The sequence below is a fragment of the Helianthus annuus genome, chromosome 13 (genome assembly GCF_002127325.2).
Source record: "Helianthus annuus cultivar XRQ/B chromosome 13, HanXRQr2.0-SUNRISE, whole genome shotgun sequence".
In the NCBI taxonomy this organism is placed as follows: domain Eukaryota; kingdom Viridiplantae; phylum Streptophyta; class Magnoliopsida; order Asterales; family Asteraceae; genus Helianthus; species Helianthus annuus.
Window position 1 is genome coordinate 78,337,924 of NC_035445.2, and position 72,089 is coordinate 78,410,012.

Sequence of the window (72,089 nt, forward strand, 5' to 3'; positions counted from 1 at the left end):
CAAGAATCGTTACCCTCTCCCGCGCATCGACGACCTATTCGATCAGCTGCAAGGATCGAGCTACTATTCTAAGATTGACCTGCGATCAGGCTATCATCAGCTGAGAGTTCGTAATGAAGACATCTCTAAGACTGCGTTCAGGACTCGTTACGGTCATTACGAGTTTCTCGTTATGCCTTTTGGAATGACTAACGCACCGGCAGTGTTCATGGATCTTATGAACCGCGTATGTAAGCCTTACCTCGATAAATTCGTGATTGTGTTTATCGACGACATCCTGATTTACTCAAAAAGTCAAGAGGAGCATGAACAACACCTACGCCTTATTCTGGAACTCCTTCGCAACGAGCAGCTGTACGCCAAATTCTCTAAATGTGACTTCTGGATTCGAGAAGTCCATTTCCTCGGCCATGTAGTTAATAAGAACGGAATTCATGTTGACCCAGCTAAGATCGAATCAATAAAGAACTCGCCTACGCCTAAGACTCCCACTGAAGTTCGCCAATTCTTGGGATTGGCAGGTTACTACCGCAGATTCATTCAGGGATTCTCAAAGATTGCACAACCCCTCACTATACTCACTCAGAAAGGCGTCGCCTACAAGTGGAATGAAGCACAGGAATCTGCTTTTCAGAGGCTTAAGGATAACCTCTGTAGCGCTCCTATTCTCTCGTTACCTGAAGGCACTGACGACTTCGTGGTTTACTGCGATGCATCTATTCATGGGCTCGGTTGCGTGTTGATGCAACGCGAGAAAGTTATTGCCTACGCCTCTCGACAACTCAAGACGCACGAAAAGAACTACACGACGCATGACTTGGAACTGGGAGCAGTGGTTTTTGCTCTTAAGATATGGAGACATTACCTGTACGGTACCAAGTGCACTATTTACACAGATCACAGGAGTCTCGAGCATATCTTTAGGCAAAAGGAATTGAACATGCGACAACGTCGATGGGTCGAACTCTTGAATGACTACGAATGCGCCATCAAATACCATCCGGGCAAGGCCAATGTCGTGGCAGACGCCCTCAGTCGAAAGGACACTATACCAAAGCGCGTGCGAGCATTGCAACTTACCATCCAGTCTAACCTCCCTACCCAGATCCGAAATGCTCAAGTTGAAGCATTGAAGCCGGAAAACATCAGGGCTGAGTCTCTGCGAGGGTCGAGGCAGCAACTAGAACAGAAAGAAGATGGTGCTTACTATGTAACAGGGCGCATTTGGGTTCCACTCTATGGAGATTTACGTAAACTCGTGATGGATGAAGCCCACAAGTCCCGCTACTCAGTACATCCTGGTTCGGACAAGATGTACCACGATTTGAAGACTACATACTGGTGGCCTGGTATGAAGGCCCACATAGCAGCATACGTCAGCAAATGTTTGACTTGCGCAAGAGTCAAGACAGAATACCAGAAGCCAGCAGGTCTACTTCAACAACCAGAAATCCCGAAATGGAAATGGGAGCAAATTTCCATGGATTTTGTTACAGGGCTACCTAGGTCTCAACGCGGAAATGATACTATTTGGGTAATCGTAGATCGATTGACCAAGTCCGCGCACTTTCTGGCTATTAAGGAAACAGACAAGTTTTCTACCTTGGCGGAGATTTACTTAAAGGAAGTAGTTTCGAGGCACGGGGTGCCAACCTCAATTATTTCCGACCGAGACGCTCGATTTACTTCGGAATTGTGGCAAGCTATGCACAAATCCTTTGGCTCACGCTTGGACATGAGCACCGCTTATCACCCGCAAACGGATGGACAGTCTGAACGCACCATCCAGACTCTAGAAGACATGCTTAGGGTGTGTGTGATCGATTTTGGCAAGAACTGGGAGAAGCATCTACCGCTAGTAGAGTTCTCCTACAACAACAGCTACCACACTAGTATTCAGGCAGCACCTTTTGAGGCATTGTACGGTCGTAAATGCCGGTCACCTCTCTGTTGGGCGGAAATCGGTGATAGTCAAATCACGGGCCCAGAGTTGGTGGTGGACACAACGGAAAAGATTGCCCAGATCAGACAACGAATGGCGGCAGCTCGTGACCGTCAGAAAAGTTACGCTGATAAGCGTAGGAAACCCTTGGAATTCCAGGTCGGTGACCGGGTTCTACTTAAAGTCTCACCCTGGAAGGGTGTGGTTCGCTTTGGTAAACGGGGCAAGCTTAATCCGCGTTATATCGGACCATTCGAAATTACCGAGAAGATCGGTAAGGTTGCTTATAGGTTGAACCTGCCTGAAGAACTGAGTGCGGTACACAACGTTTTTCACGTGTCCAACCTGAAGAAGTGTTTGTCGGATGAAACACTTGTGATTCCTTTTAAGGAATTGACTATTGACGAACAGCTACACTTTACTGAGGAACCGATTGAGATCACTGACCGAGAGATCAAAATCCTCAAACGTAGCCAGATACCTCTTGTACGAGTCCGTTGGAACTCGCGACGTGGCCCAGAGTATACCTGGGAGCGGGAAGACCAGATGAAGCACAAGTATCCCCAGTTGTTCCCTAACGAAAACCCCAGCACTGAAGCTACGAACGAATTTCGGGACGAAATTCCAAACTAACGGGGGGATGATGTGACACCCAGTTGAAACGCTTTCACTCACACTAGCTTGACAGTGGCTGCCTTAACTTTCGGGACGAAAGTTCCTAAAACGTGGGGATAATGTGACACTTCGGACTTTCCCGGGAAACTTTCTTGAGGTAACGTTTCGTGTACGTATTTTATTAAATGAAAACGATGAATTATCTGTTATATCGTGTTATGTGTACGTATATATATATATATATATATATATATATATATATATATATATAGGCGTGTATGTATATAAGTGAGATGAGCCGGAACCTTGAATACACTCGATACCCGACTCGAGACCGCTTAGTCTCGAGTGAGCAGTATCTGTTGGGCCGGTTGGGCCTTGTGGCCGAGAAACCCACATCGCAACCACACCCTAACCCACTCGAAATCCTATATAAACCAACCCACCCCTCCCTTAACCATTTTTACAATATTCCTCTCACAACACTCTCATACTCTCCTCTCATCTCTCTCACTAAAAACCCTAAGAATTCTAGCAACCAAGATCACTTCCTCACCATCTCATCTCTCTCGGGTCAAACCATAGCATCAAGGCTCGCGGATTCAAGCTCAAGATCATCTTTCGGAGCTTAGTTTATCGAATTCTTGGACCACTACTTCTAACCGGTTAGCATGAATATTTCTACAAGTTGTTTTGCTTTGCTTGTTACTAAATGATGCTTGTAGCCTCTTGTTATGTTATCCGATTGATGCATTTAGGACCTAAAGATCATAATCATGTATGTGTTGTTTGTTATGATTATCCGGTTAGATATTGGAGTTTGATTAAATCGTTGCTAGTTGTAAGGAGTTAATTAAAGGATTTATGCATGATTTAAGGTTGAATGTTCATGAATTGTGTGTTATCCGGCTTGTTATATTTCGTTGGTTAAATAGTCTTGTTTTTCGGTTATTGATAAGGGTTGGTTAGATGGTTTTGTGCATGGTTTTGGGTTATAAATGATGAATGTGGTTTGAATATTGTTTGATTATATGATGAACAGTTTGAAGATGGCTTGTATATTCAAAATATGTGTGTTTGATCCATTTTAGACAAGGGTTAGACAAGAAAACATGTTTTAGTGGCATAGTACAATCTGATTTCATGAAATTGCAATTCTATTGGCCAGTACTGTTTGCAGGTTCTAGAAGGATTTCTGTGCACGTAATCACGGTTGCGAGTCGGAACCTTTGGTTGCGACTCGAGACCACAGCAGGACTTGTCGAGACCTCCCGGTTGCGAGTCGTAATCAACGCGTATCGAATCCGGTTGCGAGTCGTAACCACTGCTACTGAGTCGGAACTGCTGGTTGCGAGTCGTAACCTCTGGTTGCGACTCGTAATCAAAACGTGACGGACCGAGACCTCGGTTGCGAGTCGCAACCTCGGTTACGAGTCACTTTTGTCTCGACTGGACTGTTTTAGGGTTATTGGGCTTTTGACTGTTGGGCTTACTGTTGACTGGACTGCATGTTTGTCACTGCTGATTATATGATTAGGGCTGACCCAATGACCCAACTGTTTGTTTGTTCGCATGTTATACGTGTTTGCTATATGTATTGCCATACGTGTTCACTATGTGTTTACTAGTACCCGACTTGACCCATATTTGGTAACCATGTTAGGACGTGGTGACCAACATACTTGACCGGGTATTTACTCTACCGAGCAACCCAAGGTTAGTTCACAACTTAAAAGCATGCGTCTCGGTGGTTTGGGACACGAGACTAGAACAACCCTATCCCCTTGTAAGGGGATACCATTCACTTTCCTTCCCTAGTTACTGGGAACAAACTTACTTTTCCTTCCCTTGTATTGGGAAACCTTTTAGTTAATTACTGTTTATACGGAATGCAACCAACGGCACTAAACGCAACTCTATCACTCAAGTCCCTACTACATAATACCGATTAGTCGCCGGGGCCAGGCGAACGGGTTATTAGTTGATAGCGCTATTTAGGTTTTACCAACCTCACACCGTGCCATGGTATGGGATCGGTCGTGAACTAATGTACTCAGGCATCCGTCAATGATGATAGAACATTGACATCGGGGCATCCTGCGGAAACGCAAACGGTTACCTAGTGTTCGGTATTGGAAAAACAGTTTAGTCGCTTACTTTTGGGGTAGCTCCCCATGGCATGTATAAACGGACAAATTAAATGGTGAAACAAGTTTTTGGTAATTAAAACTGGACAACTAGTGAACTCACTCAGCATTATTGTTGACCCCCTTACTGCATGCTTTGCAGGTGGCCAGTGACTGGAGCAGCTGCTTGGGATGTGTAGTGGTCGTCTGCCCGCGTGTTGGGCATTTATCATGCTTACCTTATGAACATGGTTTAAAACTGTTTATTTATGCTTCCGCTACTTATTACTGTTGAACTTGAAACCTTAAACTCTGAACTTGATATTTGCTAATCTTATGGTTAGTAAGTATTACTTTTTGTTACCAACTTAATTAGTCAGTATAATTGGTGGCTGGATCCTGGTCAGTCACGCCCTCGAAGCGGGTGTTATCCGCGGGTGGAATTTGGGGGTGTGACATACTTTGTGCATCGTTTATGTCACTAAAGTTTGTATGTGATAAATGGTTGTGACAGTATAACATGTGATGCACATGTATGTATGATACAGATATCAGAAAGCAGTTTATATCATCAGTTGTAATTAAGCACAGTCATTATGCATAAATCAATATTAATTAATTGTACGGATACCTGGATTTATGAGGGTTGTCAGATAAGCGATGCGATAGTTTTAAACATTAGTTACACAAATAACATAACTAACAAATAAAAACATAGAAGTATGTAAATTTGCGTTTAGCGCCTACGATTAGATTGCGATGCGATAGAGTTGCGATTGCGTTTGCGAGATAACACCACAAATAATTATAAACATGCACAAGTAAATCACATAATAACACACACACATATAGAACAATCAGATAACTGCGATTCGAGTTGTGATGCGATAGCGTTGTAGTTGCGTTAAGTAGATTAGCGTTTAATTGCGTTTATCGCATTGTTACTTCACATATTACAAATCATAAATTAATATAGCGTTAACCAATGTATCGATTATCGGGTTCGAGAGTTCAAGCAATAATTAAGTCAGAACTGACAGATCTGAATAGCAATCTTTTCTTCTTTTGACTTTGACTTTGACTTGTACTTTGACTTTAAAAGTCGGGTTGTTACAGTCTAGGTGGTGATACTTTCACAACCGAACAAATTACAATTTGGTATGACCTAATCACTATTTAATTATTTAATTACATGCATATAGACTTAATTATTTGTTAGTTAAGTCCATAAAGTCTAGCAATGTCCTGCTAATTTCATTGGTTTGCATTTGATAATTGTGATATCGTCTTATCTCGTATTGATAAAGCTCTAATTTATGAGCATTGGTGATTATCCGGTAAACCTTTTAAGTCAAATTGTTCCAATATGTTTAATATGTTTGGAACATTAGTTTGATAACATTATTTCGTGTTTGGCGAGAAAAGTAGAAAAAAATACATATTACCGGTATTAAGTATCAAAGTTTTTATGCATATAAATATCTATATTATATACATATTTATGTCCAAATATTTGAATATCACACTTAAAACCTTCACACCTTTTTTTTACAAGTCTTATTTGTATGCCGGGTCGGATTCTAAAGTTCGATTCACATTCTATTATTACAAATTAATTACATGTACACAAATTTAGAAAAATCAAACACGTGAATGTACCTTTCAACACCCAGTTAGCAACCGAGATACAAACAAAACTGACACGCAAACGCCTCGAATTACACCCTGACCATGTCAGACCCGTTGACCGTTGTTAACCATAGTTGACTCGTGTTTGACCGACGCAAACATGTGGAATCACTAATATAATTCCCGAACACCATTAGATCACCACCATAGCCATTATCTTCAGCATTGGTACTCGTCGAAACGACCACCGAACACGCCCTAATGCAGGGCCGTTCCAACCTTTTTAGAGACCCTAAACGAACTACAAAATGAAGACCCTAACTTCGCCCATAAACTATCCTCCAATCCTGATGGACTCGTCGCCATGGATGATTACTGTTACATTTTTCATCTAGTGATAGCCTATAGCCTAGAAATTGAAAACAGGTTGTGATGGGAAGTGGGAACGATAATTGTGGCTGTATTTTAGGGGCTTTAGGCCGCTGAATAATGATGATTAGGTCGATGGTTGTTGCTATGTTGTAATAGCTGAAAATTAATGTGAAACTGGCTTTGAAACTGGACCTTTTTTTGCTAAACAATATTTAGTTTAGGTTTCTTCAATGAAAAAATAGTTTAGTTTTGAAATAAACGTATTTATTTGGGCCTAATACATATACTATATATAAAACTTTCTAAAAACTTGGAGGTCCTTATTTTATGGTGACCCTAGGCCCGTGCCTAGATTGGCAAGCCTATGGAGCCAGTCCTGCCTTAATGATCAGGTTAAGATTTACATTAACAGAGTTTAAACTCAAAACAAAACACTCAGTCCGTGAGTCACTTACCGAAGCCCGAACTCGACCGTTGTCGTGATGTCATTGTAGAGCCGCCATAGATAACCTTCGCCGCCTCATAGAACCATCAACACTGTAGTCCCTTTTACCTGCTACCCCCGGGGAACATCCACCACAGCCATCACCTACACCATTCGTCAGCAGACGACCAAACCGTCGCGCGCCACCATGGGTTCAGGCGGAACCCTAGATGCACCGCTGCCTTTTATTGTCATGACAACCACCCGATGCCACCTTGAGCCTCCACTAATCGTTGCTGAGTTGGATGGACGAAAGGGAAAGAAGAATGGTGGGCCACCGGAGTGCACCATCGTGCGCTGCAGTTGTTTGTGATGTTGATGAGGATGTTATTATCTATGATCCTGAAACAGATATGTCTGTTCCCATTCATGAAAAGATGTTTGACTTTGAGTAAATTCAACAAGTTCACATGATCTGAGAGCTTCTTTCAGTAATCTCAAAGATGAATCAAGAAAAGATAATCAAATTAGATATTGAAGCTCAAAAGAAAGGTATATAATGGCAAAATTGGTAACTTTTAGTTTATTCATAACCCATAACATGCAAAATTGGTATTTTTTTTTGTATTTATTTATTTTATAAATAGTTAATGTGTATTTGAACAGTTGCTTGAATTAACATATTTAAAACAGAATGGGATGCAAGTGAAAGGTTGTGTATCTAGGATTAACCAGAAAGAAACTTTTCATCCTCACAAAAAGTGGCCATAATTTGGTTTTTAAAGGTGGTACGTTTTCATTGGCTCCTTATTTGTTGATATATGTGTTGATCAGTTCTGTTTTAGGCATAATAGAAGACATGAAAACATACCTTTGATTGCAGGGGACAAGCCAGCGGAGAATCCAGATGGAGACGTAGCAATAAGGTTTGACATGATTGTCAGCTTGATCTGGTTCCTCCTTAGGGTGTAATCTAATGATGGTGATGAGAGAAGCGAAAAGGGTAATCGGTTATGGAGAGAAGGGGGCGATTTCATGTGTGATGTTATTGTGATTAGTGTCTAACCCTTTAACCCTCTAATTATCTCTTTATATATGCACACAGGAGGAAACCCTAATTAGTTAATAATGGTAATATGTCCCATCAACAATTACCAACTAACTATTTAATAGGTTGTTATATATTTTGATCTATATAATGTAAATGATTATAATGGCTACTAGATTAAATACAACATAATATATATTTAATCTTACATTCTCCCACTTAGCTGAGTAATCATTTACTATGAGTATTAGATTAGCCTGATCAGGAGTTAACACTAATTTTAGCCTTAAACCAAGAACTGTAGCAGAGAAATACAGCCATTGAATCATTATGTGACTCAGGACCCCCATTAGTCATACTATAGCCTCAATTTAAAACCTAATCGTTATGGTCAAAATACGCATAAGCCCTTTGTTTGATTTGTAATTTTATTTGTCTATATACCATTATACCGATTTAACATATTCTTAGAGACATACAAAATCAAACTGATGAGGAAAATTAACTAATAGTTAGTCATCCATAGTATGATATACAGTTGCGTACGACCTTCAATTAAAACCCGTCTGTGAACTCTCTTAATAAGACTTATGGGTAATAGCCCTTTAGTTATTGGATCCTTAAGCATATCATGAATGTATTCGATACAAAGATTTAGTTTCCTCAATTCGTTCACAAACGAATAATTAATTACGTATCGAAATCTAATGCAGCACCTCTCGAATTGTTACTGTTCAAGAAGACATGGTAGTTGACTTTATCACAATAAGTCTTCAATACATTAATTATATGGAGTTAATAAACTTATGAGTCCACTTAAAATTTCCAACAACATTTAGTGATTATATTATGTCGTTATAACTTAGGTTGTTGTTATCAATTTATCATGACTCCTCCATGAGACAGGTCTTGTCTGCTGACATAAGGATATACCCAAAATTACATCCTGTCATCTTTGAATATCACAAAATTAGAGTAATCAAACGGTTTGAGTTCTCACTTCTTCTTTAAATCATAGCCTCTCATTTCTTTTAAAGATATTGTAATACTCTATTAGATGCTTCACATTAATCTAGACATATCTAGATTGTTGCAATGTGAGTAATATCTAAACGAGTATAGACATAAACTTACATAAAGCTTCCAATTAATGAAGCCTAAGGAAATAATCTCATTTATCCTATATCCTCTAAAGGAGAGCAATATTGTTTGTTACATATGTAAGGACCCATTTAAGGTTAAACTTATGGAACAGAACTAATGTCCCATTGGGTCTATCTCGGTATGTTATGAAATCTATCACTTAAGAGATATCTCTGAGATCTATTATATCAAAGTTTATGTCACACCCCCCAAAACACCACATGCGGAAACCCCGCTAGGCGTGTGACAAACCATGATCAAGCCACCAATCACATTGAACTAATATCAAGATATTAAATATAGTTTCCATTTATTAGGATAAAACATACATAAACATAACCCAAGTTTAACATATTCTGTGGAAGCATAAGATATGCCATCATTCAATGTTTCAAAACCAAATATATGAAAACCAAATGTATTGTCATGTGTTCTAAAAAGGCTCGACCCATGACTACTCTTGCAATCCCAGACAGCAAGTTCCTTTTTCATTAGAATCTAACGACCTGCGATCATTCAACAAATGTATCAGACAACGCTGGTGAGTTCATAGTTTCATGAAAACGTTAATTGCCAAGTGTTTAGTTTAGTTTAATAACAATGTTGATAATAACTCGAGTACCGTACAAGATAGCGCCAGTTTGTTTGCCCGTCCCCAATGCCCCCTATCTAAGCATTGGTGGTGATTAAGGTGATTAGTTCACACCTGTCCTCTCAGGTACGGTGTGAGGTTGCTAAGCCTAATAGCGCTATCAACTAATACCCCGTTACCTCTCAGGTAACTATTCGGTAGAAGATGGGACTTAAGGTGATAGGAAATGAGTGTCTTATCTAACATCCCAGTTTTTACCCAGAAAAGACTTATTCCTCTCAGGAATACCCGTTTGTTTGTCCCACCCACCGGGACGCATGCTCGAGAGAAATGAACTCACCTTAGTTTTACTCGGTATGTTAAGTTACCCGTTCCAAGTTGGTCAACCAAACCCTACCGTGGTTACCAATAAAATTAGTTTCATAATCAATTAAATCACATATTTTCACAGATTGCATTCACCGCAAAGATCACTTTATAACACATAGCAAGTACTCAATTCTCATACAAGTCCACATCCCATGTGCATGTCACCTAACAACACTTAACAGGTGAGTTTGCTACTCACACGAGCCAAATCAGGTTTCTTATTCTAAATTAATATTATTAACATGCTTCAAATAGAACCCTATAAACATGAACATTCATCATCATACACATCATAACTATTTGAAACCTTATGTTAATGCATGTTATGTGGACACGTTTACTGTTTAAACTGTTCTGTCTATTTGCTCTTTTGTAGCATCTTCAAGAAGAACCAGTTCTTCATGGGATGCCTTCATGGTGAAGAACCCTAATGGTGAAGAACCCTAATGGTGAAGAACCATAACGGCGAAGAACTATTCTTCGTCGAGAATGAGTGTGACGAAGAACCCTAGTGGTTCGTCAAAATCTAGTCAACGAAGAACCAAGTTCTTCGTCGAGTTATGTTCTTCGTGGGGAGTCTTTTGTTGCTGCCCTCAATAGATGGTTATGATTCCCTTAATTTCAGCCGTATTAGTTGCTAACAACTTTGGCAGTTTTCCAGTCAGATCAAACAACACTTTTTAACCATGATCATGCACCCTAATTATTAACAATCATCAACCATTCAAATCCATTCAAAACATAACAGTTCCCACCCGTTATCATACAAATCATAACTAACAACTTATCATGTGAATCATTATGCTAATCGAACAAATCATCAGTTCAAGTCCAACATAGTTTAATACCATATTCAATCACATGTTCTAGATTTACGATCTTATAAATGAAACCCTAGTTTTACATAAAGTCACGACATCAAGATTTTAGCAACTAACGATGATAAACACTAACCATGATACCGACATGATTAGTTTGTTTGAGATGAAGGGCTTCGAGACCCATAATTGCCGTCGCACAAGAAAAAGAGGAAGAGAAAGAGAGTTTTAGGGTTTGATGCTTGTTTTAAGTTTTGCAAGTTATGATAAGTTGCACCCCAACCCTTGAGGTTATGTGAACAAGGGCCCATTTTGGGCTACGAAATGATTTGGGCTGAGAGCCCTCTCAGCGAAATACTCTCTTGGCGAAGAACCTTCTTCACCACGATGTGATTGTGACGAAGAACCTTAGTTCTTCGTCAAAAGACAGTCAATGAAGAATAGGTTCTTCGTCGACTTGAGTGTGGTGTGCGGCCCAAAGTTAAGAAGCATGAACACGTTAAGTCTAAACATTAAACAACTCCTAGGTTTTCATTTAGAACCAAACATAACAATACTTTAATCATTCATATATCGTGCACAATGTTACAACGTAAAACGAATTGTGAAAACATGGTTGTGAAACAAGTGATGCGTAGAGGAAGAACCTTAAGATCTCGGGTTGTCACATCATCCCCAACTTGAAAGAAATTTCATCCCGAAATTTGATAAGTAACCCAAAGCAGCAAGGTGTTAGATCAGGATGACTGTGGATTTTCCTTGGGTGCCACATCATCCCCAACTTGAAAGGGAATTTCGTCCCGAAATTCACCAGTTACGTCAGAATTAGATTGGGCAGCTGGGAATAGTTGAGGATACTTGAGCTTCATCTGATCCTCGCGTTCCCATGTGAACTCTGGTCCACGTCTTGAGTTCCAACGGACTCTCACAATCGGGATTCGACTTTGCTTATGGACCTTGACTTCCTGGTCCATAATTTCGATGGGCTCTTCGACAAACTGCAATTTGTCATTGATTTTCAATTCTTGGAATGGCACCGCAAGTGTTTCATCAGACAAACACTTCTTTAGTTGCGAAACATGGAAGACATCATGAACGTTGCCCAACTCAGCAGGTAATTCGAGCTTGTAGGCCACATTGCCAATTCGTTCCAAAGTTTTGAATGGCCCCACATAACACGGATTAAGCTTGCCGCGTTTCCCAAAGCGTACCACACCCTTCCAGGGTGAGACTTTCAACATAACACGATCGCCTACAGCGAACTCTAAAGGTTTCCTACGCTTGTCAGCGTAGCTTTTCTGGCAGTCGCGCGCTACCGCCATACGATTTCTGATCTGGACAATCTTCTCTGAAGTTTCAAGTACAAGTTCCAGACCTGTGATCTGGTTGTCACCCACCTCAGCCCAACAGAGAGGAGAACGGAATTTCCGTCCGTACAATGCTTCAAACGGGGCTGCCTGGATGCTGGAATGATAACTGTTGTTGTAAGAGAACTCTATCAAAGGTAAGTGTTTCTCCCAACCCTTACCAAAATCGATCGCACAGGCTCGCAACATGTCTTCAAGTGTCTGGATGGTTCGTTCACTTTGACCATCCGTCTGTGGGTGATAAGCAGTACTCATGTCGAGACGTGAGCCGAATGATTTATGCATCGATTGCCACAAATCGGATATGAAACGCGGGTCACGATCAGAGATAATAGAGGTTGGCATCCCGTGCCTAGAAACCACCTCCTTTAAATAAACAGCAGCAAGTTGTGAGAACTTATTAGTCTCCTTGATTGCTAGGAAGTGCGTTGACTTTGTGAGACGGTCAACGATCACCCAGATGGTATCATTTCCCTTTTGAGTTCTTGGCAAACCAGTGATGAAATCCATAGCAATTTGCTCCCATTTCCACATGGGTATTTTTGGTTGCTGAAGCAGGCCAGAGGGTTTCTGGTATTCCACCTTAACTTTCACATAAGACAAACATTTACTCACATACGTCGCGATGTGGGCTTTCATTTTCGGCCACCAATATAAGACTTTGAGGTCCTGATACATCTTATCCGAACCCGGGGGAACAGTATCGAGACTTGTGCGCTTCGTCCATCACAAGCTATCTAAGATTACCATACAAAGGAACTCATATCCGTTCCATAAAATAACAAATGCCATTAGATCTCTCTATGAGTCGTTTCTCCATGCCCCGCAAATATTCAGCTTCAAGGTTTTCTTCCTTCAACGCTTCAGTTTGAGCAGAACGGATCTGATCAGGTAAATTAGGATGGATAGTGAGCTGTAGAGCGCGGACACGCTTGGGTTTCGTCTCCTTTCGACTAAGAGCATCAGCTACAACGTTAGCTTTACCTGGATGGTACTTGATTGCACAATCGTAGTCGTTTAAGAGTTCTACCCAGCGATGCTGTCGCATATTCAATTCCTTCTAATCAAAGATATGCTGAAGGCTCTTGTGGTCGGTATAAATAGCGCATTTAGTACCGTACAAGTAATGCCTCCAGATTTTTAACGCGAAAACCACGGCCCCCAACTCTAAGTCATGACTCGTGTAGTTCTGCTCATGAACCTTCAACTGTCAAGAAGCGTACGCTATCACCTTCTCACGTTGCATTAGCACACAACCGAGACCCAGAATAGAAGCATCACAGTACACCACAAAATCCTCGGTACCTTCAGGTAATGACAAGATTGGTACACTGCAGAGTTTTTGTTTCAAGAGTTGGAAAACATCCTCCTGCTTCTGTCACACCCCGATTTCCACGTGTCTTACCGGTGGGCCCGGTGGGGGATTACCGTGACGTAGTTGGCAACAATATAGTCAAACCACACAATTATATGAATGCACAGCGGAAGCATAAAGATAAATATATTTCAACATTAAGTGTAATATCAATGTATCACCATTGAAATAATAATCCACAGGGGATCAATAAAAATAACAAAAGTATTGTTCAACAGACTTCAGGCATCTTAAGCTTGCGAGACTTCTAGTGATGCTAAGGAGAAATCCCAACCAATTACGCATAGTACCTGCATTTAGTCTTTTTTTGGGAAAATACGTCAGTTTACACTGGTAAATACATTCAACTGACACTTTTGTAAAATGTTTAATAAAATTGGTTTAAATGCTCAAGGCACAAACTCTTTATAACTTGGGATAATTTATAATCAAATCTTGTAAAGAATTACATGTTACTATGCGTTCGGTCGCCCGAGTCGTGTCGGGTTAAAGTTTAATAGACACACCACATAGTATAAAACCATGGCGGGTAACCAACGGCTACACTTTTATAATCATGGACATAATGCCGGGTGTACGCCTACACCCGGATGTCGAGGTCGTGGCCATTCGTAAATGCTGCCAAGGATATCCGGGACATGGTCATTAAGCCCCCAAAGGCGTAAAGCCAGCAAAACAAGTTTTTAAACGGGTCACATTGATAATACCCAACTACTAATGAGTTGGGGTCAATTGCCCGACCAAGCGGTATTTTAGATACCGTAACCCAAGCCCGTATAACGGAAAATAAGTTAAAAGTATTTACCTTTGCAAGTATAATTCCTTAATTGAAATAAATTGCAGATAGCTTTTACTGGTCCCCTATTCTGGAACAAAGTTTTAAATTAACCTATTAGAATCCTAACGGGTCTTTAATTTAGCCGTAGCTTAGACCGGTCAGTTTCAATGGATAGTTACGGTTTAATCGCGTGAAAGGACAAAACCGTGAATGGAGTGTGATTTTGACCCAACAAGTTTGAAGACTTGTTTTATATGGGTATAATAATCATACTCTGGATTTTGGGGTCCAAACAATATGGTTTGACCCGTTTCGGCTAATTTATGTAAGCTAGTTACATAAGCCGAACCGTGCGCGCAAAAGGCGCAACGGGTAACCGTAAGAGTCCTACACTGTTTTCCTAAGTTAACGTGCTTTAAAGAGGTTGTGGTATCAATAGGATACCTTCCATAATGCCCGTAACGAGTTTAAGTTCATATTATGCCCCGTAGGGGTATTTCGGTCTTTTTAATGATTATAAAAGAGGTTTTAGAGTTCTACAGGAAATCTGAGTTTCCCAAACAGTTTATAAAGTCTAAAATACTTTATTTATTAATTAAAATCAGTAGCAACTGGATTCGGGTCAAAAGACCTTGTAGAACTCAAGTTATAGCCGAAAAGGGTATATTCGGTATTTACCGAACCGTTGCCATAACCGCAGGTTATAAGCAGGTTAAAAATAATTAAAAATCTTTAAAAATCCCAAATTATTATTTTACATCAGTGAGTAAAAGGTTTGGTGTCGAAATCCGGGTTTAGATAGGCGTTATGCTAATTACGCTATTTAATTACTAAAGTTTCGCAATTTGCGCTATTTAGCATAACTCCTATTCTGGACCTTGGATTGACATGGAATTTTAGGGACATGCTTAGAAATCAGTAACCAAGGTTATGATCCTTTCACATGTCCGAAATTCTTGTTTTAATTTAAAAAGTGCGTTACGGTCAACTTTTAAGCATTTAACGGAAATTTGTAAAAGACTCGGACAAACAACGAACCGGTCACAGAGGGTTATACCATCATGTAACCTGGTCCTAAGAGAGTCCTAAGCTATACCTAAATCAAACTTTATCGGGTCAGAACTGAAGTCAATGCAAAAGTCAAACTTTTGCGACTTTCGGCTCCGAACCGGGTCAAAACAATAAATGGTCGGATCAAACAAGCTTAGACTAGTTTATATACTTATTATCATGTTTTATGAGTGTTCAAATAGGTTACATATCATCTACATTACAGATTATGCAAGAAATCGCAAAATGACATTTCTGTTGACTTTTTCTAAGCACGTTTGACTCGACATTCGGACTAGTTAGAGTGGGAATCAGAGGGTGCCCTTTTAGGGGTTTAAAGCCCACATGATTACCAACATATAACTATCTTTGATTCGACAAATCACTGGACCATTCGTGATTTATCGCAAAGTCAATCGTTAGTTACGACGGATTGACTTTTAGGCTAAAACTATGGAAAAACGAAACCACAAAGGGTTAGGCAACTTACAGAAGCTTGGTGCACGACTAAGAATGATAGAGGAAAGCTTGAGAGCTCCAGGAATGACCAGAAGGCAGGTTTTGAGGTGTGTTTCACTTATGCACAATGCATTGGCTTTTATAGTGAGATATTGAGCTTAGGATCATCACAACTCTCCCTACATTGAGTCATGGATGATCAGCAGGTGGCCCTTGGTGCTAGGGGGCAAGTAGAGGGCGCCCATGCTTCAATTAATGCTCACAAGTTCGTTCACAAGCGAAATCATTGAATCTGTCCAAAGTTTCTGCATCTGGGACTCGTGCGCGGCCCGCATTAGATTCAGGCTACTTGCACGCGGGCCGCCTGGATCTTCATGTCAGGAAACGTATCTACAGGTGGCTCGCGGCCCACATTGACTTGCTTGTTTCACTCAGGCGGGCCGCCTGAGGCCTGATTTCCAAGATTTTCAAATCTTTTGTAATCGTTAACCTGGCCTTTCGGTTTCGAAGGGGTAACTTTGCGATTTGGCCCTTGATTATTTACCGTTAAGGGCCTCATGCCTTTTACCCGCATTGTTAAGTCCCCGGTTAGTTTAATTACTATCCGAAAAGCCTTAACTTTTATTGTTGACACTTTTAACCCTTCTCCTACGAATTTGATCATAACTTTCTCGTTTTAAAACGGAACTTCGCGAAATTTATATTGTATATTCTAGTGAGCGTATTTTACTGTTACAAAGCCTCGGGTTCGTCAAAGGGTCACTCAGAGGTATCAATTAAACATGTTGACACAATTAATCCCTGTAGCTTGAAATCTCTCACTTTCTCCCGCGTTTCGCTCCGTACGATCCATGATTTATTCGTTTGAAGGTACGAGCATTAATTAGGGTTACTATACAGTATATTTACCCTTCGTTGACATTTATAACCCTCGAATTTACATACTTTCAAGGTTTGTCAACTTTAGTCCTTTATTTAAAAATTAATGCCACGTGTAAACTCATGACACCTGTTAACACATTATTGGACACAAAATTTCGAGGTGTTACATCCTCACCCCCTTAAAATAAATCTCGACCTGAGATTTACTCAAACAAATAAGGGTATTTTTCTTTCATCGTGGCTTCAACCTCCCACGTGAATTCGGGACCTCTACAGGCATCCCACTTAACCTTTACTATAGGTACATGCTTCCTTCGAAGCTTCTTTACCTGTCGATCTTCAATCGACAAAGGCTTCTCCACAAATTTCAAGCTCTCATCTATATGCACATCTGTGTGTGGGATCACCAATGATTCATCAGCGAAGCACTTCTTTAGATTGCAGATGTGGAACACATTGTGAATTCCATTGAGCTCCTCCGGTAAGTTTAGCTTATAGGCAACGGACCCGACACGTTCGATAACCTCGAAAGGTCCTATGTATCTCGGGCTTAGTTTGCCTTTCTTACCGAAACGCATCACCCCCTTCCAGGGTGATACTTTAAGTAACACTTTTTCACCTACTTCGAAGTGAAAATCTTTACGCTTTGGATCCGCGTAACTCTTCTGCGTATCTCGGGCAGCTTTGAGACGGTCTCGAATCTGGACAATCTTGTCCGTCGTCTCGAAGACTATCTCCGGTCCTGATAATTGGACATCTCCAACTTCCGCCCAACAAACAGGCGATCTACACTTTCTACCGTATAATGCCTCGAAAGGCGCAGCCTTAATGCTGGTATGGTAGCTATTGTTATAGGAGAATTCTATTAATGGTAGGTTCTTATCCCAACTACCACCCAAATCGATAGCACATGCACGTAGCATGTCTTCCAACGTCTGAATAGTACGCTCACTCTGACCGTCTGTCTGAGGATGGTAAGCCGTACTAAAATTCAAACGTGTGCCCAAAGATTGCTGGAAACTCTTCCAGAAATGCGACGTGTATCTAGTATCCCGGTTAGAGATAATAGACACAGGTATGCCATGCAAGGCTACAATCTTATCAACGTATAACTAGGCTAACATATCGGAGCTATAAGTCTCCTTGATGGGTAAGAAATGCGCTGACTTAGTCAGCCTATCAACAATAACCCATATTGTGTCATTTCCTTTCCTCGTCTTGGGTAACTTGGTAATAAAATCCATAGTTACACATTCCCACTTCCATTCGGGAAGTTCAGGCTGTTGTAGCAAGCCAGATGGCTTTTGATGCTCAGCCTTGACTTGCGCACAAGTTAAGCATTTTGCTACATAAGCGGCTACAGACTTTTTCAAGCCTATCCACCAATAATTTGCCTTTAGATCCTGATACATCTTATCAGCTCCCAGGTGAACAGAATATTTAGAACTATGGGCTTCCTGGAGGATAACATCTCGTAGTCCTCCATAAATCGGAACCCATATTCGTCCATTCAATCGTAAAATTCTGTCCTTGCTAAGAGTTAACTGCTCCTCAGTTACTCCCAGCTTCTCTTGAGGATAGTTAGCTTCCAAAACAGCTTCTCGCTGTGCAGCTAACAACCTTTCAATCAAATTATTCTTGACTTCAATGCTCTTGGCATTGATTCGGATGGGTTTCACCCTTTCCTTTCTACTTAAGGCATCAGCGACTACATTCGCCTTGCCGGGATGATATCTGATTTCACAATCATGATCATTTAAAGTCTCCATCCAACGGCGTTGCCTCATGTTTAATTCCTTCTGATTGAACAGATGTTGAAGGCTCTTATGATCAGAATAGATCACAAACTTGATACCATACAGATAATGCCTCCACAGTTTTAGTGCGAACACAACGGCACCCAGCTCCAAGTCATGGGTGGTGTAATTCTTCTCGTGCACCTTTAACTGTCTCGAAGCATAGGCAATAACCTTTCCTTTTTGCTTGAGCACACACCCCATGCCAGTGTGTGACGCGTCGCAGTAAACTACGAACTCTTCGGTACCTTCAGGTAATGTCAACACTGGAGCATTGCTCAGCTTTTGCTTCAGAATATCAAAGGATTCTTGCTGCTTAGGGCCCCACACAAACTTTATCTTCTTCTTGGTTAGGGAAGTTAAGGGCGCAGCAATCCTTGAAAAATTTTCAATGAAACGCCTGTAGTATCCTGCTAACCCCAGGAAACTACGAATCTCCGTAGGCGTCTTAGGCTCTTGCCAATTCATTACGGCTTCTACTTTAGCGGGATCCACCTGGATACCACGCTCGCTGACAACGTGTCCTAAGAATTGGACCTCTCGAAGCTAAAATTCGCACTTAGAGAATTTGGCATAGAGTTTCTCATGATGTAGAAGTTTGAGAATACAGCGAAGGTGTTTCTCATGGTGAGCTCGTTCTTCGAGTAGATTAGAATATCGTCGATGAAAACGATGACGAATTTATCTAAGTACGGCTTGCAGACGCGATTCATGAGATCCATGAACGCAGCCGGTGCATTTGTGAGCTAAAAAGGCATCACTAGGAACTCGTAGTGACCGTAACGAGTCCTAAATGCGGTTTTATGTACGTCTTCATCTCTGACTCTCAGTTGATGGTAGCCTGACCTTAAGTCAATCTTCGAGAAATAACTTGCCCCTTGTAACTGATCGAACAAATCGTCGATCCTCGCAAGGGATATCTATTCTTTATCGTGACCTTGTTAAGTTCGCGATAATCGATGCACAGACGCATCGATCCGTCCTTCTTCTTAACAAACAGGACAGGTGCTCCCCAGGGAGACGAACTAGGTTTGATGAAACCTTTAGCTAGTAGTTCATCCAGCTGGGTCCTCAACTCCTTCATTTCGGTTGGTGCTAGCCTGTAAGGTGCTCTAGCAATAGGTGCTGCTCCAGGGATGATATCAATCCTGAATTCCACTTGCCTATCTGGTGGCAAACCAGGTAGATCTTCAGGGAAAACTTCTGGATATTTCGAAATGATGGGAATGTCTTCTATCTTCGGTTTAGGCTCTTCAATAATCACCTGTGCCATGTAGATGACACAACCCTTCTTTAGACATTTTGAAGCCTTGAGCATAGTCACTTGCTCAGGCAATCCGTACTGGGTATCTCCCCGAATGGTAAGCGATTCACCAGACGGAGTCTTTATCACCACTTGCTTTCTGTTGCAGACGATTTGGGCCTGGTTGTGAGATAACCAGTCCATACCCAATACTAGGTCAAAACCGGCCAATTTAAAGGGAAGTAGAGATAGAGGAAAAGAGTGGTTCTTAATGGATATCACACATCCATCTAACACAGTGGAGACGGTTTCTATGGTGCCATCTGCTAGCTCTACCTCGTAATTCACATTTAAGGTTTTCACAGGTATATTCAGCAATTTGCAAAATTTATGATCTACGAAAGACTTATCAGCGCCCGAATCAAAAAGTACTCTTGCAAAGATATCATTTACGAGAAAAGTACCTGTGATCACGTTATCATCCAGCACTGCTTCTTTCGCTTCCATCCTGAAGACTCTAGCATTGTTCTTCTTGGCCTCTTCAGGCTTCTTGGCATATTTAGGGCAGTTGCTTTTAATGTGCCCCTTCTCGCTGCAGTTATAGCAAGTTGCATCTTTTATCTTCTTGCAGTCCACGGTCTTGTGGTCCTTGGATTTGCACAACCCGCAAGCATACGACTTCGACTGAGTCTGCGAGTTCGATCCGAGCCTACACTTTCCAAAGTGATGTCTCTTGCAAGTCTTGCACTTGGGCTTCTCACCAGACTGTTGCCCATCCTTCCTTGACTCCGACCCTCTCTTGTTATCACCGTTTCCACGGTGCATCTTGCCCGACCTCCGTGAAGTATCATCTTCACGCTTTCTCTTTTCAGCTTCTTTGTTCCTTAGCGATCTTTCTCGGACCGCATCCAAAATAAAGGACAAAGATATATCGGCTACAGATCGAAAGGTCGCTGGCCTAGAGGCCTTCACGCTTGCCTTTATTTCGGGGGCTAACCCACCGATGAAACGAGCGATTCTCTTTGGCTCCAGGGTTACCAGATATGGAACCAACCGGGACATCGTGTTGAAGCTCGTTAGGTAAGCTTAACAGTCAAGGTTTGTCATCACCAAGGACAGGAAGTCAGTCTCTATCTTTTCAACCTCATGTTGAGGGCAGTAATTCTCCTTGATGAGAGAAATGAATTCCTCCCATGTCATGCTGTATAGAACAGCCTTTCCCGAGGCCTGAACCAACGCCCTCTACCAAGCCAGGGCCTCGCCCTTGAATGATTGTGACACATACTTAACCACATCTCTTTCTGCACAGCCGCTGATGTCCACCACGGTGTCCATCTCGTCAAGCCACGTCATACAATCGACTGCTCCTTTCTCCCCGGTGAAGTCTCGGGGTTTGCATGATACAAAGTACTTGTAGGTACAGCCCCTGGCGCGAGACGCATCAGTATACACTCTCTCTTGACGGACACTGTTTTCATTGGACGAGTGATTATCATCGTCCTTTTTAGGCTTGGACAGCGGTTTGCTGTGAGATTTTGTGTGGGTTTTCGGCTTTGAGTGTGGTTTGGATATGGTTCTGCTCCGAGATTCAGTATATTCCTCATATTGTCGATCCAGAGCTGCCTTAACAGCATTGTCGACAAGAGCTTTCAGTTTTGCACCCGTCAAATGAACCTGGGCGTTATCATATTCGTCTTCTTTCGAGTGGCTATTTTCCCCACTAGGATCAGCCATGGTAACTTGAATCTGTTACAGAAGATAACGAAAAATTTTTATTTAGGAGTTTATTATGGAATTGTCTTTTATGGCAATTCATTAACCATGGTAACAGAGACCATATCTGGCTAATTTGTTACTCACTTTTATTTAGGATTTGAACATACTTATCCTAATTACAAACAATATTGCTAGTGCCATAAAAGCCTAGTCACGAGGACGTTTTTATAATATTAGCCGAGATTACAGAGAATCAAGGTATGAAGGTTTGAACCGTAGTCCTTTTACCCTTTCTGACAGGGAGTCATAGACCACCACTGTCTTTTGTCTTATCTGACAATAATTATGGCCCGTAGGCACTACATCTCTAATGGATGTTTAATAATTTGGCCCGTAGGCACTACATCGCTAATGGATGTTTAACAAGTTTGGCCCGTAGGCACTACATCACTAATGGATGTTTAACAAGTTTGGCCCGTAGGCACTACATCACTAATGGATGTTTAATAATTGACCATCTTCATTGACGATTTAACCCATGATTTATAAATCATTAATTTGGGCTTTGGAATCCTTGGAAGGATTCTTATATAAGAATGACGTGTGCGATTTTAACGAATCACATCTGCCATGAACGTTAACATGATTACAGAGGTTAACTCGGAATTTGAATCTTTTAATCAGGTCTTACCATCTTGGCCGGATCTTATAAAGACACCTGGCTAGGTTTCACTCTTAAGATTCTTTATGTAGGCAGATTTAAATTTAAAAGGAATGATTTTGATTTATTTCATATATAGTAATAACAAAAATGAAATTTATAACATAACATTCCATAAACTTCAAATACGATTACACGCTGCCCTAACGGGACTTTTAATTAAATAAGTACCTACGCAGAGGTTTATAGAAAGATAAGTCCACGTAGGGACCAATACAAGATAGATGTCCGCGCAGGGACTAAAAGATAAGTCCATGTAAGGACTAAAATACGATAAATGTCCACGCAGGGACTAAATTGCAAATACAACATTACATAAGGAGACTAATGGTCTCGTTTCTTCCTTCCTTTCAGTAGGTTTGCAAGGCCCTTGAGAAATCCACGATTACTCTTTTGTTCTTGTTCGAAGTCTCGTTCCACACGGTTTAAACGGTGGAGTATTTCTTCTTGCTCCGGTGGAGAAAAACGTGGCTGCTGCGACGGTTGCTGAACCGGAGGTCTAGGAGGTATTGGATACCCATGAGCTGAGTAATCCGGTCTCCAAGAGGTTCCATGGAGTGCATTATAATTAGCCGCTACCACATATGGATCGGCATCATAGTTATAGTTGTAGTGCGTGTGAGTCGACTGCTCAAACGGATTGTATGCCGTGGAAGCGCCATACGCTGGTATCGGATTGTCATATCCGAATGGTGGCGGTGGTGGTGCAACTGGTGCAGAATTCACCTCTGCAGGGTGACCAGAAGGTTCCCCTAATTGTGGTTCTTCTTCAGGTACTGACGGAAAGTGACTAGCACTCGAGTGGCGAGGGGTGCTGAAATGAAATTCCCCTCCTCGGGGGGACATCCGTGCACCTGATCTTCTACGCCTTGGCGGATCTGGAATTACTGGTTGAACCGGTGGCGGTGGTGGTGGCGTAACTGCCACAAACCACGAATCCTCAGAAGGATCCTGTTGTTGCTGTTGATCATGAGGCAAGTAATGATGTGAAGGTGTAAAGTACCAATTATATTGGTCAAACCTCGCCTGGTAGCTATCGGGACCTTGATAGGGCGTTCCATGGAAGGATGACCCATCCGAGATCTCGATTGGATGATTGGGAGTACCCCTTGCAGGCTTGACGGGATCTGTATCCTCGTCCATATCCACTGCATTATCTTCAGAAAAGTGATCCTCTGGCCCTAGAGGGTTATACCCTATTGGCTCTTGGACATAATCCGCCGGGTTAAACTGTCCTATGAAGAAAGGTGAAGGATCACCATAAGATCGGTGCGAAGCAGATCGCTGTAGAGGTATAAAGGATGGTTGAGGGTTATTGGGATTATTTTCCGAATCTGGTCCAAACGAATGACGGTACGAGGGTGTTGAGCTATGCGAGGTAGAATGTCTCGCAGGTTCAAAAAGGTTTCTTCTTCGTCTCTGTGGTTCTTCACTCCTTGTACTGGAAGGAGCTCGCGTGTTCGAAGGTCCAGCTTCGTGATCATTGTGAGTAATGATCGTTCCTCTGCCTCTTCCTCCTCTTCCTCGTCTGATTGCAGGTGGCACATTCCTGCTTTCAAAACTTTAAATAATAATAAACAATAAAAAGAAAAACTGGAATAACAATTCGAATTTGTCCTATGTTCTTGTCTAGACTCAAGTATGTGCAATTGTGTAACTGAGATTAAACACAAAGGCTAGTGTTTAATTCACTCAGTGTTGGCTCTGATACCAACCTGTCACACCCCGGTTTCCACGTGTCTCACCGGTGGGCCCGGTGGGGGATTACCGTGACGTAATTGGCAACAATATAGTCAAACCACACAATTATATGAATGCACAGCGGAAGCATAAAGATAAATATATTTCAACATTAAGTGTAATATCAATGTATCACCATTGTTGAAATAATAATCCACAGGGGATCAATAAAAATAACAAAAGTATTGTTCAACAGACTTCAGGCATCTTAAGCTTGCGAGACTTCTAGTGATGCTAAGGAGAAATCCCAGCCAATTACGCATAGTACCTGCATTTAGTCTTTTTTGGGAAAATACGTCAGTTTACACTGGTAAATACATTCAACTGACACTTTTGTAAAATGTTTAATAAAATTAGTTTAAATGCTCAAGGCACAAACTCTTTATAACTTGGGATAATTTATAATCAAATCTTGTAAAGAATTACATGTTACTATGCGTTCGGTCGCCCGAGTCGTGTCGGGTTAAAGTTTAATAGACACACCACATAGTATAAAACCGTGGCGGGTAACCAACGGCTACACTTTTATAATCATGGACATAATGCCGGGTGTACGCCTACACCCGGATGTCGAGGTCGTGGCCATTCGTAAATGCTGCCAAGGATATCCGGGACATGGTCATTAAGCCCCCAAAGGCGTAAAGCCAACAAAACAAGTTTTTAAACGGGTCACATTGATAATACCCGACTACTAATGAGTTGGGGTCAATTGCCCGACCAAGCGGTATTTTAGATACCGTAACCCAAGCCCGTATAACGGAAAATAAGTTAAAAGTATTTACCTTTGCAAGTATAATTCCTTAATTGAAATAAATTGCAGATAGCTTTTACTGGTCCCCTATTCTGGAACGAAGGTTTAAATTAACCTATTAGAATCCTAACGGGTCTTTAATTTAGCCGTAGCTTAGACCGGTCAGTTTCAATGGATAGTTACGGTTTAATCGCGTGAAAGGCGAAAACCATGAATGGAGTGTGATTTTGACCCAACAAGTTTGAAGACTTGTTTTATATGGGTATAATAATCATACTCTGGATATTGGGGTCCAAACAATATGGTTTGACCCGTTTCGGCTAATTTATGTAAGCTAGTTACATAAGCCGAACCGTGCGCGCAAAAGGCGCAACGGGTAACCGTAAGAGTCCTACACTGTTTTCCTAAGTCAACATGCTTTAAAGAGGTTGTGGTGTCAGTAGGATACCTTCCATAATGCCCGTAACGAGTTTAAGTTCATATTATGCCCCGTAGGGGTATTTCGGTCTTTTTAAAGATTATAAAAGAGGTTTTAGAGTTCTACAGGAAATCTGAGTTTCCCAAACAGTTTATAAAGTCTAAAATACTTTATTTATTAATTAAAATCAGTAGCAACTGGATTCGGGTCAAAAGACCTTGTAGAACTCAAGTTATGGCCGAAAAGGGTATATTCGGTATTTACCAAACCGTTGCCATAACTGCAGGTTATGAGCAGGTTAAAAATAATTAAAAATCTTTAAAAATCCCAAACTATTATTTTACATCAGTGAGTAAAAGGTTTGGTGTTGATATCCAGGTTTAGATAGGCGTTATGCTAATTGCGCTATTTAATTACTAAAGTTTCGCAATTTGCGCTATTTAGCATAACTCCTATTCTGGACCTTAGATTGACATGGAATTTTAGGGACATGTTTAGAAATCAGTAACCAAGGTTATGATCCTTTCACATGTCCGAAATTCTCGTTTTAATTTAAAAAGGGCGTTACGGTCAACTTTTAAGCATTTAACGGAAATGTGTAAAAGACTCGGACAAACAACGAACCTGTGACAACCGGTAATTTACGGATCTTAATTACGTGATTAACAGGTTAATACGATAATAAATAGTGTTTAAGACGCAAATTAACTTAATTAGGCCTTTGGAGCGCCTAGGAACGTTATCCGACTTTACAGTGCGCAAACGGTGGTTTACAGAGAAACCTGGTGAATACTAAGCGACAACAAACATAAACCGTACGAAATACTGACAACGCCGGCAAATATGGATGTTACACGAATATTTTATGTTCATGGGTTGCGATATCGGGTCTCGAAGGAATTTCGGACCGCTTACACATGAGATGGGCTTGTGGGCCCTGGGCCCAAGCCCAAAACACACAAGCCTAAACCTACACATAATATATTAGATTTTTTCTACAAGACTTTTCTTATAAATCTATCCAAAATCTCTTCAATGTCTTATAAAATCTTGCCAAAAATCTAAAAAAAATCCTTATAAAAGATTGTTGTCTCAAAAGTTTAGAACACACAAGATTTATAAGATCTTGTTATCTCTATAAAATAAGAGTGTGTATCACATTTCATTCACAACACATATACACTCACACAAGAACCCACAGACTTAAAGTCTGCCCTCTCCTTCTCGGTTACACACACAAATAGAGAACATGCCTTTCATCTCCTCTCACCCCTCTCGATTTCAATACAAACAGAACACACACTATTCCTCTCATCCCCTTTTTATTTTTGTCTGATACCACACAAACCAAAATATGCATACTTGTCTTCAACACCCTCTCTCTCTCTCGATACAAACACAGACACAACACACATCTCTCAGCTCACCCTCCTCCCCCGTTTCCCCAGTCCGGCGATCGGTGAACCGGTGAAACCGGTGCTGCTTCTCCGACCAGACACCCCCCCTTCGAGCAGCAAGTCGGATCACCACCACCACCACTGTCGGGTGGTGGTGAGCAACAGATAGAGAGAGAAAGATGAAGCGAAAGGAGAGAGAGAACGGAAGAAGAACGAGGGCCGGCGCCGCCGTTCACGGTGGCGCGTGGTGGTGCGTGGCGGCGTCGGCGTGGTTGCTCAGCAGGTGAGAGAGAGACGAGAAGAGAGAGAGAGAGAGATCGGAGCCACGGACCGGCGGTCGGAGCAACGGACCAACGGTCTTCATCATTATCCGACAAATTCCGGTACGATATTGATCTTGTTCCTCGATTCCTTTCAAAAAGATGGTGAGTTTTCTGTTTTTGGCGACAAACGCCACTCACGGTGGCGGCGACCGTCGGCTGACGGCGGGCCAACGACAGCAACTGAGGCGGAACGGTGGTGACACAGGTGAGTTGGTTCGATTCCGTTTGGATGCTTTAAAGTTTGGTTCGGTTTACGTTTGACTCCGGTTTTGGTTCACGAATCAGTGCAGTTCCAGTCAAAGGCGGTCAACAGGAGGTTTTGGTTAGGCTCGAGTCAGCCTGTTTCGGTTCACAGATTTGGTTCAGATCGGTTCAGGTGTCACCTCGGTTTGGTTCAGGTTAAACGCGGGACAGATTCGGGTTTGGTCAACCGAGTTGACTCGGTCAACTCGGGTCAACTCAGCGAGTGAACTCAGCCGGACAACCCGGTTGACTCGGAGAGTCAGCTGGTCAACTCACAACGAAAACAGCGCGAAAGTTTTGGTAAAGATTTTAGCATCGCGATTTGTTTTTACATTGTTTTGATTTAACGAGCTCGAACCGAACAAACGACGAATCATTAATTGAGTATTTACTTGGATTTGCTTATTATTTCGTTTATATAATTTGGTTATATAAAAATTATCGAATAGCTGATTGCTTTTTGAAAATCGACACTTTAGTTGTCAGGGCCGTCCAAAAACAGAGGAAACTCTGCCCGATTTTCGAGAAAGTCCGTAAAATAAAACGAGTTTTTCTTATATAACGAAAACAAATCGGGTTCAAACGACTTTTTACTAATGCATGTTATTTCTACGACACTTACAACTTACGAGAACAACGATACGAAAATTATTTTGACAACAAAAATAAATATAGTTATTATTATATTTATTTCAAATAACTCGAATCTTTTATAAATAAATATAGTATATATATTTATTTCAAGCATCGCGTAACACGAAGTCGTTTCATCAAAATAAATATAGCTTATATTTATTCCAAATATCAAACGACACGACGATTGTTTTGCTAAATAAATATAGTTTATATATTTATTTGAAGTTATATACGACACGAATCCTTTTATAAAATAAATATAGTTTGTATATTTATTTCAAACTTCAAACAACGCGATGATACTTTCGCAAAAATAAATATAACTCTTTTACATTTATATCAGACGCCTAAACGGTGTATACACATATTTTGATAATTTCCAAGACGTGATATATAATACAAATTATTATATATTATTTGCATATGATCTCTCGAAAACGAGCTAACGAATATAACTTAATCACTTTCATTAAGTTAGCCACTTACGTCAAATCATTCAGTTAACGATTCGGTAGAGCTCGGTAACACGTAGTTATCGTTTTTTGCTTAGAAACTTATTAGATATTCCATGTTAGGAATATTGTAGAATGCACGCTAGCAAGCCACGTCTTGGAAACGACATCATCGAAGTCGTAATTAGCTAGCTTTGCACAGGAATGTTCAGGCGAGTTCATAACCCCCACTTTTTACTACTGTTTTACATTCTTTTTGTAAATGTTTTCGGGGTGGAAAGACATGCACAATTTTCAGAAACATACAAAGTTTTGAACAAACGCAAAACTCGTATTTCTAAATCATATCACGAATGGATTTCGAGGAACTCAAACGATTTACGAAAGGTTTATACTAAACATACCGGTTTTTACAAAACAAATGCTTATTTTCGAAATATGAATGATTTTTCATAACTAAGGAGTCAGTCAGGGTGGCTGGGAAAGTTCAGTCAGGGTGGCTGGGAAAGTTCAGTCAGGGTGGCTGGGAAAGCTCAGTCAGGGTGGCTGGGGAGGCTCAGCCAGGGTGGCTAAGGTGGAATATATGTTACAGTAATTACGAAAAATTTTTACACGGTATGTTTAACGTAAGGAGGTGTTATACGATCATGTGAGTGGATAGGAACAACATGGGGCCATTAGTCCTCATGGAGGGACCGAGGGACAGGAGCGGTAGATCTATCTGGGTGTAGCGAGCCCAGCCCCCGGCCAAACTAGAAACGGACCGTGGGGTGACTTTGTCCACATACTTTGCCGTGGCGAAATCTGCTAGGTTTGAGTCTCCCTATTTGCACTTCACATAAGTCAGTGGCCTTGCAAACCATTGGTGATCACAAGTCCTCTTACACTGCTACATACCAGGGATTTTATACTTACGGAAACTTCTTGTTCATACAAATTAACTACCATGTTTTATACAAATACAAAGAATTATGGGGGTATAGAGTCAAGGTCAGGGTGGGCATTGACGGTTATGCGAACATTACAAAGACAAGGCTTTACAAATACATGGTTTTATGAACATAACGTGTTACAAACACGACGTTTCCATATAACTTGGCAAGAAAATGATTTCTAAATTCATTTTCTCAATACTATTTCAAAAACCGGTTATCAAAGATTTATTTCAAACCTTTCACAACTCAAAAGATTTATTTCAGATCTTTTACAAACAAACTATGAACTCGCTCAACTTTATGTTGACTTTTTCGCATGTTCTTTCTCAGGTTGCATTTCTAAGACAAAGCACGGTTGGAATAGGAGGACCATGAAGAGTCGAGTACTTAGTGGCGTTCAATTTCTAGAAGTCTTAGCTTTATTTGCTTCCGCTGTGCAATGAAGATACCAGTCCAGTCACGCCAATGCTCTGATAATTTCGGGGTGTGACAGATTGGTATCAGAGCTATAGGTTACAGCGAATTAGGTTTCTGTTGTGATACCTAGGCTCTAACCTCACCTTTCCCCCTGGGGACTTAGATCATTGAGACGTTGAATACATACAGAACGCTTAGTACTCGAATATGGTCTCCAACCGTTGCCGAAAAACAAGCAGTCAAAATATTGTTTCCAAACATACGCTGTTACGGTGTTTCATACACGGTGCATAAAATAATTACATACAGAACACAACAGTCTGAGAGGCTGGGAGGATAGTCTAGTGGGACTAGGAGATTCAGTCTGAGAGGCTGAAAGGATAGTCTAGTGGGACTAGGAGATTCAGTCTGGGAGGACTGGAAGGGCAGTCTAGTGGGACTAGGAGGTTCAGTCTGAGAGGCTGGAAGGATAGTCTAGTGGGACTAGAAAATTCAGTCTGAGAGGCTGGAAGGATAGTCTAGTGGGACTAGAAGATTCAGTCTGAGAGGCTGAAAGGATAGTCTAGTGGGACTAGGAGATTCAGTCTGAGAGGCTGAGAGGATAGTCTAGTGGGACTAGGAGATTCAGTCTGAGAGGCTGGAAGGATAGTCTAGTGGGACTAGGAGATTCAGTCTGGGAGGACTGGAAGGGCAGTCTAGTGGGACTAGGAGGTTCAGTCTGGGAGGCTGGAAGGATAGTCTAGTGGGACTAGGAGATTCAGTCTGAGAGGCTGGAAGGATAGTCTAGTGGGACTAGGAGATTCAGTCTGAGAGGCTGGAAGGATAGTCTAGTGGGACTAGGAGATTCAGTCTGAGAGGCTGGAAGGATAGTCTAGTGGGACTAGGGGATTCAGTCTGAGAGGCTGGGAGGATAGACTAGTGGGACTAGGGGAATTACTTGATTGCTTATTGATGACTAACATGCGTATATGATCGATTATTTGTGCATGGACATCACGTAGGAATCGCGAATATTAACTCGGGTACACACTATTATCCACATTGTTTATGATATTTTAACTCCCCGAGCAGGCAGCCTACGCATAACAAAACGATAGCGCACGGGAATACATGGAACTCAATTTTTACGTCCACGGATGTCGGGGTACATCACCTTCTACATGGCACACGACGCTAGTGCACAGGTATACGTGGAACTTAAGCTTACATCAACAGAGGTTGAAGTACGTCACATACGACTATCAAGGCGAGGCCTTTGAAAAGACGCGATGGCGCAACTCAACGACGACGCTAGATTCCTGTCAGCAGGAGAACTAACGGCCAGGAAACGACAACTTGTCACGCGATCCTGCAACGACACGAATCACTCCAAGGAAAAGACGTATGTCTCCACATCCCCCCTATTTCGGTTAACGACGGTAATGTCACCTAACAATTGGTCATCACATGAAACCCCAGGTAAAGTCCTCAAATTTCTATTATTGAAATTTCGAATTTCACGCTCACTGAGTAGATTTTCGCATCTCTACTCCTCTTAATGGTCATTGTATCACGATCATTTCTTTACAAGTTACATACATGGTTTTTCATGGTGACCATGCCGAAAGTTTTCTTGTTGATACATATGCTTATTGTCGGATTGCGCTAAAACCAGGTTCAATTGTTTGAACTTGTCCATTACACATGTTCGATTCGAAACACCATATGATGTATTGAAAACATCATATTCAAATTCATATTAACAAGCGTTTCATTTGTTCCGAGTCGAAGTGAACTTGTTTGGCATTCGACTCCATTAAATTGTTTGTTGATTTCGACACCTTGTGGTGGTGTTTTCACTTAACTAAAGCTTGCGCTAAACTCATTTCGGCATCTCATGCACGGATTTAAATATTACTTATTGATTGCTTTAAATCCGCTTTGATTTACCATAATTAAAACAGTCTTAACACAATCGTGTGATAAGACAAGGGTACACAAAAAAAAAATTCGTTTCATATTCCGGTGTACCTTCTAACGTTCCTTTCAACATTGATCGAATGATTTGCGATATTCATTGCTTCTTCATCTTCGATCAAGAACATTAATTCTTTGATGTTTCATTTTCAATTGAAAGTTCTATGATGTCATTTGAAACAAACTTTCAGATTCCCTTTACTGCGCATTCATTTGACTTCAAACACGGTGAATTTGTTTGATCACCGCTATTATTGGATTGTTTAAATCATTACGACACCTTGTGGTGTTGGTACAAACTTGTAGCTTGGGCTAATCATGATCGGTCGTTTCATGCAAAACACAGGTGATACTTGTTCGATCACCGATATTATTGAATTGTTTCATTCATTGCGACACCTTGAGGCGTCGGTATAATTTGCAGCTTGTGCTGATCACAATCGAGCGTTTCATGCAAACTATTATATTTGAGATGGTTGATTCTAAGATCACCCAGTGGATGTTATTGCTTCTAGAACTCGTTTACATGTTATATGGAATTCGATTGGTCGAAGTTCCTGTTCATTATTGGATCCTGCTAACTTAGTCACACCAGTGACTGTATCTGTACATCTTGTTTCCCTTGACATCAACTTTTGAAACACACTTCTGAAGAGATAACCTATTCTAAATTTCGAGGACGAAATTTCTGTAACAGGGGGAGAATGTGACAACCGGTAATTTACGGATCTTAATTACGTGATTAACAGGTTAATACGATAATAAATAGTGTTTAAGACGCAAATTAACTTAATTAGGCCTTTGGAGCGCCTAGGAACGTTATCCGACTTTACAGTGCGCAAACGGTGGTTTACAGAGAAACCTGGTGAATACTAAGCGACAACAAACATAAACCGTACGAAATACTGACAACGCCGGCAAATATGGATGTTACACGAATATTTTATGTTCATGGGTTGCGATATCGGGTCTCGAAGGAATTTCGGACCGCTTACACATGAGATGGGCTTGTGGGCCCTGGGCCCAAGCCCAAAACACACAAGCCTAAACCTACACATAATATATTAGATTTTTTCTACAAGACTTTTCTTATAAATCTATCCAAAATCTCTTCAATGTCTTATAAAATCTTGTCAAAAATCTAAAAAAAATCCTTATAAAAGATTGTTGTCTCAAAAGTTTAGAACACACAAGATTTATAAGATCTTGTTATCTCTATAAAATAAGAGTGTGTATCACATTTCATTCACAACACATATACACTCACACAAGAACCCACAGACTTAAAGTCTGCCCTCTCCTTCTCGGTTACACACACAAATAGAGAACATGCCTTTCATCTCCTCTCACCCCTCTCGATTTCAATACAAACAGAACACACACTATTCCTCTCATCCCCTTTTTATTTTTGTCTGATACCACACAAACCAAAATATGCATACTTGTCTTCAACACCCTCTCTCTCTCTCGATACAAACACAGACACAACACACATCTCTCAGCTCACCCTCCTCCCCCGTTTCCCCAGTCCGGCGATCGGTGAACCGGTGAAACCGGTGCTGCTTCTCCGACCAGACACCCCCCCTTCGAGCAGCAAGTCGGATCACCACCACCACCACTGTCGGGTGGTGGTGAGCAACAGATAGAGAGAGAAAGATGAAGCGAAAGGAGAGAGAGAACGGAAGAAGAACGAGGGCCGGCGCCGCCGTTCACGGTGGCGCGTGGTGGTGCGTGGCGGCGTCGGCGTGGTTGCTCAGCAGGTGAGAGAGAGACGAGAAGAGAGAGAGAGAGAGATCGGAGCCACGGACCGGCGGTCGGAGCAACGGACCAACGGTCTTCATCATTATCCGACAAATTCCGGTACGATATTGATCTTGTTCCTCGATTCCTTTCAAAAAGATGGTGAGTTTTCTGTTTTTGGCGACAAACGCCACTCACGGTGGCGGCGACCGTCGGCTGACGGCGGGCCAACGACAGCAACTGAGGCGGAACGGTGGTGACACAGGTGAGTTGGTTCGATTCCGTTTGGATGCTTTAAAGTTTGGTTCGGTTTACGTTTGACTCCGGTTTTGGTTCACGAATCAGTGCAGTTCCAGTCAAAGGCGGTCAACAGGAGGTTTTGGTTAGGCTCGAGTCAGCCTGTTTCGGTTCACAGATTTGGTTCAGATCGGTTCAGGTGTCACCTCGGTTTGGTTCAGGTTAAACGCGGGACAGATTCGGGTTTGGTCAACCGAGTTGACTCGGTCAACTCGGGTCAACTCAGCGAGTGAACTCAGCCGGACAACCCGGTTGACTCGGAGAGTCAGCTGGTCAACTCACAACGAAAACAGCGCGAAAGTTTTGGTAAAGATTTTAGCATCGCGATTTGTTTTTACATTGTTTTGATTTAACGAGCTCGAACCGAACAAACGACGAATCATTAATTGAGTATTTACTTGGATTTGCTTATTATTTCGTTTATATAATTTGGTTATATAAAAATTATCGAATAGCTGATTGCTTTTTGAAAATCGACACTTTAGTTGTCAGGGCCGTCCAAAAACAGAGGAAACTCTGCCCGATTTTCGAGAAAGTCCGTAAAATAAAACGAGTTTTTCTTATATAACGAAAACAAATCGGGTTCAAACGACTTTTTACTAATGCATGTTATTTCTACGACACTTACAACTTACGAGAACAACGATACGAAAATTATTTTGACAACAAAAATAAATATAGTTATTATTATATTTATTTCAAATAACTCGAATCTTTTATAAATAAATATAGTATATATATTTATTTCAAGCATCGCGTAACACGAAGTCGTTTCATCAAAATAAATATAGCTTATATTTATTCCAAATATCAAACGACACGACGATTGTTTTGCTAAATAAATATAGTTTATATATTTATTTGAAGTTATATACGACACGAATCCTTTTATAAAATAAATATAGTTTGTATATTTATTTCAAACTTCAAACAACGCGATGATACTTTCGCAAAAATAAATATAACTCTTTTACATTTATATCAGACGCCTAAACGGTGTATACACATATTTTGATAATTTCCAAGACGTGATATATAATACAAATTATTATATATTATTTGCATATGATCTCTCGAAAACGAGCTAACGAATATAACTTAATCACTTTCATTAAGTTAGCCACTTACGTCAAATCATTCAGTTAACGATTCGGTAGAGCTCGGTAACACGTAGTTATCGTTTTTTGCTTAGAAACTTATTAGATATTCCATGTTAGGAATATTGTAGAATGCACGCTAGCAAGCCACGTCTTGGAAACGACATCATCGAAGTCGTAATTAGCTAGCTTTGCACAGGAATGTTCAGGCGAGTTCATAACCCCCACTTTTTACTACTGTTTTACATTCTTTTTGTAAATGTTTTCGGGGTGGAAAGACATGCACAATTTTCAGAAACATACAAAGTTTTGAACAAACGCAAAACTCGTATTTCTAAATCATATCACGAATGGATTTCGAGGAACTCAAACGATTTACGAAAGGTTTATACTAAACATACCGGTTTTTACAAAACAAATGCTTATTTTCGAAATATGAATGATTTTTCATAACTAAGGAGTCAGTCAGGGTGGCTGGGAAAGTTCAGTCAGGGTGGCTGGGAAAGTTCAGTCAGGGTGGCTGGGAAAGCTCAGTCAGGGTGGCTGGGGAGGCTCAGCCAGGGTGGCTAAGGTGGAATATATGTTACAGTAATTACGAAAAATTTTTACACGGTATGTTTAACGTAAGGAGGTGTTATACGATCATGTGAGTGGATAGGAACAACATGGGGCCATTAGTCCTCATGGAGGGACCGAGGGACAGGAGCGGTAGATCTATCTGGGTGTAGCGAGCCCAGCCCCCGGCCAAACTAGAAACGGACCGTGGGGTGACTTTGTCCACATACTTTGCCGTGGCGAAATCTGCTAGGTTTGAGTCTCCCTATTTGCACTTCACATAAGTCAGTGGCCTTGCAAACCATTGGTGATCACAAGTCCTCTTACACTGCTACATACCAGGGATTTTATACTTACGGAAACTTCTTGTTCATACAAATTAACTACCATGTTTTATACAAATACAAAGAATTATGGGGGTATAGAGTCAAGGTCAGGGTGGGCATTGACGGTTATGCGAACATTACAAAGACAAGGCTTTACAAATACATGGTTTTATGAACATAACGTGTTACAAACACAACGTTTCCATATAACTTGGCAAGAAAATGATTTCTAAATTCATTTTCTCAATACTATTTCAAAAACCGGTTATCAAAGATTTATTTCAAACCTTTCACAACTCAAAAGATTTATTTCAGATCTTTTACAAACAAACTATGAACTCGCTCAACTTTATGTTGACTTTTTCGCATGTTCTTTCTCAGGTTGCATTTCTAAGACAAAGCACGGTTGGAATAGGAGGACCATGAAGAGTCGAGTACTTAGTGGCGTTCAATTTCTAGAAGTCTTAGCTTTATTTGCTTCCGCTGTGCAATGAAGATACCAGTCCAGTCACGCCAATGCTCTGATAATTTCGGGGTGTGACAGAACCGGTCACAGAGGGTTATACCATCATGTAACCTGGTCCTAAGAGAGTCCTAAGGTATATCTAAATCAAACTTTATCGGGTCAGAACTGAAGTCAATGCAAAAGTCAAACTTTTGCGACTTTCGGCTCCGAACCGGGTCAAAACAATAAATGGTCGGATCAAACAAGCTTAGCCTAGTTTATATACTTATTATCATGTTTTATGAGTGTTCAAACAGGTTACATATCATCTACATTACAGATTATGCAAGAAATCGCAAAATGACATTTCTGTTGACTTTTTCTAAGCACGTTTGACTCGACATTCGGACTAGTTAGAGTGGGATCAGAGGGTGCCCTTTTAAGGGTTTAAAGCCCACCTGATTACCAACATATAACTATCTTTGATTCGACAAATCACTGGACCATTCGTGATTTATCGCAAAGTCAATCGTTAGTTACGACAGATTGACTTTTAGGCTAAAACTATGGAAAAACGAAACCACAAAGGGTTAGGCAACTTACAGAAGCTTGGTGCACGACTAAGAATGATAGAGGAAAGCTTGAGAGCTCCAGGAATGACCAGAAGGCAGGTTTTGAGGTGTGTTTCACTTATGCACAATGCATTGGCTTTTATAGTGAGATATTGAGCTTAGGATCATCACAACTCACCCTACATTGAGTCATGGATGATCAGCAGGTGGCCCTTGGTGCTAGGGGGGAAGTAGAGGGCGCCCATGCTTCAATTAATGCTCACAAGTTCGTTCACAAGCGAAATCATTGAATCTGTCCAAAGTTTCTGCATCTGGGACTCGTACGCGGCCCGCATTAGATTCAGGCTACTTGCACGCGGGCCGCCTGGATCTTCATGTCAGGAAACGTATCTACAGGTGGCTCGCGGCCCACATTGACTTGCTTGTTTCACTCAGGCGGGCCGCTTGAGGCCTGATTTCCAAGATTTTCAAATCTTTTGTAATCGTTAACCTGGCCTTTCGGTTTCGAAGGGGTAACTTTGCGATTTGGCCCTCGATTATTTACCGTTAAGGGCCTCATGCCTTTTACCCACATTGTTAAGTCCCCGGTTAGTTTAATTACTATCCGAAAAGCCTTAACTTTTATTGTTGACACTTTTAACCCTTGTCCTACGAATTTGATCATAACTTTCTCGTTTTAAAACGAAACTTCGCAAAATTTATATTGTATATTCTAGTGAGCGTATTTTACTGTTACAAAGCATCGGGTTCGTCAAAGGGTCACTCAGAGGTATCAATTAAACATGTTGACACAATTAATCCCTGTAGCTTGAAATCTCTCACTTTCTCCCGCGTTTCGCTCCATACGATCCATGATTTATTCGTTTGAAGGTACGAGCATCAATTAGGGTTACTATATAGTATATTTACCCTTCATTGACATTTATAACCCTCGAATTTACATACTTTCAAGGTTTGTCAACTTTAGTCCTTTATTTAAAAATTAATGCCACGTGTAAACTCATGACACGTGTTAACACATTATTGGACACAAAATTTCGAGGTGTTACAGCTTCGTTCCCCAAGAATATACAACGCCTTTCTGTGTTAATGCAGTGAGAGGTTGAGCGATCTTCGAGAAGTCTTTAAGAAATCTGCGATAGTACCCAGCGAGACTAAGAAATTGTCGCACCCCCGAAGGGTTCTTCGGTGCCACCCAATTTCTAATACCATCAATCTTAGCAGGATCCACGTGTATTCCCATTTCGTTAACAATGTGGCCAAGGAAGTGTACATCTCGTAACCAGAAGTCACACATAGAAAACTTCGCGTAGGGCTGCTCTTTTCTCAAGAGTTCCAAGATAAGACGCAAGTGTCGCTCGTGGTGCTCCTTGCTCTTAGAATAGATCAAAATGTCATCGATAAACACAATGACGAAGTCGTTAAGATACGGTTTGCCACACGATTCATAAGGTCCATGAAAACCGCTGGTGCGTCTGTCAACCCGAATGGCATAACCTGAAACTCATAATGGCCATACCGCGTTCGAAAAGTTGTTTTTAGAACATCCTCCTCTCAGACTCTCATCTGATGATAGCCCGATCTTAAGTCGATTTTCGAGTAAAAACTTGACCCTTGCAGCTGGTCAAACAGATCATCAATGCGAGGTAAAGGATAACGGTTCTTGATTGTTACTTTGTTAAGTTCCCGATAGTCAATACACATACGAAAGGATCCGTCTTTCTTTTTCACGAATACGACCAGGGCTCCCCAAGGCGAAGAACTGGGTCGGATAAAACCTCTATCCAACAGTTCTTGGAGTTGGTTAGACAGTTCTTGCAACTCTCCTGGTGCAAGACGACAAGGAGCACGAGCAATCGGGGCTGCTCCTGGTGTAAGGTCAATTTGAAACTCCACCTAACGGTGTAGAGGTAAACCAGGAAGTTCTTAAATCGATTTGCCATCAGCTAATTCTACACGTGTTTGTTTACAAGAGGTGTAGGAGTCAACCCTAACTGACGACTGAACCTCAAAGACACATAACTCCAATCGGCACCAAAGTCGAATAAAACAGAAGCAAAAAGATCGTTCATGGAAAACATACCAGTCACAACGTTGCCATCATTCCTAGCTTCCCCAGCACCAATGGTGAACACTCTCCCATGCGCACCATTCCCACCATTGTTTCCGTTGTTGTTGTTCCCAGTGTTGTTGTTGTTATTACCAGCATTCTGATTCAGTTGAGGGCAATCTCGCCTAAAATGACCCTCGTCCCCACACTGGAAACATCCTTTGTGATTCCCCTGGTTCGGTTGAGGCTGCTGCCTTTCCTGTTGCTGCTGCTGCTGCTGTGGGGGTTGTTGTTGCTGCTGTTTTGGGAAAGAAGCCCTACAATCTCTAGCCATATGGCCCACCTTGTTGCACCTGTGACAGATCCGGGTGAACGGCCCATGATGGTGGTAGTTGCACTTGTTACACTTTGGTTGTTTCCCTGCGTAAGAACCTTGGTTCGGGTTGTTGTTCTGATTCTGATTTACAGAAGATGACTGGCTAAAACTACGGTTGCTACTGTTGTCTAGCTTCTTCTGTGACTGATTTGAGTTAGACACCTTGTCCGTATCGTTCCAATTTCGTTTGTTATCCGTAGCAGGAGTAGTAGCTGTGCTAGTAGCAGCAGTAGCAGATACACGTGGTGGTAGTGAGCCACACTCCACCTCCAGATTAGTGATCTTGTGAGCTAGACGAATAATTCGAGGCAAGTTGTCGAGATTCGCGGCAGTGACCAAACCCTTGACTTGTGGTGCTAAACCATTGATGTACAGCTCAATCCTACGGTGGGGTGGTCGTGATAAGTTGGGACACATATTCGCGAGCTCATGAGACCGTTTCGTGTACGCTTCGATCTCGGACCCTGCCATCTTCAAATTGTAGTACTCATTTTCCAGCTTTTGGATCTCGTCACGAGGACAGTACTCTTCTCTCATCAGTTCTTTAAAATCCTCCCAAGTAGTTGCATATGCCATTTCAATACCCATCATTTGGACCTGGGCATTCCACCAAGTCAGGGCACCATCCTCCAGCGTGCCCATAGCATATTTCACTCTGTCCCCAGCAGGACAGTTACACATAGCGAAAACCAACTCTGCTTTCTCACACCAACGAAGTAGTCCCAAAGCTCCTTCAGTGCCACTGAACGTCTATGGCTTACAATCCATGAACGTCTTAAACGTGCACACAGGCGGATTGTTCTGATTCTGATTCACATGTTGACCTAAGGACGAAAGGAAATACAGCACACGAGTAAGAGTCGAGTACGCGACACAAGGATAAAGAGTATTTGACCCATATCGTACCAGCCTGCTGAGACGCTAGGGCTTCAGCCACACGAGTATTGATCAAGTCGGTTAATTCAGCCTGAGACATAACGATGTTGCCACGTCCACCACCGCGGCCTCCACCACGTCCACCATTTCGTCCGCTCATGATTCTATATAAGAAGAGTGAAAAAGGTTAAGGTTCGAGATTGAGTAAGAGTCAAACATCACTATGGCTTCTACAGATTACTGTGTTCTATTCTACCTCAAACAACGGAACAGAACCCCCTTCACACTCGTTAAGCCTCACTAGGACTCACATGCACCCCATATTGTCATTATGTGTGCACCCATAATAATAATGTGATTTGCATGCTTATCTCAGCTCCTCCCAACTCGTGCTAAATGGTTCCTCAAATTCAAGTAGCAAGACAAAAGACACCACAACATAAATCATGAAGGTTTAGGGAAGTGCCACAATATCAATCACATAACGTAAGCAAATAACTTAGTAATTCATACTGTAATGCTAAGCGTGCAATCATATGCAATGTCATGTGTGGGTGTACACTAGTTATGCTGTGCAATAAATAAACGAGAGACGAACCTTGCAATCTGGAGCTGAGTGTCATGGTCGATTTTAGAACTGTTCGGTTATAGTCTGGTTTTATAAAATCGTTTTAATACCTAGTTCACTATAACCAGTGGCTCTGATACCAAACTGTCACACCCCCCAAAATACCATATTCGGAAACCCCGCTAGGCGTGTGACAAACCAGGATCCAGCCACCAATCACATTGAACTAATATCAAGATATTAAATAAAGTTTCCATTTATTAAGATAAAACATTCATAAACATAACCCAAGTTTAACATATTCAGCGGAAGCATAAGATAAGTCATCATTCAATGTTTCAAAACCAAATGTATTGTCATGTGGTCTCAAAAGGCTCGACCCATGACTACTCCAGCAATCGCAGACAGCAAGTTCCTTGTCCATAGAATCTAACGACATGCGAGCATGCAACAAGTGTATCAGACAACACTGGTGAGTTCATAGTTTCGTGAAAACGTTCATTGCCAAGTGTTAAGTTTTGTTTAATAACAATGTTGATAATAACTTGAGTACCGTACAAAATGGCGCCAGTTTGTTTGCTCGTCCCCAATGCCCCCTATCTAAGCATTGGTCGTGATTAAGGTGATTAGTTCACGCCCGTCCTCTCGGTGTGAGGTTGCCAAGCCTAATAGCGCTATCAACTAATACCCCGTTACCTCTCAGGTAACTATTCGATAGAAGATGGGACTTAAGGTGATAGGAAATGAGTGTATTATCTAACATCCCAGTTTTTACCCAGAAAAGACTTATTCCTCTCAGGAATACCCGTTTGTTTGTCCCACCCACCGGGACACATGCTCGAGAGAAATGAACTCACCTTAGTTTTGCTCGGTATGTTAAGTTACCCATTCCAAGTTGGTCAACCAAACCCTACCGTGGTTACCAATAAAATCAGTTTCATAATCAATAAAATAACGTATTTTCATAGATTGCATTCACTGCAAAGATCACTTTATAACACATAGCAAGTACTCAATTCTCATACAAGTCCACATCCCATGTGCATGTCACCTAACAACACTTAACAGGTGAGTTTGCTACTCACACGAGCCAAATCAGGTTTCTTATTCTTAATTAATATTATTAACATGCTTCAAATAGAACCCTATAAACATGAACATTCATCATCATACACATCATAACTATTTGAAACCTTACGTTAATGCATGTTATGTGGACACGTTTACTGTTTAAACTGTTCTGTCTATTTGCTCTTTTGCAGCATCTTCACGAAGAACCAGTTCTTCGTGGGATGCCTTCATGGCGAAGAACCCTAATGGCGAAGAACGATTCTTCGTCGAGAATGAGTGTGAGGAAGAACCCTAGTGGTTCTTCTAAATCCAGTCAACGAAGAACCAGGTTCTTCGTCGAGTTATGTTCTTCGTGGGGAGTCTTTCGTCGCTACCCTCAACAGATGGTTATGATTCCCTTAATTTCAGTCGTAACAGTTGCTAACAAGTTAGGTAGTTTTCCAGTCAGATCAAATAACACTTTTTTAACCATGATCATGCACCCTAATTATGAACAATCATCAACCATTCAAATCCATTCAAAACATAACGGTTCCCACTCATTACTATACAAATCATAACTAACAACTTATCATGTGAATCATTATGCTAATCGAACAAATCATCAATTTGTAAATCCCAAGGTTTCTAATCACCAAGTCCAACATAGTTTAATACCATATTCAATCACATGTTCTAGATTTACGATCTTATAGATGAAACCCTAGTTTTACATAAAGTCACGACATCAAGATTTTAGCAACTAACAATGATAAACACTAACTGTGATACCGAAGTGATTAGTTTGTTCAAGATTAAGGGCTTCAAGACCCACAGTTGCCGTCGCACAGGAAAGAGAGGAAGAGAGAGAGAGAGTTTTAGGGTTTGATGCTTGTTTTAAGTTTTGCAGGTTATGATAAGTTGCACCCCAACACTTGAGGTTATGCCAACAAGGGCCCATTTTGGGCTACGAAGTGATTTGGGCTGAGAGCCCTCTCGGTGAAAAACTCTCTTGGCGAAGAACCTTCTTCGCCACGATGTGATTGTGACAAAGAACCTTAGTTCTTCGTCAAAAGACAGTCAATGAATAATAGGTTCTTCGTCGACTAGAGTGTGGTGTGCGGCCCAAAGTTAAGAAGCATGAACACGTTATGTCTAAACATTAAACAACTCCTAGGTTTTCATTTACAACCAAACATAACAATACTTTAATCATTCATATATCATGCACATGTTACAACGTAAAACGAATTGTGAAAAAAGGGTTGTGAAATAAGTGAAGCGTAGAGGAAGACCTTAAGATCTCGGGTTGTCACAGTTTGTGTTAACAATGCTTTGACTTGTGTAACATATACTTGTCAAAAGAATATCATCTTATAGACGATTTTATTTTAGTTGCTCTCATTCATTTTGAGGTAGGTACATTAATCCGCTTGATTCTTGATGAAAATAATTACGTTAAGTTTTCATCGCATTATGATGTTTGCATTAATCCATACATGGATTTTATTGGCTTACAAATAAAGTGTTCTTTACCCTTCAGTTTGGAACTTTCAGGTTGTTTTATGAACATGTAAATATGTCAGCCAATTTTTAGGGAAAATTGTTTTAATGTTTATCTAATGTAGCTTAAAACTATTATAAGCTACTAGAACAATGATGATCCTCAAAGAAATCTTTGATAATTTGTCTCTTCCTAAGTATAACCTTTGACAATCAATCATGCTTCTTAGTGTCATAACGTTTATATTAAGATTTGGTTTGGTTATGAAAACTCTTAGGTAATTCAATCAAATCCCAAAGGTTATACGAACACATAAAATCAGTTTTACTATAAAAGAGTTTTATGCCATTTAGAAGATTGATTGACGCTAATGGCTTAATCAGAAGAGATTGGATCAGTAAACTTTTCCAAAATCCATTTCAACTTTAGTTAGGGAGGTTATGTAATCATCAAAGTTAGTAGGTTTTTAAACCTAGATGACCTCCTAAGTTGCTTATTGGGTTTATTAGAAGTTTCAATTTTATGGATTAGCTCTTGATTAGGTTGCTATCATTTTCAGGATTCTAAGTTTGTAAGAGTTGGTGTACAAGAGGTGTAATCGGAGTTAAATTTGGAGTAAAATATAATGACTCTCTTCCCCGCCTCTTGTATTCCTTGCAAATCATGTTAAGGACTTTGATTGCTTCCACTGACCTTAGAAATCTTTAGGAACTCAGCATGCTTAGGGTCAATACTTAACAACCAACTAATTCTAATAGAGAAAAACAAACTAATGACGTTAGTCATTGTAGTTTCTCTTGTTGAGGATTATGTTAGTCTAGGTAAGAAATCTAAGTGTGCCCACAATTAAGCAACAATGAAACTTTTGTAAGAGTAGCATTAGATTTTAAGGAGAAAAGTTTTGATGGATCAGTGTCAGTGTCATAATGGAGCAGAGTCTTGTATAAGAGGTGTAAATTGAAGTAATATAAAGTTTTCACTCCCCTACCTCTTGCAACTATTGCAAGTTATTATTAAGACACTTAATGCTCCCACTGATCTTTGATATCTCTAAAAATGCTACAAGATAAGTTTCAATGAGGTACGTGACGTGGGAACCTATCATATATATGTTAAACTTTATTTGATTTCTTTAATGTCCAGATATCATAAGAAACTTTAGGGACATATTTAATAGAAATCTTATTAAGTATATATATATATATATATATATATATATATATATATATGGATTTCTTCTAAGACTGTGGGCCATATGCGACAAAATTTAGATACTATTAGATAGTCTTTAAATGTTAAATGAATTATGTCTGAATATTCTAAGTTCCACAAATGTCAATGAATGACTTATGATGGACCTATACTTATTCCTTAAGCCAAGTCATATTTTAGGGCTTTAACGTCATGATTTAAAATCACTTGGAATGAGATTAGATGAAAAAATCATCCTCATTAATCATGTCATGATTTCTCATGAATTTCGGTTATAATGGATGAAACTTATAAGTCTCGTTTTCCTTTTGTCAAATTCTCATTTGCATGATGACAAAGGTTGTGAAAGTGTAAGGTATCATCTAGTTTTATCTTAGTAATATTTCAATACAGATATTTAGAACAAATAAGATGAGAGTTTAAGGTAAGTGTGACTTTATGTTGACTATACAAACCTCACAACCTTCATAACATAGCTTAATTATGATACTATATTCTGATTAATCCTTAGAATATATAAGGTATCGAAAAACTTTGTTGGAAGACTGCTTATTACGGTTTTTATAGCCTTAACATTTAATTTTGTCACTAACTCTCATGTTAATTGTTTGTTGAGTTCTGGTAAGGAAACGCTTAGAACTAGAGTCAACAAATCATGTGTTAATTGGAATATTAAAAGTATCAGACTTAAATATCATTAGTAAGTGACTACCTAATTAACTTATCCAACTGTTCTTTTGAATAATGGATAGTCTCGTTGCTTATGCCTAGTCTAATGGCATAATTATGCAGTGAGATTTTCCCTTGAAGAATCTTAGAGTTGGAATTCTGTATTTGTATTTTGACTATGGACCTTAGGACAATCCTCTATTAATGTTTCCGTGGTTTTAAGGTGAATAACATCGTATTTTCCAGTTTCAAACATTTATTTCTTTGTACATATGTTGCTTACCAACACACTCATTTTCTTTGGTACTTTTGAGTGTTATTGTTGATTTATAAGGCATCAAATTGTACAAGTGAAAATTTTAGTACGTAATGCACCAGAAAATGTACTTCCATGCGTAAGCCCTTAATTTTATGGGTTATGGTATTGTACATTATGATGTATTCATGATACATCAGAAGCTCATTCAAGTTAAGCTATTTTGATTTTGTGAAAAATAATCTAATTCTGATTAAGTAATTAAGTATTTACAAAACCAAGTATTTAATAGAAAACCACCTGTTAGTGCGGATCGAGATCTCGACTCAACTTTTAGTTCACATTAACAGCTTAATAAAGTAATGAAGTTTCAAATGAGATCTCGACTTAGTTATGAGATCTCGACTCAACTTATGAGATCTCGACTCAACTTATGAGATCTCGACTCAACTTATGAGTTCGCGAGTGAGATCTCGAGTAAGGTTTCAGCTCATTATGAATCATTATGAGGTTTCGAGTCATTAAGGTTTCGAGTTGCAACCACTTGGTAGCGAGTCACTAATGTCAGTCGAAACCTCGAGGTTTCGAGTAATGAATATTTATGAGATTTCGACTTCATAATGAGATTTCGAGTCACAACCTCCTGTTGCGAGTCGGAAGCTTGGTCTCGAGTCATGAAGACTGAAACCTTTATGATTTCGAGTCGGAATCTTGGTCTCTAGTCATGAAGACTGAAACCTTTATGATTTCGAGTCACAATCTTATGGTTTCGAGTCGGAATCTAATGGTTTCGAGTCGTTAAGGTTAGTCTCGAAACCTACTGTTAACAGCTGTTAGTGTTATAAGTTTGAAATTCGAATTTTAAGGGAATTGGTATAGCTTGTTTCCTGTTTTAAAAGATATTTTATATTTATCCATTGATTTCGAAAATTATATCTAATAACATTAACAGATTTTCAAAATCTTAATGGATAAAAATTAATCAAATATAGGAAAAGCACCTTCTAATCCTTAATTCATTCCAAAATAAGGGAGTTTATTCGAATTTCACTAAGAACATGAAGAACCCTAATATTAATAAAATCAAATTCTGGAACCCGAAACCTGAATATTAAGGTTTTAAAACAGATTTCGGAACATTAAGGTTATTATTTGATTTCGAGACAATTATAAAACATTCTTTTTCCTTAAACAGCGATTTCTCGAAACAGGCTTTTAAATTTTATTAAGTTTTCAAAACTCTATTTTCCAGATTTCAATCCCAGAATAGTGGATACGAAAACAGAACTGATTTATCAACATATGCTCTAATACCAAATGTTGATCAGTTCTGTTTTAGGCATAATGGTAAACATAAAAACATACCTTTGATTGTAGGGGATAGGCCAGCGGAGAATCCAGATGGAGACGCAGCAATAAGGTTTGACATGATTTTCAGCTTGATCTAGTTCCTCCTTAGGGTGCAATCTAATGATAGTGATGAGAGAACCGAAAAGGGTAATCGGTTATGGAGGGAAGGGGGCGATTTCATGTGTGATGTTATTGTGATTAGTGTCTAACCCTTTAACCCTCTAATTATCTCCTTATATATGCACCCAAGAGGAAACCCTAATTAGTTAATAAGGGTAATATGGCCCGTCAACAATTACTAACTAATTATTTAATAGGTTGTTACATATTTTGATCTATATAATGTAAATGATTATAATGGCTACTAGATTAAATACAATATAATATATATTTAATCTTACAATATGTTGATTGATATGCTTGAGTGTGACTTAATTTGTGAGGAAAGCCTTTTTAATGGCTTTGTGAAATCAATGCCGGCATCTATAAAAAGTGATTGCAATTTGGATGATTTATTTTGCAAAATAATATAAAAAATAATTAACCAATAGTTTGTTTCTTCTCTTAATATGGAGGAGGAACATAATAAATTATAGATAAGTAACTAGAGATAGAAAATGGGTGGGTTAGCGTGTTGGGTAATGGGTTCGAGTCAAAATGGATAATTTATAGAGTTCTGGGAAGTCTTTGGTACTAGAGAGCATTGTTGGGGGAGATTTTCTTTCTTGGGGATCTGGTTAGGTGCTTGTTTGATTTTCCTTGCAACTGTTTTTCCTCTTCTTTTACATTTTTTACAATGCTGAATGCATGGATTTTTTAGGGATTGTTACGAGGAGACTTGTGGTGTTGCAGTTGCACAAGACAGGGCAGGCGACAATTATGCAGAATTTGGATACATGTAAACGCATCTATTAAGTTGTTATAATATACTAAATAATAATACATAATATATTTTCACGGGTAACTTTACTAGTCAACCAGGGTCCAAAATACAGATTGTCACAGGATGTTTAAATTATTAAGGCTCGGTTTTTACAAAATATACATTATGATTCACCCACAAAAAAAAAAAAACAGTTTGATGATAAAAATGGAAATTCCCAAACTTTTTAAAAACACCATATTTAAAATGTTTTAAAAGGAGTATATATGCCAAAAAGAACAAGAGATTCCAATGTTAAGGTAATTTAAAACAGCGATAGGTCTAAAAGAAAAATTTACGGGCATCTAAAAAAATAAAATTTAATGGTAAATTCATAAAACTGAGATTTTTTATTTCACCATACATGCAAGGATATTTTGTAATTCACCAAGAAAGTTCAAGGATGACTTGAACACCCCAAAGCCCTTTATAGATCTGATCCTTATTTGAAAACAAGATAAGACACCCAAATAATAAGTAATTGTAATTAAAAAGAAGATGAAATTTCCAATTAAAAACCTGGTACTGACAAGTACCATCTAACTTTTGCTTAAGATAAAAAGTTAATGTTATGTGGAGAACTATGTAACACCAAAGTGGTATTTAATGGAAAATATGGAAGAAATAATATTCAGTTTATTTAATATTAACTAGCTAGCCAAACCTGTTTGTTTGGGTGGGAATGTTAAAAATTGTAAATTTCGGTTATGACGACTATGTATTAGTATTCACCATAAAAAAAAAACGCGGTAGAAAAACATTGATTAAAATAAGCACGTAGAAACCGTCGATCCCGAGTTTTAAAAAACCTTCACATTTAAAAGGAGATAAAATTACATTGTAGGGATCAAGATCCTACATACTAGTGTTTGAATACGTTGGAGATGGAAGTTTAAATAGTTAAAACTGATTAAGTAAGAATTTTGGCAGCATAAGGCTTAGTTAACACAATTTTATTTATACTAAAAGAGTTTATATTGTTAATCACAGGGAGACAACTAGTGCGTTTGATCTCCTCTCAAATCTAACTATTCTAAACTTATCTATCCTAACGCATGTAACTTCTATAGAGAGTCTAACACTCATACGTTGGGAGCTTCAACGCATGACACAAGCATTAGTCAATAATTAACGTGTGACTCATACGTTGTAAATCACACAACGTGCGTCACATGTCAAACTCAACACTCATGGGTTGACTATCTAACATGTACATATATAACATACACTCTATCTGGCTTATTCGCACAGTAATAAACACACAAATGTGCACTAAAAAGGAGAAAAAGAGTATAAAATGAAACCTTAAAGGAACTTTGAGGGCTTCTACGTTCGTGCTTCAGTTACTTGTATAACACACAACTCGGTTTCAAATAAATTTACATCGAAACATTAATAAAAATAAACAAGTCGCAATTGTATGTTCGGAATTTTATAAAACAATATATTTTAATAGTTTCTAGATGAAAAAAGGTAAATATGCCACGTCTGATAGCCTAGTTGTTTTAAAAAACAAACGGAAAGTTTAGAGTGTTATCTATATAATCTATATAAAGCAAATGTGATTAACAAAAAATGTAAATTTACATCACGTACAATTTTTGAAACATGAACAAAGGAGTACAAGGTATTTAAGAGGGATATGATAGTAAATTGCACTGAATTTTAAAGCTCTTAAGGGGTAAGATAGTAAATTTATTAGGCTCCTCTTTGCAATCTGAATATTCCAATCTTTGCCATTGTTGACAACAAAGACGTGGAGATAGAAAGCTAGGATGCCAATTGAATGGTGTGAGGAAGTTGAAATGTTCTTTACGCGAAGAAAAGAGATGGGGTTTCAAAATCTATGGTTGTTCGTGTTCGTTACATAAATGTACCAGAAAATTCACTGGCATGTTCTTGATCTTGTTCTTTGAGTCCCCGTGTGTCACACCCCGACTGCGTAAAACAACAAACCGCGGTGGAAACGTCGGGGAGTGGAACGACAGAATTATTGTTTCACAACAATTGGTAATTAAAGTTTGGTTTTATTTAAATTAAAGTGTTTACATTGTCTTGAAAACAAAGGAGATATAACATAATTAAATTGTTCTTGCTTCATTTTATGTCACTAAGGCCCGAGTCTGCCTAAGTGTATCACGTTCCTCATCAAACATTAGCTCCTGAAAACACATGTGAAAATAGGTACGTCAGCATAAAAATGCCTGTGAGATACATAGGTTTTGTTGATGAAGGATTCATGACTTGTAGTTAAAAGAAATGTTTAATAAAAAGTAGTCTTGAACCTTATAAAGAAATTTTCTTTTATTAAAATCATACGAAAAATCGATAAGAAAATCAGATGATATAAAAGAATAATGCATGGTTAAATAAATAACCAAGTAAAAATGAGTTTGTATAAAATATGCCGTTTGTAAAACAACGTCTTGTGAAAATATGTCATTTGTATAAAATGTATCATGTCTTTGTCGAAATGATTTAGATAACCCTACGATATGTAAAATCATAAAAGCACTTATATAGGAAGTACCAGCGGTGTATCCACCACGCTTTTATCATATTACACACGTCTCGTTGTATAATTCACTTACCAAATAACCACCAAAATGTCTTATTTAAACTAATGTCAAATGTTCATGTATAACAGTGTTTAATGTCTCAATGTCATGTGTAAATCATGTGTTGTATAGCAAATGTCAAGTATCAACTATGTCTTGTATGGTGAATAAAAGTATTTACTCAAACCATATGTATATATCAATGTATAATCAAATGTCATGTGAAACCAAATGTCATGTACAAAACAGTGTATTTGAATAAACCATAGTTTAAATCAAAAGTAATGTTTTGCAAAATCAATGCTTTATGGATACAAACATTTATGCAGTAATGTTTATCGCATACATTCAAGCCTTGCGACTGTCGGACAAACCCTTAACAAGTTGAAGGTTTATCAATTATGTATATCGGATTCTGTCATTCCCTACTTCCAAACAAACCTAGGAAGCCGGGAACGGGATTTGTCAATTCCTATGGTACCACTACATATAACCGAGCGGCGTGATCAATGTTAATGAACGTATTTTTGTCCCATTAAACATACCAAATGTAAGCATGATATGTAAAAACCATGTACTAAGTATGCTAAGTAAATATACAAAGTAGAAATGTTCATGTAAATCAATCTGCTAGCATGCTCAGTAAACATACATAGCAGAAATGTAATGTAAATCAATGTGTCCATATGCTGAGTAAACATATGTAACAAAAGTGTTTATGAAATCAAAGTGCTAGCATGCTAAGTAAACATACATAGCAAAGCATAATGGAAATCATGTACTATATGTGTACTACGTGAACATAGCAAGCATATGTCATAAAAGCATGAAAAGCATGAAAGTAACAAGTAGGCACATGTGTTTCACCCCAAAATATTTGAAAACGGTAAAAGATGGGACTATGTACTCACTTGATATTGCTTAATAGTCTTGGAATAACAGCTAAGTAACGCTCGAAGGATCACGGAATCAAACGGCACCTAATATAGGTAACTATGTTAATAAACCGAACCTAAATCGGAAGATCGGATAGAATGAGGTCTCGTAAACCAAATGAGTATTGGAACTCATATGATATGGTTTAACAAGGCCTACATTCCAAATCGGAACCTATCCTAAGTGCTTATGACCCGTTACGACTCGTTAAGGTAGTTTACGCTACTTTAACGTGTCGTTCGCGCAAAAGCGCGTTCGGATGGTCTAACTAGCCCTATGAAAAGTATTATATGCCCTAACATGTTTAATTATGTTGCATAATCAGTTTAGGTGTCAAAATTTTGGTTACATATGCTTAAAATGAAATTATGCGTAAAAAGGGCATTTTGGTCATTTTCCTAAGGCATATAAACTATCTATCATACAACTAATTAAACTAAGTGACCATAATGTATAACCTCGGAAGGTTATTCCCTATACAACTATGGTCACAAAATATGTTTCGTCGGATCCTAATGATCGACCAAACGGGTCGGGTTCGAAAGTCTAAGCGGTTGTTTATACCGCTTAACTTACAACCTAAATAAGCGCTAAACTAAAAGTGACGAGTTAAACATGTTAAAACATGTTTAACTAAGTTAGAAAACTGATTTGATATCAAAACAAAGTGTTTTGATACCCGAAAATAGTTTCGTCAAAAAATGCACATAATCTGGCATTTTGACCCAAACTATGACTCGTCACTTTGACTAATCAACGTGGTAATCAGTAGGTATAGTCACAAGGGACTATAACCATCGTGATTACGCTCACGTTGCAAAGTTTAAACGAACTTTGTCTTGACCAATTCATGGTCAAAGCTAAAAGTCAAACAGTGTTTGACTTTCTTGCTTGATTTAACTAAACAAGCATGAAAGAATACTTACAACAGGTCCAAGCTTGAAGAAAGAACAAAGAAAACTGAAGTTTGAAGCCTTCAACTAAGAGGGATAGCTTCAATCAGATCCAAACTGAAAGAAAAATGGAATAAGCAAGTTGGAATGAAAGAATTCATGGGTATTTATAGGAATCAAGGATGAATTTGATCTTGCCAAGTGTTTGTGAGTTAATCAAAGCATGATCTTCACCCTACACTTGTTACACATTCATTAGAGGGCTTGGGGAACACTTAAACCAACTCCAAGTATTGAAAAACTAGGATGAAAACCAAGGGAAACAGGCTGTTTTGAAGATTTGGAGAATCTGCCCAGCTCCAGCTATCGCGGGCCGCGAAGACAAAGACACCAGTCTTCGCGCCCAGCGAGGACCTGCTGTCCAGAAGTTTCAAGCCCCGTTAACCCATTTTCAAGGCTCTATAAAGATATCAAAGTATAGGGTACTTGAAATATGCTTGAAAATATCTCGGATATCGGTACGTTTGGTCGTATGGTCACGTTATTCGGTTAAGTACGACGAAACGCGAACGAACACGAAAATCGATCCAAATTGCGCGACGAATGGTATTTTTGCATTCTTATCACTAAAATAAAATATTTTAATGATTTCAAAAATTTTTGGATGTCCGGATATGTTCAGAACATAAGATATGCGCGTAAATGCAAACTTATGCACTTTTTGACGCTTTTAGTCCCTGTTGATCAAATAAGTTTATTTTCTCACACCCGAACCCCTCAAAGCTTATTTCTAGGCTATGTAAAGGATATTTATGGTATATTTAACTTATGATCATGTTCCGGAGTGTACGTTACTATACGCATCGACAGACTTTCGCAGTTTATCGCAAATAGTCCCTGTGATCGAATAAACTTGTTTTTGCCATACCAAACCCTTTAAAACCTATTTCTAAGTTATGTAAAGGTTAAGGTATGTTAAGCTCATGTTGCTATTCCGGAGTGTATGTCGCGGTAAAATGATTACGTTTACGCATCAGTTTGCGTATAACTTTCTAGAAAGCGATTTAGGGTTTAAAAGCGAACAAAATCAAAACGTGCAAAATGTCAAACATAAATAAACAAATATTGGGATCAAATCACATTGTTTTATTGATAATTGAACTTTTCAAAGTTTATACAATGATTACACAAGAACAGATGTCACAGTCTCCCCTACTTTAGGAAATTTCGTCCCGAAATTTATTTAGAGGAAACTTGTGAGAATAGATATGGATATTTCACCTTCATTTGATCTTCACGTTCCCAAGTAAATTCTGAACCACGTTTAGATTCCCAACAAACTTTGACGATTGGTATGCGCTTGCGTTTGAGTTTCTTGACTTCACGGTCCATTATTTCCACAGGCTTCTCGACAAAGTGCATCGTGTCATCAACACGAATTTCATCAAGTGGTATATGGAGGTTTTTATCAGCTAAACACTTTTTAAGATTGGACACGTGGAAGGTTGGATGAACGTTTCAAAGTTCAGGAGGTAATTCTAGTCTGTAGGCCACCTTTCTGATTCTTTCGATGATCTTGAATGGTCCAACATATCTTGGTGCAAGTTTTCCTTTCTTTCCAAATCTGATTACACCTTTCCAAGGTGAAACCTTGAGTAGGACGCGATCATCGACTTGAAATTCCAAGGCTTGTGTCGTCTATCCGCGTAACTCTTTTGACGGCTTCTAGCTGTCTAAAGGTTATCGTGAATTTTCTTAACCTTATCTGTAGTCTCTAGAATGAGCTCAGGTCCAGTAAGCTGAGCTTCACCGATCTCATTCCAGCAAACTGGTGAACGACATTTTCGACCGTATAAAGCCTCAAAAGGAGCCATGTTGATGCTGGAGTGATAACTATTGTTGTAAGAGAATTCAATCAACGGTAGATACGAATCCCAACTACCACCAAAATCAATCACACAAGCTCTAAGCATATCCTCCAGTGTCTAGATTGCTCTTTCAGATTGACCATTCGTTTGCGGATGATAAGCTGTGCTCAAATTAAGTTGGTTTCCCATTGCAGGTTGCATGGTTCTCCAAAAGTGAGACGAGAATCGAGCATCTCTGTCAGATATAATGTTCAAAGGAATGCCATATCGAGATAAAATCTCATCTACGTATATCTTGGCAAGTTTGTCAGCAGATAGATCCTCACGGATCGGCAAGAAATGTGCTGACTTTGTAAGACGATCAACAACTACCCAAATGGCATCATGACCTTTCTTAGTGCGTGGCAGTTTGGTGGTGAGATCCATAGCAATGTTTTCCCATTTCCAAATCGGAATCTCTGGTTACTCCAATAATCCAGAGGGATGTCGATGTTCAGCCTTAACCTTGAGACAAGTAAGGCATTTGGATACGTACAAGGCGATGACTTTCTTCATACCCGACCACCAGTACTGGGTTCGAAGATCTTTATACATTTTATCTGCACCAGGATGAATTGAATAATGAGACTTGTGAGCTTCATCCATTAGCAAGGTGCGGAGATTGTCTTGACTTGGGACCCACAAACGGTCCATGAAATAATACAACCCATTGTCCTTCAGTTCAAGATCAGGCTTAATATGATATGGTAATTCCATACCCATCAAGTCTTGTGTAACACAAGTATGTTGAGCCTGAGAAATGCGGGTTTGAATATCAGATCGAACTTGTACACAGTGAAGCTTGACACATTCTTTACGACTCAGTGCATCAGCCACGACATTCGCCTTACCAGGATGGTAGCGAATTTCGCAATTGTAGTCGTTTAGGAGTTCAACCCATCGTCGTTGCCTCATGTTGAGTTCTTTCTGATTGAAAATGTGCTGGAGACTTTTGTGGTCAGTGAACACTACACATTTTGTACCGTACAGGTAGTGTCTCTAGATTTTGAGAGCAAAAACTATTGCATCTAACTCAAGATCATGAGTGGGGCAGTTCTTCTCGTGTATCTTCAACTGTCTTGATGCATAAGCTATGACTTTATTTCTTTGCATGAGAACACAGCCAATGCCTAAGTTGGATGCATCACAATATGCAACAAAATCGCTGTTGCCCTCAGGTAAAGATAGAATAGGTGCATCACAGAGTTTTTGTTTCAATGTCTGAAAAGCTTCTTCCTGTTTGGATCGCCACTCATAAGGTTTATTCTTCTGAGTTGAAGCAGTGAGAGGAACCGCAATCTTGGAGAAGTTTTCAATAAAACGGCGGTAATAACCCATAAGACCAAGAAATGAACGAACCTCGGTTGGAGTAGTAGGTGCATCCCAATCCTTAATCACACTGATTTTGGCGGGATCTACATGAATACCTTGTTCGTTAACGATGTGTCCCAAAAATTGAACTTCCTTAAGCCAAAATTCACACTTGGAGAATTTGGCGAAAAGTTGTTCTTTCTTTAGGAGTTCCATAGTAAGACGGAGATGTTGTTCATGGTCGGCTCGTGTCTTAGAATAGATCAAAATCTCGTCAATGAAAACAATGATGAACTTGTCCAAATAAGGCTTACAAAACCTACTCATCAAGTCCATGAAAACGGCAGGAGCATTAGTCAAACCGAAGGGCATAACAGTAAACTCATAATGACCATATCTTGTACGGAAAGCAGTCTTGGGAATATCTTCCTTGAGTACACGAAGCTGATGATACCCAGAACGTAGATCAATCTTTGAAAAGTAAGTAGCACCCTGTAACTGATCAAAGAGATCATCAATGCGAGGTAGGGGATATCGATTCTTGATGGTGAGTTTGTTGAGCTCACGATAATCGATACACATCCTGAATGATCCATCTTTCTTCTTCACAAATAAAATGGGAGCACCCCACGATGAAAAGCAAGGATGGATGAATCCTTTGTCAGAATGCTCTTGAAGCTGTTTAGATAATTCTTGCATCTCAGACGGTGCAAGACGATATGGATATTTAGAAATAGGACTAGCACCAGGTACAAGATCAATACGAAACTCAACTTGGCGTGCTGGGGGTAAACCAGGTAATTCTTCAGGAAATACCTCAGGAAAATCCCGAACAACAGGGATGTATTGAATAGTCTTACCTTTGCCTTTCTCCTCTACGACATGTGCCAAGAAGGCCACATAGTTCTTTCGTAAGTACTTTTGAGCTTGAGTACACGTCATGAGTTTAAGATTACTAACAGGTTTCTCACCATGAACGTCTAAGATCTCACCAGTCGAAAGCGACACACGAACAATTTTCTCAAAACAAACCCCCTCTGCATGGTATTTGGCTAACCAATCCATTCCTACTATAACATCAAAGCTTCCAAGTTGCATTGGCGTGAGGTCAATAGGAAAAAGATGGTTATTAAGGTTCAACTGACAATTTCGAAGGACAGAATTGAGTACAATGGGTTCACCACTAGCTACTTCTACTGTCAAAGGCTTTCCAAGTTTTGTTCTAGTCATGGAAAGTAAAGGTTCAAAAGCTAATGACACAAAACTCTTATCGGCACCCGAATAAAAAAGAACAGTAGCAGGCTGATTGTTAACAAAGAACGTATCGTTCACCACTTTGTTGTCTGCACGTGCCTCGTTTGCATTCATGTTGAAGACTCATCCACGAGCCTTAGACTGATTTGCATTAGCCAACCTCTGGCATTGATTTCGGTAGTGGGTCAGATCCCCACAATTATAGCATCAACCAGGCGGATAGTGAGGTCGTGCAGCTTATGCTGGTTGTTGAGCAGGCTGTTGTGTGGACGGTTGTGCAGGGTTTTGAGCTGCCTGATTCTGTGTGGGAGCAAAACGACATGTGTTGGAAAGATGACTAGATTTCTCACAGTTGGTACAAATACGACACTAAACATATGGTTGATGGTGGCTGTTACACCTGTTGCACAAAGGTGCATTGCCAGCATACTGTTTCTTGGCAGGTGGTTGTGCGGGCTGATTAGGAGCAGCTGGGTTTTCCTATGTTGTAACAGCGAAATTCTTGGAAGCCTTGCACTTCCTAGACTTCCTTGAAGACTCAGCTTTCTTACCCTTTTGTTTCTTGCTCTTGTCAGACGATTTCTTGTCACCCTTTTTGTGGAGTTTACCTTTCCTGATTTGGGACTCAGTCAAGGTTGCAGCCAACTCGATGGCCCGATGAACAGTGGTAGGGTTGCTACCAGTAACGATATCTTGCACAGGGTCAGGCAGACCATCGACATACCTTTCAATGGCTTTATCCAGCGGGGTAACAATTGTGGGACATAGTAAGCTCAACTCCTCATATCTATCGGTATAGGCACGGTGTTCACCACTGTCTTGTTTCAAATCATCAAATTCTCTTTTCAAAGCCCTGAGTTCATGACGAGGATAGAATTCCCTCATCATTAGAGCCCTAAGCTCCTCCCAGGTCTGAGCCAAAGCAACATCAGCACCTAGATCTCTCATTACCCCATTCCACCAAGTAAGAGCCCTCTTTTGAAACACACTAGAAGCAAACTTGACTTTACGATTGTCAGGACACTGAACATGGCGAAAAGTGCTCTGAATACTCTCAAACCATTGTAGGAGCCCAGTTGCTCCTTCAGAACACTGAACTTGAGTGGTTTAGCCGAATTAAATTGTTTAAAGTTGCACGGAGCAGGTGCATTAACGTTGTTGTTGTTGTCTTGGTTAATTTGAGTGATGAGATTTGGGAGTACAACAGCCATTTGCTGTGCTATGATAGCCGCCAGTTCGGCGTTAAGTTGTTGTGCGTCTCGTCGAGGAGGCATTCTAAAAGAGGAAAACATGAGAGAAAATGAGTGAGATGATATGATGAAAAAAATGAGATGCCATTGGGTAAAAATGAGATGTTACAAATATCGACAAAAAGTAAGGATGGTGGTCATTCGTTCGTTACTATAGAACAAACAAACGACACACAGTGACTAATCAAAGTAAATGTGTCACACGGGTGTACCAACAATAATTCATATTATTCAACACCATCTAAGTAAACATCTTAATTAAATAAACGTTGAACTACAAACATCTTTATCAACATTACACGTAATTGAAAACAAACAAAGAAGACAAAGTTCACAATTTGTTAACATCGAAATTCCTATCCAGCTCCGAGATCACGGTTGTATTATCTATTAGTTTGGAAACAGAGTATCCATCAGACTTCTTTTGAATGTTATAGAAACTTATAGCGATCTTGAAGGCCAACTTCTTTTCGAGTAAAGCATTAAGTTCCTCCGGGAAACTTCCTTCATTAGCCAACTGTAAAAAATACATGAGAAGGTTAAAATTAATCTAAATAACATGCTATAGTTTATACACAACATGTCGGCATTGCTACGTATGTCTAACGATATATTTGAATGACATACAACATAAAGTATATATAATGCATGAAGTGATTATATAATTTTGGAAATAATGTAACTAAATGATGTAATGGTGGTAACGTTAACAAAAAATGAAATGATTTACATATTTAAGGAAGTGATTTATATAAATTACTAATACCTTTCCAAATTCATTTAAAATCATTGACCAAAATACCGTGATAACTTAGAATTTTAGTTTATTTGTTTGATATGACATAATTGAATTATTTAGGGTGGTGATTAGAATTGATTGAATTCTTTAATTCGCATCCTTAAATACCGATTGCCATATATTAATATATAGAATTATATAATACTTTAACTTTTTCTGTTATAAATAAAAATTTATAAAATTAAAGTACTATAGAATATCTATCCAAGAAGTCTTTGTCTAAAGACACTGTTTAATCAAAACATAAGCACAATTTTCTAATCCTATTTATATCATTTTTAGAATATGGTTTTAAAGTTTGGATATACAATACTTTATATTATAAATAATAATAGGAATTCGAATAAAATCATTACCTTGTATTGGCAGTAAATTGTGCTTATGTTTGGATGTAATAACACATATCATTTCACCAAAATATAAGAAAACCCTAATATAAGAGCCCTAAAAATTGATACAAATCAGAAGCTTCACAAAAGATTCATATGTTTACTTATGTTATTTAGTGGAAATCGATATAAAATCAGAGATTGATACAAAAACATATTAAAAAAAGCCCTAAAAATTTATACAACATCAGAATAAGTCAATATAAGAAAACCCTAATATAAGAGCCCTAAAAATTGATACAAATCAGAAGCTTCACAAAAGATTCATATGTTTACTTATGTTATTCAGTGGAAATCGATACAAAATCAGAGATTGATACAAAAACATATTAAAAAAAGCCCTAAAAATTGATACAGATTAAAGACCAGAGAAATATGCATACAGATTAAAGAACCGTACTTTAAATAATGCTTGACAAATCGATTGACAGCCAAATCGATGTGAAGAAACAGAGGATGATTGATAAATCGATTAACAACTGAATCGATGTGAAGAAACGACTGAATACGTATGGATTTATAGATCTAGGGTTTATGCAACCAATGATCCTTAAATATGGAAACTCATTCATATTTTGGAAGATGATCATAGAGAAAGATGGAATTCGGATCTCTGGTAGAATTATTTGAGATAATATGAGAGAAGGATGGAAACTTTCATTATTTGAGATAAAATGAAAGTGAAAAGCGGGATGCCAAAAGACCTACAATACATTGCCGCTCAAAAGATTATTCAGACATACAATCAGATGACACGTGGCAATAAGGTTTTTAAGAATAGGACAAATGGCATAAGTTTGTTTTGTTTTATTATAAGGTATAGATAGTTGCCGCTACGGAGACGAAAAGAAAAAAAAGGGGAGGCGGCTAATATTATTTTTAGAGGGTACATCAGACATTATATGTTTCCCTAAAGGAATCTTTGGGATATTATATATATCTTGGGTCGTATACGAAAATTGGAACATTACATCAGACGTGAGGGGGGACGCAAATCAGACCGAGGGGATCTGAAGGAACGATTTCTGAAGATCTTTTGGCAAGAAATCACACTACGGAATCGTCGGGATCGAGCAGAGAGCTTGGAGATGAAGGATTAACGGGTTCTAACTTCCTGGTTTTTCTTGTTATCTATTTTTCTTGTTCTTTATGTCGATGAATTCAGTTTTTAGACTCTATTTGATTGTTTCCATGACTATGATTCTTGGCTAAACGTTCTTTAACTACCTAGGCATGACAATGGTTTAAATAAAGTTTGGATTTTTATTCGGTTTTTGGCGTGGTTTATGGATTTTCTTGTATTGTAAAAGCTATGAATTTTAACTTGGTGTATATGCATGCTTGATATTGTTTTACTACTGTTTATTGCTTCGTATGATCCTTGGTGACGGTTTTTATCACATAATAGGGTTGTGCTAGGGTTCTTGATTTAGGTGAGTGTCTATATCACATAATAAGTCATTAATCCTTTAGGGTGAAAAGTGCACAAGTAATCTTAGAAGTAATATTCGGTAATTTAATAAAATCAAGTGTTCTGCTAATCTTGTCGCTGTGAGGCTCGAGGTTATTAGTAGGTCTCGGTTTGGTTTATAGCTAGGTCTAAGAAATTGGTCTAGTCCTTAAACATTCTCTTGTCTATTAAACCAAGATTAAAATCCATAGTTGCCTTAGACTTTCGCGCTGTGAGGTAGATTGTCTTATTTAGGCACTTTCAAGAAACTAGAGGACTGTGAGGAAATCTAGACAACCGGTAAGCGTAACAGGCTAGGCAGTGCCACAAGAATCACCTTGAGAGGGATTGAGGGGCTTAGTTGGTATCTTAATAGGTTTAGCATTTAAAGATCCCGGTTCCATACCACAAAACTATCGAATAGAAATCCATTCTGAGTTAAACTTGCGTCTAGCCTAGGTAGTCTTCATCACCACTGGTCAAAACCTTCGTTCGAGTTCGTGTCTAGTCTTTTAGCAATATTTTAATATTATATTTTTAGGATATTTAGAAACCCCCCCCATCAAATAAACAATTAGTAAGTCGTGTCAGTAGTAGTCTAGATAGAGTCATTAGCATAATTTAATAGAGTCTCTTGGGTTCGATACTCGGACTTCCTTAGGCTATATTGCATCGATCGGTACACTTGCCGGTCGTGTGGTTTAGGTTTTAGAGAGTCTTAGTTTTATAAATTTAAAACTTAGAGAGTCTAGTTTAGGGTTTAATTTAGTTAAACCACTTCAAGCACATCAAGTTTTTGGCGCCGTTGCCGGGGACTCTTTGGCAATTGCGTTGATTACTCTATTTGGACTTAATTGACATCATACGTGCTAGTTGTTTTCTTTTGTTTGAGTCGTAGGAGTATAGGTATTTTAGTGTCTTTTTTATTTTGTTGAGTCAGTTACTACAACCACCACCTTCCCATCCTGCTGGCCCATAACCCGTTGTCCATATGGCAGGTTGTCAAACAGTTCATCAGGAATCCACTGCTGGTTTTACCGGTGCGAACTCACCCATTACCCTTCCCGCCATCAATAATGACAAGTCTTGGAAAATCTCGTCCTACATCTTTGCCGTTATCACCAACTCGTGCCAATTTCACGGTCGTGATGACGAGGATGCCCCAGCTCACATCAGCCGCCTCACCCGCCTTTGCAGCACCTTTTCCATTGAAGGTGTCAACCTTGACGCTCGTTTCCTCCAGGTCTTCCCATTCTCACTCGCAGGCCGCGCAGCCACCTGACTTGATTCACAACCCGCGGGTACGTTTACCACATGGGCCACCCTTCGAGATGCCTTCCTTGCCAAATATTTCCCACCCGCCAAAGCATCTCGTCTTCGTGATCAGATCCATTCATTCCGGATGGAGCCTGACGAGCCCTACCACTTAGCCTGGGAAAGATTCCAAACCCTACTCTCTCGTTGCACTCAACATGGGTTATTTGATTGGGCACTTGTAGAGAAATTCTACAACGGTCTCACTCCGGAAACTCGAGCCCTTTTTGACACTTCAGCAGGAGGCCACCTCCTAGGAAAGAAAACAGTGGCCGAATGCAATGACCTATTCGAGAGTTTCGCCCATTCCGACATTGATCATCGCGCCATCAGTAGGACTTCCACTCCTGTGTCTAGTACTTCCTCGGCCGGTCGAGGAGTACACCAAGTTAGCTTGGATACATCGATGGCCGCGACGATGGAAAACCTTGAGAGAAAGCTTACTAGTAGGATGAACGATTTAGAGAGGAGGTTCGATAGGTGTGAGGTGTGTAGAAGGGGTCACGATACTATAGATTGGCCCACACTCACTGTTGAGCAGGTAGAGTTCATAGCCAATAGAGGCCCAACGAACCCTTTCAACAATTCAAATTTAGGGTCCAATTGGCGTAGTAACAATAACACCTTCTGCTCTTCCAGTAATCCCCCCGGTTTCCAATCATGTTCAAATCAAAACAGGGGACAGGGTTATTATTCTAGTGGGGGTCGAATCAAGAGAGTCAAGGTAGTGGCAAGGCTTTAGAGGGTAGCTTGAGTAGGATGGAGGAGATGTTCACTCAGATGATGACGCAAAATCAGGCGACACAGAAATCCCTAACTGATTTCGTTAAAACTCAAGATCAAATTAATAAGAGTCACGATCTTCAGCTTAAAAATCAAGAGCCTACTCTTTTAGATCTTAAGAGAACAGTGACTGATATAGCTAGGCAGTTGAGAGAATCCCCTCCTGGTCAGTTTTCAGGTACCACTCACCCGGCTGACCATTCAGTGAAAGCAATCACTACTTGTAGTGGGAAGAGTCTAGGGGAGGTCATGAGAGAGAATGTTGAGTTAGGGAGTGATGATGAGGTAGATGAGGAGATAGAGATGGAAAAGCCCGGTAAAGTGCAACCGAGGAGCCCCAGGTTGAGAAGAGAGTAGAGAAGCAACCGGTTAGGGTTAGGCCACCGCCCTTATTTGTTCCCTCCCGTCTTCCCTTTCCCGCCAGCTTTAAGAAACAGCAATATGTTAGGGAGTACGAGAGATTTCTTGAGATGTTCACCCAGTTAAAAGTAAATCTTCCGTTCATAGAGGCCCTGCGATCCATGCCCAAATACGCCAAGTTCCTTAAGGATTTTCTCAAGCGTAAGGATAGGTTAGGTGAGTGTTCTAATACTCCATTGAATGGAGATTGTTCTGCGGTGATCTTAAACAAACTTCCTGAGAAACTCACTGATCCGGGCATATTCACGATCCCATGTTTGTTTGGTGGTGATGTTAAAAACCACGCGTTGGCAGACCTTGGTGCTAGTATTAATTTGATGCCATATTCATTTTACGAAAAACTAGGCCTTGGTGATTTGAAGCCAACTCGTATGACCCTCTCGTTAGCAGATAAGACAGTTAAGTACCCTAGGGGGATTGTAGAGAATTTGTTAGTGAAAGTGGACAAGTTTGTCTTCCCGGCGGATTTTGTAGTGCTTGTTGGATCTGAGTTTCTTTTTTATTGTATTTTGTGTTTGAAGTTAAGATGAAAATGGATGAGTTGTGCAGCGCAATTAAAATGAAAACAAACTTTGCATATAATCAAATGAGAGTAATACTTTAATCAAACATCTTTTACACAATGAACCGAATGATTGAATTTACTTTCAACAACGATTACAAAGATAGATTTATGAATGCAAACTCCCCCTCAGCCCGAGCTCAGTAGTTTATTCGTGCAAAGAAGACGAATGATGTAAAGAGCTAATAGAACAGTACAAAGTACTGAACTATTTATAGGCACTTGCAAACTACTGAGCATCTTTGCTGACGTCACCATGAAAGTGACATCTAACCTCCTAACAAACTCTAACCTCTGATCTATACAGACACTTCTTGTGTTAACTACTGCTAATACATTCTATTACAAAACAGACTTTAGAACAGCTGCTGCAACCTTCTACTGCTGTGAACCCAGCAGCACTTATCCGGATCAGCAGTGCTTGACTCAAGGCAGTAGATTGAATCAGCAGGACTTTAGTCTTCCATCAGATCTTTAGTTGAGCAGCAGTTATGAGTTAGCAGTTTGGTAAGATCAGCAGATAGGAGGTCATCAGTAGTTGTAATCACTTTCAAGGGGAGAGATTTGTATATCAGCATCTGCTTATTCAGAATCCACTGTTCTGATCTAGTTTTGGCTTTAATTATCTGTTCCTCTGATAGGGTTCAATCCCAACAATCTCCCCCTGGAACAGATAATGCCAAAACCCTTCATTATTTGTGGATATTTTATTGCCTCATTAACAGCTCCCTTATCTGACCTTTAAATTGTAATTCAAAGTCAAGGGCATCTGTATCTTCATCATCCCTGCTAAGTGGAAGATCAAGGAGATCCTGCAAATCTTCAAGACTCAGGCCAAGAGCTTGTTCCCTTTATATTTTCTCCACTTCTCCACCAGACCTGAGCAAAGTCAATACGCAGGTCTGTTTGTCAGTTGCCCACTTTTGTATTTTTGAGCCTGGTGGGTTTCTTAGGAGATGTTTATTTGCAGAAGTATTTGGTGAGGCTGGCCTGTTCATCACTGGTTGAGCAGTGGTAGCAAAGTTTTCCTGTTCAAGTTCTTCTTTCAACATTTTTAACAAGCCTTCTTTTAAAACAGCATTTCCAGCAAGAATTTCTTGAACAGTTTCAGCTCCTAACTGGCTTTGTGTCCTTCTTTTGTAGATGGCATTACCAGCTGGAGCAGTGGCTCTCCTGATTTGCAGCTTTGATGGTCCTTTTGAAACCGCTGCTTCAGGGTAGTCAGGTTTTTGAGGAATTTTTGGATCTTTCTTTCTTAATTCCTCTAACCTTTTGTAGGTTGACCTGACCAAATCTTCTTTCCATCTAGCAACTTGTCTTTTAGTGCCAAATTCAGCAACAACCAGTTCTTCTTTCATTCTCTTTAGTTCCAACTACTTTTCAGGTACATTCCTTTTGAACTTTGCCCAATCAGGAGGAGTGTGAATGACTTTCCTTTTTATCATATCTTGAATTCTGGCTGCTTCAGCTTCAAGCTCTGGAACAGTCCACTCTTTGTACATGTGTCTCTCTCCTTTGTATTTCTTGTAAAACATAATGCTTTCAATGTAGTCTTTCTTCAAAGTTTCAGCTGCTCTTTCTGAAATTTGTTGACTGACATTCTTTGCAAAACGTTCTAGGGAACTGACTTGTGTGAGCAGATATTGGTAGTATCTTGATACTTCTTTGTCAGATTTCCCTTGTGTGTTTCTTTTCGAGATATCCTCTGCTTGCTTGGCCTTTATCTTCAAATATTCTTCAATGTTTTTGGGCCAGGGATATCCTTTGATTGAAGGCAAACTCCTTTTGGCAGGGTCATCCTCAGTATAAAAGGACTTTATTTCTTCTCTAACTGCTTCCAGTTCAAGAGGAAATTGAACACCTGCAGGAGGTAAGAGCTTGTGCATTGGAATAGAAGAGAGTGGAACTGGTTTTGGTATATTGACAAGAGCTAAAGGTTTTGAAGATGTTGGGGATGGTGAAGTTACATCATCTTTAGGAATTAGCTTTCTCCTCTTTATTTGAGGAGGGACTGATGATGTTTTGGATGGAAAGGTGGTTGTAGTGGCAGTGGTTTGTGATAGACTAACAGTTGTTGAAACAACTGGTGTTCCAACTACTGTTGTCTTTACAGCAGAAGTTATAACAACTGCTGTCTTTTGCCTTTTGACAGGAGGTGATTGTGATTTTGGTGGTGATGGAGGTAAAGCATTGGATGTAGTGTGTGTTGAAGTGGTGTGTGTTGAAGTGGGAACAGATGTTGAAACTACTGAAGTACCAACAGCAGCTGATACACCGGGAGTTACAACAGCTGTTTTAGGTGGTGGTTTTTTAGCAGACTTTGAACGTCTGACCGAAATGGATTTGGGTAGCCTTACTTTTCTAGTAGGCTTCTTCTTTTCATCAATGAGATTTTCATCATCTCTTGACCCTGAAGTACCCTGATCCGGATAATCCACCCTGGCTTTCTTTTTGGCCTCTCTATCCCTTTTTACACATGCAAGTGATTCTGCAAGTGCATTTGTGGTCACATCAATTTTCTTACTCCCATCTGGCAAAGGAATCTGTTTGGTCATATTGGAATTTTCTAGTGCGAGGTAGAGACCATCTGTTATTCCTTTCCTTCTCCATTCCTGAATTTTCTCCCCCTTTTTGGCATTATCTTCAGGGAGTTGATCAATGAAGAACACTGGTGGAGGAGCAGTGCCAGTGGAGTGCAAGATCTGAGTTTTGAGAGCCTTTAGATCAGCCTGAGTGTCTTTGTACCTAGACTCCATAGCATTTCTCAATAGTTGAACATGTTTTTCATGTTGCTGATCTGCTATTTGTGCTTGATGATGGAGAAAAGGTTGAAATAGATTCCAGAGCTCATTTGTAGCAAGTGCCTGTTGAAGAGCAGGTGCTTGAGGTGGAACAGCAGTGGATTGTACCTCTTGTACTTGTAACAACTGTTGTAGCATATCTTTGAGTTCTTCAACAGAGTTATCAAGTCTTTCAACATGAGCCGTCAATTTCTGGTACTTTAAACCATCACCCAATTTAATGGGATCATCTGATTTCCCACTAACAGTGGTTTTATCGGTGGTAGAAGTAGGGAGTTTACTCCAAACCTTAATCACTGATGCCCCTTTTTCTTGGTACTGGGGTCTTCTTCCTTCAACACTTGACAACCTTTTGATGTTGCCAGTAGGATAAATAAATCCACTGGTGGTTGGCAGAGGTGTTATAAAAGGAATTGCCTCCAAGGAAGTCTTATTGATGTAACCACTGTCCAACTATAAACCTGTAGGTTCAACAGTTGTAGTGGCTGCTTCACTTGGATTACCACAAAGAGTTACTTGTAACTCAATGGGTGTAACCTCCTCAGGTTGTGTTGGTGGGTTAGCAATGAATGATACAGCAGACTCAGTCATTTGTTGAGGCATATTCTCATTGATAGGTGATTGAGAAGGACTGTGTAATGCCTGGTTCAAATCAATTGCATCCAACAGTAGTTGTGTTTTTGGTGGAATTGAGGATGTGATGGTGGGTGTAGGAAGCGGATTTTCTCCGGGCATTGAGCTGTGGATGATGGAAACGAGTGTATCCAGAGCATCATAATGTGGTGGCCCTTTGTGTACAACCTGTTCTTTTTGTGAAGAAGCAGGAGGAGGTATGGTTATGGGTTGAGATATTTGTACCAACTGCTGTGAGGAAGTAGCAGCAGTGGTTTCTTGTGACATTTGTGTTGTCACAGGCATTAACTCTGGTATCTCATCCTCTAGAGTTGCCTTTTTGATTGGGTTGGGGGGTTTTTGATTTTTCTTTTTGAATGGCCTTTTGGGTTTGGTAGGTGTGGGTTTCAAAACAGTTGTTTTGCTGCTTTGATCACCTAGAGCAGTAGGCTCAGCTGCAGATACCTGAGGAGCAGTGGTAACTGCTAAATTCTGCTCAGGTACCCCTGCTTGTGTTTTGCAAGGTGCTAACATTCGTGAAAAAGTTTCAGATGTTAGGCAGTTTATTGCAGTTATTTCACCTTGGTTTATTAAAGCTAAATCATCCTTACTGAATTTCTTTTCAAAATAGTAGCTTAAAAACCTTGGGAATAGTAAGAATGATTTGCTCTCAACATTATTAACCAAATCTTTAAAGATTTCCCGAGAATAATTATAATTTTCTTCTTGAAGAATTGCATATCCCAGATTTTGAATCTTTATAGGGATCTCATTAAAAGAAGTGGTTTTGTTTGAAACACATAGGAGGAGGGTATGAAATAGAAATCTTGGTGCAGGAGGAAAATAACCTTTTTCTAAGGTTAGTTTCTTCATCATTGTGGCTTCATACCCTCTTTCAACGAAGTCAATGTGCAACTCGTTTTTAGTGAAGGAAGTTTTACCTGCCTGGTCATCGAGTTGAAAGACTTCGGAGATGGATTGTGGTGTAATGTGGACAGCTTTACCTTTTATGGAAGATTGGATTGCAGTTGCAATGTCTCCTTGTTTTTCAAGGGTTGCATTCTTCCAAAATTCCCTTTGGGTCGCCACGTAGATGGGTGCGTCGGCGGTGAGCAAAGTTTTGTACTTTGATTTTGCCATGATGGTGATAATGGAATCGAAAACATCTGTGGTTCCTGGTTTTGTGAGAAGACCCAGGAGATTGTGAGATTTTTTGAATGGAATTTCAGTGGTAGTTGCCTTTTGAGAGGCTGTTTCGATGATTTTGATGTGGGTTTTGCAGAGAGCTTCGATTTTGTCATTTTTGAAACGAAACGATCGAAGAAATTTGTGAGAAATGAGAAGAAAAACTGCTTTGAGAAGAGAATTTTTAAGAATTCAATTCGACAGTAAAACCCTGTTTTGATGGTGAGTGGGGATGTTATAGGAAAGAGAATGAATGCTGACGTGGCAGCCGTTACAAAAAGGTCTGACTGCTATGTACTGCCCACGTGACAACCACTGGTGAAAATGAAGGACAGTACTTTTGGTGAAAGCAACTGATGAAAGCAGTGGAAAGGGGGCAGTGGATGATTTTCACTATCAGTGGATAGCATATCAGTGGATAAGACACTGCTTTTGAACAACAGTGGTTATCAAGGAATGAGAGAACAGAGGTTGCCTTTTAGCAGTGGGCAGACTTTTTGAAGTAGAGCAGACTTTTGAACAATCAGCGGTTATGGCAGACTCTTAAGGATTTTAATGAAATTTTCATTTTTAAGCTATTTTTAAGGATGGATTTTTGATTTTCTGAAAACATTTTGTTGCTTTTATTCATAGAAAACAAGATGTTGCTTGTTATTCCATGTTTAGCATCCCAATCCTAGAGACCAAGCTTTCAAAAGTGGCTGTATCAAGTGCTTTTGTGAGTACATCTACCAGCTGGTCTTTAGTTGGGACATGATGCAGAGCAATCAAACCTTTTTCATAGGAATCCCTCACAAAGTGATGTCTGATGTCGATGTGCTTTGTGGTAGAATGGGAAACTGGATTTTTGATGATATTTTCTGCTGCCTGGCTGTCCAACATGAGTGGTGTCTTTAAGGCAGTGATACCAAAATCCAGTAACTGATTTTGAAACCACAGGAATTGGGCTGTACAGCTTGCAGCAGCAATGTATTCAGCCTCAGCAGTGGATGTTGAAACTGCTGCTTGCTTTTTGCTTTGCCAAGAGACTAAGCAATCACCTAGAAACTGGCACCCTCCTGAAGTGGACTTCCTTGTGGTGTGACATCCAGCAAAGTCACTGTCTGAAAAACCTGAAAGCTTGATATTCCCATTAGCTGGATACCAGATACCAAGTGTGGGAGCACCTTTTATGTATCTGAGAATCCTTTTTACAGCAATGAGATTTGATTTTCTGTGAGCTGATTGACTTCTTGCACAGACACATGTTGCAAACATGATGTCTGGTCTTGATGCAGTTAGGTACAATAAGGACCCAATCATGCTTCTATAGAGTGTTTGGTCAATCAGCTCATCCTTTTCATCAGACATGACCAGCTTATTTGTGGCCATGGGTGTGCTGCATGGTTTACAATCATTCATATCAAATTTGGTTAAAAGTTCTTTAGCATATTTGCTTTGATGAATGAAAGTTTCATTTTGCAATTGCTGTACTTGGAGACCAAGAAAGCATTGCAGCTCACCCATTGCACTCATTTCAAACTCAGCTGTCATGAGTTCTCTAAACTCTTCACACATTTTGGTACATGTGCTTCCAAAAATAATGTCATCCACATAAATTTGGACAATCATTAAATCTTTCCCTCTCCATTTAAGAAACAGTGTTTTATCAATGGTACCTCTTTTGAAATCATTTGAGAGTAGAAAGTTGGAAAGAGTTTCATACCAGGCTCTAGGTGCTTGTTTCAGGCCATACAAGGCTTTGTTTAGCCTGTATACATGATCAGGATAAAATGGATCCTCAAAGCCTGGAGGTTGACATACATATACCTCTTCTTGCAATGTACCATAGAGGAAAGCACTTTTGATATCCATCTGAAACACCTTCATGTTGTGGTTGACAGAAAAGGCCAGGAATAGTCTGATAGCTTCCAATCTTGCAACAGGGGCGAATGTTTCATCATAATCAATCCCATCTTCCTGTCTGTAGCCTTAAACTACAAGCCTGGCTTTGTTCTTGACAACAATGCCCCTTTCATCTGTTTTGTTCTTGAAGACCCACTTTGTGCCAATGGGACTAACCTCTTTTGGCAGTGGTACAAGCTCCCATACTTGTTGTCTCTTAAACTGTTGGAGCTCCTCTTGCATGGCTTCTATCCAGCTGTTGTCTTTTAGTGCCTCTTGGTACTTGACTGGCTGATGGAGTGATAGAAAACCAGCAAAAAGACAAATGTTTTGGGTTTAGCTTCTTGTGAGCACCCCTTCATTGACGTTGCCAATGATTTGATCAGGTGGATGAGATCTCAAGAAGATTAAATCTCCTTGGTATTGTATGATGGCATTTGTTGGTGAAGGCTGCAAATGTGTATCATCTGAGCTAACCACTGCTGATGACTTTGATGACCCAGCAGTGGCTTCAAAAGGTGGTGGAATGGGTGGTAATGGAGTGGACCACTGCTGACTTTTATCCACTGTTTGAGGACTTTTGTCAGCAGTGTTTGAGGATGTGGAAGCTGTGGTGAATGGGCTACTTTGGTCAACAACTGTTGATGTAGCAGTGGTTGAGCTTTGACAGATGTTTTGAACAACTGATGCTTTTCCCTTTGTGGCAGACCTTTGTGGGATGATGACTTCATACCCATAGTCTGGTGTTGTATCCTCTGATGGACCTGCACTGTTAGTCTTGACAGCAGTATTTTCAAAAGTGAATTTTTCAATATTAAACAGTTCAGCAGGATTTGTTGGGATTTTCATTGATGAAAGTTCATTGAACTTTACATCCAAAGTCTCCTCCACTACCTTGGTCCGTGCATTGAACACTTTGTAGGCCTTGGCAGTGATTGAGTATCCCAGAAAATAACCACAATCAATTTTGGCTGCAAATTTTGAAATGGAATCTTTTAAATTCAAAATAAAGCATGGGCAGCCAAATACCTTAAAGTATGAGATTAGTGGTTTGATTTTATACAGAATTTCATAGGCAGTCTTTTTGTGCCTGTGGTTTATTAAAACTCTGTTCTGGACATAGCAAGCAGTGTTTACTGCCTCTACCCAGAAAGTTAATGGCAAACTTGAATCTGCAAGCATGGTTCTGGCAGCCTCAATCAAAGTTCTGTTTTTTCTTTCAACAACCCCATTTTGCTCTGGTGTTCTAGGGATGTTGTACTGCCTTACAATCCCTTTCTTCACACAGAAGGCATCCAACTCCCTATTTTTAAATTCTGTGCCATTGTCACTCCTAAAGCTTTTCACTGGAAGGTCAAATTGCTTTTCAACCTGTGTCACAAAGTCTAGCAAAATGCCTGCAGTTTCATCTTTAGAGTGCAAAAAGAAAGTCCATGTAAACCTAGAAAAGTCATCAACTATAACCAAATAATATCTTTTCTTTTTAAGGCTCATGACTTGAACTGGGCCAAACAAATCCATGTGTAGCATTTGCAAACAGTGGGTTGTTTTGGACTCTTCAATGGACTTGTAAGAACTTTTATGCTATTTTCCTTTTAAACAGGAAATGCAATGTTCAGGACATGAAAACAATTTTTGTGGTAGGCCTCTCACCAAACCATTTTTTGAAATTTCTGTTATTGTCTTAAGATTTGTGTGCCCCAGTCTTTTGTGCCAAAGTTCTGTCTCTTTGTTAGAGGCAGTTGAGAACAGACAGGCATCAGCTCTAGGACACTCTTTTGACATGTCAACAACATAAACATTGCCACTTCTTTGAGCAACAAGTTTAGTTTGACCATTTTTGATTATTGCTTCAATCTTTTTGACCATTTCTGGTCCAACAATCCTACAACAATCTTTTGTGAAGAATGACCCAAACCCTTTGTCACTCATTTGAGATACACTCAGAAGGTTGAATTTTAGATTGTCTATTAGATTGACATTTTCAAATTTTACATTGCCAGATTGCACTGTTCCAGACCCCAGAACCTTTCCTTTACTATTATTTCCAAAGGATATATCACCCCCACCATGGATTTTAAAGTCTTTGAGGAGGGCTTTACATCCTGTCATGTGCCTGGAGCCTCCACTATCTACATACCAAAGACTATCAAAGCATGCAGAAGCTCCCTGCACATGAAGTA

At 39.7% G+C, this 72,089-nt stretch overlaps 1 long non-coding RNA gene across 7 annotated transcripts; it reads left to right on the forward strand.

The window, feature by feature from the left end:
* Nucleotides 1-26,008: 26,008 nt before the first annotated feature.
* LOC118485653 lies at nucleotides 26,009-47,752 on the forward strand. 7 transcript variants are annotated; one of them, XR_004877262.1, is made up of 6 exons: nucleotides 26,010-27,299; nucleotides 27,380-27,637; nucleotides 29,691-33,738; nucleotides 33,819-34,076; nucleotides 36,130-36,347; nucleotides 47,497-47,752. It is a non-coding gene; the product is annotated as an uncharacterized LOC118485653 (long non-coding RNA). The 7 variants fall into 7 exon arrangements; XR_004877260.1 differs by lacking the exons at nucleotides 36,130-36,347; nucleotides 47,497-47,752 and adding an exon at nucleotides 34,988-35,080; XR_004877263.1 differs by lacking the exons at nucleotides 36,130-36,347; nucleotides 47,497-47,752 and adding an exon at nucleotides 34,999-35,080.
* The last annotated feature ends 24,337 nt before the right edge of the window (nucleotides 47,753-72,089 follow it).